At 32.4% G+C, this 60,948-nt stretch overlaps 1 protein-coding gene across 1 annotated transcript; it reads left to right on the top strand.

Annotated features, from left to right (window-relative positions):
• Nucleotides 1-1,423: 1,423 nt before the first annotated feature.
• On the top strand, nt 1,424-56,002 carry LOC134726398 (mucin-2-like). Its single transcript, XM_063590798.1, has 7 exons — nt 1,424-1,919; nt 2,641-2,823; nt 4,457-12,370; nt 44,294-44,407; nt 52,470-52,970; nt 54,184-54,256; nt 55,627-56,002. The coding sequence occupies exons 1-7, from the start codon at nt 1,424-1,426 to the stop codon at nt 56,000-56,002; spliced, it is 9,657 nt and encodes a 3,218-aa protein (XP_063446868.1).
• Nucleotides 56,003-60,948: the final 4,946 nt, after the last annotated feature.

Raw genomic sequence — 60,948 nt, 5'->3', positions numbered from 1 at the left:
TATTCTCACATACTGATCATAATGTTGAACCATTTGACAAACAGTTTTATTTTGTCGTTAATTTGTCTGTGTAATTAATTTAATTCTAATATTTATTGACGTTTCATATGTCTTCTCGATTAAATGTCTTTCACGATCCGTTACCAGAGCTTTCACGATCGTCTGAACGGTCTTTCAATACTTGACCGCCGTTAGATATTCTTTCACGATCGTTTCTCTCGTTAAACCGAATGACACCTTTGATAATGTAGAAATAACAACTTAGATATCTGCTGGATGGAAAAATTACAATAATTATTGTACGATTGCTATTTGGCTAAGGTTATTATAAAATAATAATTCTTTATTTTATTTGTCATATAAGTAACATTATACTTGTGACATAAACAAAAGTAATAATTATAAATGATTGTGTCAATAAATCTGATTAAATGTCACAAATGAGGTAGTTAACAGAAATGTTTTAAACAAAATGACACGGGGAAAATAGATCTTTTAAAATAAAATTATTGTTTTATGTATGGCAGCATATAAATAACTCATCATAGATACCAGGATTAAAGTAATGTACGCCAGATGAGCACTTTTCGCCTACAAACGACCTATCAGTGACGCTCGATAAAAAGGTTCGAAAGACCAAATAAAGTACAAAATTGAAGAGCATTGATGTCCTAAAATTCCGAAATATTTTGCCAAATGCAGCTTTAATGGTCATCTATACAAACTTTAAATGTACAATTTGCAATAGAGATTGTAATTAACTTACTAGGGTTTTTTTGTTTTTTTTTCTATAAATGTTTTTTTTTATACTGCACAATGACTTACGTTTTGATTTGTTTATAGAAATAAAGTGTCGAAAGAAACAATTAACTGTTTGCAAAAGAGACCACTGGATGAAGATGTTAGAAATTATAATTCCTGTTTCATCGTACAATCTGTGACAATCAGCTTTAACTGCTTAATCAAAGATATGCATCGCGTTTTGTAATTTTGAAGGTATACAGCAAACATTGAAATTAACTTGGATTTTATTCCACACTCGTTTAAAAAGGAAAATCGTACTTACATGTGTTTCATTGTTAATAAAGTTGGCCATCAACAATGAGTTGGTCATGTATCTCTGAAGAAATTTTGTTCTCACACAGCGTATATACTATACACATCATAGAATTGACTGAAGATATATTATTAGCTGAACAAAGTTTATAAATATTGAATATCTATTTTTTTTATAGCTTCATCGGGTAAAGTAACGACTGCAGGTACAACGAAACCGACTACTCGATTCCCAACAACAGAGCCAACTTTGTATGTACCTACATCAAAAAGAAATGACACGAAAAGCACACTGTCCTTACATTATCACAGGGGAAATGTATCAACTGTTCAAGCAAACACTTCATCAAAGTCTATCTCAACTAGAATGGGAGACAAAAAAATGTTGATAACTGCCACCGATTCAACTATAAGTTTATCTAGTTCTTATACTAAATCAAATATTGCTATGTCAACTGATAGAACAGATAATACAAGAGCTATAATTTCTACAGTTTTCCAATCAACTGAGTTAAGAAAAAATGAAAACCAGTCAATATCTACGAGTTTCCCTGTGGTAAATCAGCATGTCACTAAGAAAAACGAAGCAGAAACCTTGTCTTCATCCGGCTCTAATGTGTCTGTGTCATCATTAGATATTTCCACTCATCCGACCTCTTTTGTTTCTTCAGATACAAATTCTGCAGTTAAGGCAAATACACATATTAGTATTTCTAATACCACATTATCAACAATGTTCAATTTGTCTAAACTTTCTACAGTTGCTTCTACATTTTCGAAATATGAGATATCAACCAAACCAAACTCTTTTGTTTCCATTCATTCTAGTAATTCAAGCAGTAGTCACTACGAGAACATTCAAGGTAAGATTATTTTTTTTATAGTATGACTTTTTTTTGTTTACATTTAGTATGAATAACATTACGTGTATATACATCATTTTATATAATGTGTCCAATTTAAACTCGCCAGCGTCTTAATTGTTGAGGTCAGACAGAAAGTTATGCTACATATATATCTTGAACTACATATACAATGTAGAAATAACATTATATGGAGTATAGTCGAACAGTAATATCTTCGTGAAAAAAAGAGATTTTCTTATTTTTATGAAAATATTAACCAACCGACACCTACATGTGTTTGTCTGTTTGTCTTTTTCATTTTTATCAATGGCGTTGTCAGTTTATTTTAGATTTATAAGTTTGACTTCCCTTTGGTATCTTTCGTCCCTCTTCTACTTATGGCTTTATAACTTTCAGTGGTCATCAGTACATTTTCAATTGTTTGAACTTGCGTTACATCGTTTCATTTGTAGTTTCTTTCTAATCATGATTTGAAAACACGAACTGGATTTACGAAATCTGAACATACTAGGTAAAAAACTGCTATCCTTTAATTTCAATGTTTGGACCCGAAATGTTTTGGTTAATTACTAATAAAAAAATCCTTAGGGAGATGTCGCAGAAACACTGTATAATAGACTTTCAAGACTCATGATTATTTGGACTTGATATCTGCATATTTATCATAAGTTGAAAATAATTGCAAACGCATAATAAATAACCCATGTTTACACTTTAGGACATCAGTGTGTTGATATTCCAGGAAATACAACAATACAAATAGCATGTGCCTCAAATAGTGAAATAGATATAAAACAGGCATGGTATGGATATAATGACGTTATGTGTGCACAAGGATTTAACACCGACACAATACACTCGCTTCATCTAGTAAATATAACAATGGGAATTCGACCTAGATGTAATAATAAGGTGCAGTGTCAAATACCTAACCAAGCTTTTATACAGCAATACATTACAGTGTTTTACATATGCAAAGGTAATAAATTATCAACTCTCATACTTTGTCTTTTTGAAAGAACGTTTTAGTGGTTTCTGTCCAAAGATATTTATTTTTTTTAGATTGAAAGATGGTCCAGTCTCCATTGTGGAATAACTGTCAGATGCAGAAGAACATTCCGCATTCTGATAAGAAACACGAAAATAAAATATTTTTGCATAATAATTTCAGTATTTTGGTTAATTAGAACTAGTTTTTGGTTGTTTGGTTGTTAAATAATGGCGTTGATATACCGTATAGCGGGTTATTTTCGCAGGGTGCAAATTTTCGCTTATTTTTGCGGACAGAACTAAATCGCCAAGATAAATTCCGCCAAATTAAAGGTGTACATACAAAGGTATTAATAAAAAAAATTAATCCGCCAAAATAATAACCGCCAAAATATTTCGTATACCTTGTTCAATGAAAATCGCGAAATTTTACACCCGCGAAAATAACCCGCAATACGGTATATATCAAAAATGTTGAGAGTGAGAAATTATCACATCTTGATCACTTGATCATAATCATGAACATTTGTTTTCTTATATCCAAGTATAAATTGAGAGCTCATTCCATTGCTTCATAGGGTAACATTTATCAAAATATGATTGGCATTTGCGAATGTTGTTCCCGCCATTTAATTGCATGCAAATCATATAAAGTAGCAAGCTACATTGTGTAATAGAGAGTAATCCGACTAGTCTGCATTGTAAACAGGAATGACTGGCCTAAACACTTCTGAATAAAATAAATAGCGTACTTAGAAAATATATCTGCCGCGGCATTCAGATGTTATGTTTTAATCCAATCAAGACAAAGTTAATTATATCTGAAATAATCAAAAAGGAAATGTAAAAATAAAAAAGTAAAATCACAAAAATACTAAACTCCGAGGAATATTCATAACGGAAATGTTCTAATCCAATGGCAGTAATGCACTGTACGTTAATATGTAAAAATAACAACAAATTTAAACATTACAAAAATACTTCTAGGAAATTCCTAAACGGAGAGTTTCCTCATAATTATCAAATTTAAAAGCTCAAACACACCAAACGAATGGAAAACAACTGAAATATCCCTTACTTGGTACAAGCATTTTTTTATGTGGAAAATTATAATGATGGATTGAACCTAGTTTTATAGCTAGCTAAATCGCTGACTTGTATGACGGTCGTAAAAAATCCGTTATAGTGACACCCGATGTGTAAACAAAACAAACATACATTATAGGTATAAATATAACGAATAGGGGTCTTTCAATTTTTTGTTACATCAAAGAAGCCCGTTGGTGAAAAATAATAGTTTTCCTTTTTTTAATGTTTTAGTATTTTGAATCTCTATATAAAACAAGTGTGCATTTGTCTTGCTTGTTTTTTGTTTTTATTGGGGTTTTATTATTGATTTCCGTACAAAATAAAAGTTTGATTTGCTTTGAAAATTACACTTCTGTTTATAATACTTTTTCTCCATATTTATATTTATAATTTTAAAAATATCTTAACTTGTTTACTTCTGACACATCTATATATTACTTATGTTAACATTCAAGATTTTACAGACGTTCAGATGACAGCACCATCAAGATATTATACAAGACAAACCAATTCAAGGTCAAGCAATACATTTTTAATTTCAACAAGTGTATTGTATAAAAGTGTAAATAGCAGTTCTGTACAGGGATCTTCCATAATGATTGCTAAATTGTTATCAAATGTAACAAGGCCATTTCAGACTACAAATAATGCAACTATGCCATCAACACAGCATATTTTACCAACAACAATTACAATTGTGCCTGCAACAAAACTTAACTTATCGACAACAGAAAACCCTAAGTCAACAATTAACAGATTCACTCTCATATCTGATAGAATTACCTCTTCAGCAAAACCAACTATATTTAATCAATCTACACCGGAAAGAAAAACATCAGCAATAACAAGAAGCATGACTTCAACAAAAGCAAAATTAAATGGTACATCTGCTGCCGACGTTATTACTAAATCGACTACCGGTATATTTGCAACAAACGAAAACAGTAACACATTCAAACAACAAATTTCTTCAACAAACACGAGTATGACTCATGCAGAAACAGCTACACCTAATTTAGAAAAACTCGGCTCGACAACAGGAGAACTCAAAAGCGAAACAAATATGTCTACTAACAATCCAACAAAACCAGCTATGCCATCAACAAAATCGATTATGTTTACAACAAATATAAACATATCTATATCAGTACCTATTAATTATACTCGAACAATTAATGTTTCTTCTACTTACGTAACCGCGTCTGCAAAATATCTACAAACAACCAAGGAAGTAACAGATGTAACACCTACTGTCAAGTCAGAAACTCTAGAAAAACTTACACATAAAACAGTAAGATACACAACACCTAAAATTTTATCAGTGACAAATGAAACACCTACAATCATTTCAGTTTTAAACAAAACACCTATAGTTATGTCAACAACAACTATTGCACCTACAGTTTTGTCAGTAACAGAAAAGTTACCTTCAGTCATGTCAGTTACAGACGACAAATCTACAACCTTTACAATAACAAAAAAAACACCTATTATTATGTCAACAACAACTGTTGCACCTACAGTTTTGTCAGTAAGTAAACAATCACCTACAGTTTTGTCAGTAAAAGAAAAGTCACCTTCAGTCATGTCAGTTACGAACGACAAATCTACAGTCTTTACAGTAACAAACAGAACACCTATAGTTATGTCAACAACAACTGTTGCACCCACAGTTTTTTCAGTAACAGATAAGTTACCTTCAGTCATGTCAGTTACAACCGATAAATCTTCAATCTTTACAGTAACAAACAGAACACCTAAAGTTATGTCAACTTCAACTGTTGCACCTACAGTTTTGTCAGTAACAGAAAAGTTACCTTCAGTCATGTCAGTTACAACCGATAAATCTTCAATCTTTACAGTAACAAACAGAACACCTACAGTTTTGTCAGTAACCGATAAATCACCTTCAGTCATGTCAGTTACAGACGATAAATCTACAGTCTTTACAGTAACAAACAGAACACCTACAGTTATGTCAACAACAACTGTTGCACCTACAGTTTTGTCAGTAACAGATAAATCACCTTCAGTCATGTCAGTTACAGACGATAAATCTACAATCTTTACAGTAACAAACAGAACACCTACAGTTATGTCAACATCTACTGTTGCACCAACAGTTTTGTCAGTAACAGAAAAGTCACCTTCAGTCATGTCAGTTACGAACGATAAATCTACAGTCTTTACAGTAACAAACAGAATACCTACAGTTATGTCAACAACAACTGTTGCACCTACAGTTTTGTCAGTAACAGAAAACTCACCTTCAGTTATGTCAGTTACAAACGACAACTCTACAATCTTTGCAGTTACAAACAAAACACCAACAGTTTTGTCAGTAACAGATAAATGCCCTTCAGTTATGTCAATTACAGACGACAAATCTTCAATCTTTACAGTAACAAACAGAACACCTACAGTTATGTCAACATCAACTGTTGCACCAACAGTTTTGTCAGTAACAGATAAATCACCTTCAGTCATGTCAGTTACAGACGACAAATCTACAATCTTTACAGTAACAAACAGAACACCTACAGTTATGTCAACATCAACTGTTGCACCAACAGTTTTGTCAGTAACAGATAAATCACCTTCAGTCAAATCTGTTACAGACGACAAATCTAAAATCTTTACAGTAACAAACAGAACACTTACAGTTATGTCAACAACAACTGTTGCACCTACAGTTTTGTCAGTAACAGATAAATCACCTTCAGTCATGTCAGTTACAGACGACAAATCTACAATCTTTACAGTAACAAACAAAACACCTATTATTATGTCAACAACAACTGTTGCACCTACAGTAACAGAAAAGTCGTCACCTTCAGTCATGTCAGTTACAGACGACAAATCTAAAATCTTTACAGTAACAAACAGAACACTTACAGTTATGTCAACAACAACTGTTGCACCTACAGTTTTGTCAGTAACAGAAAAGTCATCTTCAAGTATGTCAGTTACAGACTACACATCTACAATCTTTACAGTAACAAACAGAACACCTACAGTTATTCCAACAACAAATGTAAGACCTACAGTGTTGTCAGTAACAGATAAATCACCTTCAGTCATGTCAGTTACGAACGATAAATCTACAGTCTTTACAGTAACAAACAGAACACCTACAGTTATGTCAACTTCAACTGTTGCACCAACAGTTTTGTCAGTAACAGAAAAGTCACCTTCAGTCATGTCAGTTACAGACGATAAATCTAAAATCTTTACAGTAACAAACAGAACACCTACAGTTATGTCAACTTCAACTGTTGCACCAACAGTTTTGTCAGTAACAGAAAAGTCACCTTCAGTCATGTCAGTTACAGACGATAAATCTACAATCTTTACAGTAACAAACAGAACACCTACAGTTATGTCAACATCAACTGTTGCACCAACAGTTTTGTCAGTAACAGATAAATCACCTTCAGTCATGTCAGTTATAGACGACAAATCTAAAATCTTTACAGTAACAAACAGAACACCTACAGTTATGTCAACATCAACTGTTGCACCAACAGTTTTGTCAGTAACAGATAAATCACCTTCAGTCATGTCAGTTACAGACGACAAATCTACAATCTTTACAGTAACAAACAGAACACCTACAGTTATGTCAACATCAACTGTTGCACCAACAGTTTTGTCAGTAACAGATAAATCACCTTCAGTCATGTCAGTTACGAACGACAAATCTACAGTCTTTACAATAACAAACAGAACACCTACAGTTATGTCAACATCTACTGTTGCACCAACAGTTTTGTCAGTAACAGAAAAGTCACCTTCAGTCATGTCAGTTACGAACGATAAATCTACAATCTTTACAGTAACAAACAGAACACCTATAGTTATGTCAACAACAACTGTTGCACCAACAGTTTTGTCAGTAACAGAAAAGTTACCTTCAGTCATGTCAGTTACAACCGATAAATCTTCAATCTTTACAATAACAAACAGAACACCTACAGTTATGTCAACAACAACTGTTGCACCTACAGTTTTGTCAGTAACAGAAAAGTCATCTTCAGTTATGTCAGTTACAAACGACAACTCTACAATCTTTGCAGTTACAAACAAAACACCAACAGTTTTGTCAGTAACAGATAAATCACCTTCAGTTATGTCAGTTACAGACGACAAATCTACAATCTTTACAGTAACAAACAGAACACCTACAGTTATGTCAACAACAACTGTTGCACCAACAGTTTTGTCAGTAGCAGATAAATCACCTTCAGTCAAATCTGTTACAGACGACAAATCTAAAATCTTTACAGTAACAAACAGAACACCAACAGTTATGTCAACAACAACTGTTGCACCTACAGTTTTGTCAGTAACAGAAAAGTCACCTTCAGTCATGTCAGTTACAGACAACAAATCTACAACCTTTACAGTAACAAACAAAACACCTATTATTATGTCAACAACAACTGTTGCACCTACAGTTTTGTCAGTAGCAGATAAATCACCTTCAGTCATATCAGTTACAGACGACAAATCTAAAATCTTTACAGTAACAAACAGAACACTTACAGTTATGTCAACAACAACTGTTGCACCTACAGTTTTGTCAGTAACAGAAAAGTCACCTTCAGTCATGTCAGTTATAGACGACAAATCTACAACCTTTACAGTAACAAACAAAACACCTATTATTATGTCAACAACAACTGTTGCACCTACAGTAACAGAAAAGTCGTCACCTTCAGTCATGTCAGTTACAGACGACAAATCTAAAATCTTTACAATAACAAACAAAACACCTACAGTTATGTCAACAACAACTGTTGCACCTACAGTTTTGTCAGTAACAGAAAAGTCATCTTCAAGTATGTCAGTTAAAGACTACAAATCTACAATCTTTACAGTAACAAACAGAACACCTACAGTTATGTCAACAACAAATGTTGCACCTTCAGTTTTGTCAGTAACAGAAAAGTTACCTTCAGTCATGTCAGTTACAACCGATAAATCTTCAATCTTTACAGTAACAAACAGAACACCTATAGTTATGTCAACATCAACTGTTGCACCAACAGTTTTGTCAGTAACAGATAAGTTACCTTCAGTCATGTCAGTTACAGACGATAAATCTACAGTCTTTACAGTAACAAACAGAACACCTATAGTTATGTCAACATCAACTGTTGCACCAACAGTTTTGTCAGTAACAGATAAGTTACCTTCAGTCATGTCAGTTACAGACGACAAATCTACAATCTTTACAGTAACAAACAGAACACCTACAGTTATGCCAACAACAAATGTAAGACCTACAGTATTGTCAGTAACAGATAAATCACCTTCAGTCATGTCAGTTACAGACGACAAATCTAAAATCTTTACAGTTACAAACAGAACACCTACAGTTATGTCAACAACAACTGTTGCACCAACAGTTTTGTCAGTAACAGAAAAGTTACCTTCAGTCATGTCAGTTACAACCGATAAATCTTCAATCTTTACAATAACAAACGGAACACCTACAGTTATGTCAACATCTACTGTTGCACCAACAGTTTTGTCAGTAACAGAAAAGTCACCTTCAGTCATGTCAGTTACAGACGACAGATCTACAATCTTTACGGTAACAAACAGAACACTTACAGTTATGTCAACAACAACTGTTGCACCTACAGTTTTGTCAGTAACAGAAAACTCACCTTCAGTTATGTCAGTTACAGACGACAAATCTAAAATCTTTACAGTAACAAACAGAACACCTAAAGTTATGTCAACAACAACTGTTGCACCTACAGTTTTGTCAGTAACAGTAAACTCACCTTCAGTTATGTCAGTTACAGACGACAACTCTACAATCTTTGCAGTAACAAACAAAACACCAACAGTTTTGTCAGTAACCGATAAATCACCTTCAGTCATGTCAGTTACAGACGACAAATCTACAATCTTTACAGTAACAAACAGAACACCTACAGTTATGTCAACAACAATTGTTGCACCAACAGTTTTGTCAGTAATAGATAAATCACCTTCAGTCATGTCAGTTACAGACGACAAATCTAAAATCTTTACAGTAACAAACAGAACACCTAAAGTTATGTCAACATCAACTGTTGCACCAACAGTTTTGTCAGTAACAGATAATTCACCTTCGGTCATGTCAGTTACAGACGACAAATCTACAGTCTTTACAGTAACAAACAGAACACCTACAGTTATGTCAACAACAACTGTTGCACCAACAATTTTGTCAGTAGCAGATAAATCACCTTCAGTCAAATCTGTTACAGACGACAAATCTAAAATCTTTACAGTAACAAACAGAACACCAACAGTTATGTCAACAACAACTGTTGCACCTACAGTTTTGTCAGTAACAGAAAAGTCACCTTCAGTCATGTCAGTTACAGACGACAAATCTACAACCTTTACAGTAACAAACAAAACACCTATTATTATGTCAACAACAACTGTTGCACCTACAGTTTTGTCAGTAACAGAAAAGTCATCTTCAAGTATGTCAGTTACAGACTACAAATCTACAACCTTTACAGTAACAAACAAAACACCTATTATTATGTCAACATCAACTGTTGCACCAACAGTTTTGTCAGTAACAGATAAATCACCTTCAGTCATGTCAGTTACAGACGACAAATCTACAATCTTTACAGTAACAAACAGAACACCTACAGTTATGTCAACAACAACTGTTGCACCTACAGTTTTGTCAGTAACAGAAAAGTCATCTTCAATTATGTCAGTTACAGACGACAAATCTACAATCTTTACAGTAACAAACAAAACACCTATTATTATGTCAACATCAACTGTTGCACCTACAGTTTTGTCAGTAACAGAAAAGTCATCTTCAAGTATGTCAGTTACAGACTACAAATCTACAACCTTTACAGTAACAAACAAAACACCTATTATTATGTCAACAACAACTGTTGCACCTACAGTTTTGTCAGTAACAGAAAAGTCATCTTCAAGTATGTCAGTTACAGACTACAAATCTACAACCTTTACAGTAACAAACAAAACACCTATTATTATGTCAACAACAACTGTTGCACCTACAGTTTTGTCAGTAACAGAAAAGTCATCTTCAAGTATGTCAGTTACAGACAACAAATCTACAACCTTTACAGTAACAAACAAAACACCTATTATTATGTCAACATCAACTGTTGCACCAACAGTTTTGTCAGTAACAGATAAATCACCTCCAGTCATGTCAGTTACAGACGACAAATCTAAAATCTTTACAGTAACAAACAAAACAACTACAGTTATGTCAACAACAACTGTTGCACCTACAGTTTTGTCAGTAACAGAAAAGTCATCTTCAATTATGTCAGTTACAGACGACAAATCTTCAATCTTTACAGTAACAAACAGAACACCTACAGTTATGTCAACATCAACTGTTGCACCTACAGTATTGTCAGTAACAGATAAATCACCTTCAGTCATGTCAGTTACAGACGACAAATCTAAAATCTTTACAGTAACAAACAGAACACCTACAGTTATGTCAACATCAACTGTTGCACCTACAGTTTTGTTAGTAACAGAAAAGTCACCTGCAATCATGTCAGTTACTGACGATAAATCTACAATCTTTACAGTAACAAACAGAACACCTACAGTTATTTCAACATCAACTGTTGCACCAACAGTTTTGTCAGTAAAAGAAAAGTCACCTTCAGTCATGTCAGTTACAGACGACAAATCTTCAATCTTTACAGTAACAAACAAAACACCTACACTTATGTCAACATCAACTGTTGCACCAACAGTTTTGTCAGTAACAGATAAATCACCTTCAGTCATGTCAGTTACAGACGACAAATCTACAATCTTTACTGTAACAAACAGAACACCTACAGTTATGTCAACAACAACTGTTGCACCAACAGTTTTGTCAGTAAATAAACAATCACCTTCATTCATGTCAGTTACAGACGACAAGTCTACAACCCTTACAGTAACAAACAAAACACCTACAATTTTGTCAGTAACCGAAAACTCACCAGAAACACCTAAAATATTAAAAACAACAAAATCGTCGAATACTTCAATATCAAGCATACTAATAGTTAAACAACACGTGTCAGACAAACAAAAACCTTTGACAGATATGGATTTTACAACAGGAACACTCAAATCTTATACAAAGGCAATTGCTAGTCTTCACACCATGCCACTTGACACATCATTTTACTCTAAAGAAATAATAACTACAGTAAATACTTTAGTTAACAAATCTATCTCGGAAGTATCTATTCAAGCATCAAAATATGAGGAAAACACGAGTTTAAGACCTTCTCCAGGCACAGATCCTTACTATGAGTTGAGATTAACTACTAAAGGCAGGGTTAAAGAAGGTAATTGTTTTAATTTCACTGTAGAAATTTCACTTAAAGATATTTGCATAGACCAATCTGACATAAAAATTTTATTTATACATAAATTTTTGGCGAAGTTAGATACGAGCCATGTTCTTACCAAAAAAAGATGAGTTATCATACCGGCGAAACATTATTGTATAAAACTATTAATAGATAAATATGCTTTTGGGTATGGCTATCGATTCTATTTAAATGTAACTTACAAGATCTCATAATGAGACTACTAAATTTGGCTCTTTTTTTCTATTGAGGTTAATTGAATGAAGTTTGAAAAATCCCTTTAGTGAATGTGTATTCATATTGATATTGTTATATATGATTGGTTTTATTTCTCCAAAGAGTCAAATAGAATGACCGTATCACAACTCCTTCTTGTTGCATCAGGTGTTTACATTTGTCTTAACTTTTGAAATCTACAGAAGAACCTGTGACCATTGAGTCTGAAACAACCTTCATTACCCCACTTAATTCAACTCCAGCTGGGATCGGAAGGATGTCATTTTCAATACGTACGTAAAACGCTTGTGATAAACACTAGTTTTGCAATTGGTGTCATCTTTTATTATATTATTCATTTATTTATAGCATATGATATGCTGTTAACAAAACAATAATTGATACATTTGAGCAGCGAATTAAATTGAAGAATAAACACTAATTCTAAACATCAGAGTATTACATAACTAGGGACTTTCTGTTTTGATTTTTCTTCGGAGTTAAGTTTTTTTTATTTTACCTTTTCTATTCATAATTCTAGAATTCCTTTAGATTTGTGAAATGTGCATGTCAATGTTCAAGTTAGAATTCGATAGAATTATTTAATGAACACAAAGCTTTGTAATATTGTATTCATGTTAATGTGTAAAGCAAATGTTTTTGTTTTATATGCTAATGGTTTTGGAATATCTCTATAATACATGTATTTATAAGATTATGTCCAAGCCTTTTGAGTGATGCAATATGTTTATATCTATATGGTATATTTTATAACATCTTTTGCAATTAATGGATAGTATAAGAAATGAAACAGATCATCTTACTCTTTCAGAGGTGGCTACAGTTGTATATTCAGTATCGGCGTTGGTGTTTTTCGTCATCTTAATAATTTACTTCATAAAAAGGTAAATATTAGCAAACATTCCTACTTTTATTATGATAAAGCAAAATAAAATACAATAATTCAAGGAAAAACATTATTTCGTATATTGATACAAATCTACCCCTATACACGAGACCAAGATAACAACACATTCATTTTCCATACAGTACTACAATTTGACAACATGTCAGATCGAAAGTACCTTAATTTTGTCAAATTGTAGTACTGTATAGAAAACGTGTTTGGAAAACTGGTCGTTTGTGGCAGTGAGATTTACAAATGCAAATCTACACACTTCTATTCAAAATATTATCATGTGGTAACATTAAAATACCATTGTATATGAAACATTCAATATGCATTAATGGGTTTATATCCCATGACAGTTTGATGCAAGAATTGTAATTACTTTAAAATTATAATCTTTGCAGACTTCAATACAGTCGAGCGCATAGGAAGCGAAACCAAACTGATACAATAAATGGAACCAGTTTGCTTTATGGAATGACAGAAAGAATTACTGACTGCAGAATTATGAACGTTAATGAAACACAATTCAACACACGGAAAGAAAATATTCAAAATATACATTTCGAAAGATCATATACATATATGAAGACAAAAAATATGGCAAGCATCATATCACAAAATCTAAAATTCCCAAACGACAGTTGTGAGAACTCGACAAATTCACATGGAATTGAAGTGCATGTGATCTTTAAGATTCCAAGAGTAAATTTGATAAATCGTTAATCACTTACAATTTGATATATTTTTATAGAAATTAGGAGATGTGGTTTGATCTACTATGAATCAACTGTCTTCTATAGACCAGTATGCGAGTGTGTGCGCAGTTGAAATGTCCTGTTCGACTTCGACTTTCAGCAATGAGAAAAATGCATACTGATTCGTAGGCTATAGAACATCACTGCAAAATTTTAAACATTTAAAAACAAATAAAACCAACGGCCTGGTAAATGCTTAGTATAAATAAATGCAGGCGGCTGTAGTTAACCGATGTTTATAAATTGCGTAAATCGATTAAGAAGAGACAAATCATAGTACATTTAACAAACAAAAACTGAGAGAACTAACATAAACTAAAAAAAACAGGAATATTTGCGCCGACAGAGTAAGCGTCCCTTGTTATAAAAGAAAACATACAACTACAACAGTCCTCACTTTGGACAGGAACCACGGGGTATTTTTTATTGCTCAACACTTTAGCTCTGTATTTTTTATCTCTCAACACTTTAGCTATTCTTGAACAGCTCATATTCTAATTGATCTTCTGTATCGAATTATATATGTATCATAAATAAACAGCATTGTACTTAATATCATAAAACAGTAAACAAACAACACAAACAAACAAAACGCATCCACATTCGATGTTCAGTAGTGAATACGTATTAATACTGTTAAACAGTATGCCTCTGTTTAATTTTTATTAGCTTATACTTACAAAATCGTTCTGCAAATATACCAGAAACTACTAAAAAGGTACATTTGTAGTGAGCAAAATCTTTTTTTATATAATCATCAGAGGCGGTAGATTTTTACACTTTCATTTTTTATGTATTATTACTGTAAAACTTTAAAAAGCCTTGAATATCAATGAACAACGCCCTAATACACTGTGCAAAAAATATGTTTCAAAGATTGTTTTATATTTTAACTGTAAAGGGTACGTGAAAAAAATAATAGCCACTCGATCAATAGGCAACTATGACGTAGGGAATCAAACTTATACAATAACATATTTTATTTTATTGAAATGAATAAGCATCATTAGGTTTGCTTATTGGATATTTTAGTGTAAAAGATTATAAATTTCTTTGGAGAAAATCCAGGAAATGGGTTAAGAAAAATTTGAGAGTTTAGCTAGTGGTATACCCTTTTTTACAATTTCAGGTATGAACGTGGCTTTTCACGATTTAAATGTTTAACATACATTCCTGGCACTTATTGTCGTTGTTCTGATTATAAAACAATTCACATGGTTTTTTGTTTGTTTGGTTTTTGTAATATATAGTGCTGTTAATCTTGTTGCTTAATGTTTGTTTTTTTTTAAATTATAGATATGCTTAGATATTTTTAAGCTGTGCTTGAATTTCAGATGCTTAACATGTTAGTATTGTTTGGGTATTTTGTTTTTATTATTTTCTATTTTATTATTCAATTTGACTGTGTTGATTTATTAATTTTAATATATATGCATGTGTATAATCTTTTATCTGTTTTTTGTTAATGTTAAGTATAGGTTATCTTTATCAGATGTTTGTATGACATATATGCAACCGATCCAAAAATCAAATTAAAACTTTTATACTCTCAATCCTTTCATTTCTTATCTTATACGTGTACCGTTCATTTTATGCTTACAAGCCAAGAGAATTATACTATGTGGAGCCGCGAAACTCTAAATTATTTGTTTTTTTTAAATGTTATTTATCATAATAATATATTATTACCCAGGTATCAGGGATATAAATAAAACTTATGTCAGTCAAATCTGCATTTATACTTAATGGGAACAACTAATCTAATAGTATTTTGATAACTACGGTAGCTGGGATAGGATGTATTTTGGATTATTACTCTATTACCTTGTATTACTGAGTCCGATATCTGGTGTCTTATTCGGTTCGTATCTCGTTCTTTATATCATCATATTTGAATAACAAATTGTTTACAGTATTTATGTATCCATTAACTGAAATGGTATATTTTGAATTAATATTGATTCACTCATAGGCTTTTTGGATTGGAAATAAACACATTTATTTTAAAACCAGTTGTTGGCATGATGCAAGTTATATTCTTTTCATATATTTTATGATACTAGTAGTAGTAGTATACTAAACCCCTAACACAAAGGTTTGTACTTTATTTTTATATGATAAAGACATAATCTTTCCATTAGTTAATTTAAAGTTGGAACTGGCATGTTGCAGCCTCGGACTTTTGTTTTAATTCAAGTTCTGTATAGACGGTGTGAACAAAGTGGACGGCAACTGTTAAATGCGCTATTAAAAGTAGCTTTATACAACCGTGGTAAACATCTATACTATTAAACGAGAAGACCTCATTTTTGGTGTCGCTTCTCTTCCTTCCACAATAAATCAATCATCATGCCTCTGTGTCCTATAGGTAACATGCATAGTCGCATTTGTCATCCATTCTTATGATTATTTAGACTGAGTTATTTTGGGAGAAAAACGACAAAAAAGGAGTCCGGAAATGATTCCGTCATCAGACTGACTTTTAGTCATAGATTAGACTTCCTGTTTGAAACATGCACAAATACAACCAATTGTATGATAGATAACAAAAAAGAAAAATAGATAAGCCAATCAGAGCGTTCTCCCATTCATGGTGTTTACATTGCAAGAACCACAACTATTATACCTCCTTAGAGAGGACAATTATTGTTCGCGTTTATCTACATGTAAATTACGATTATACTTCTGTAATATATAGAGAATCTCTGTATTCTGTCTACTGTTTTTTTAAATGTTTACTATTCAGGTGGTCATACCAGTTGCACTTATATTAAAATAAGTAAAACATGTGACACAAGTACAACCAATCGTAGAGCGTTCTCCATATCACGGATTTTAGATCGCAAAAATCACAACAATTATATCCTTTAGAGAGGACAAATATTTTTCGCGTTTACGATTATACTACTTTAATATATAGAGACTCTCTGTATTCTGTCAGTGAATTTCTATATATAATTTATTATTAAAAGAGAAATAGTGATTTGGCAAAAATGAAAGTAAGGTAGAGATTAGAGGGAGGCGGGACCTTTTTCGAGGCGTCAGGATCGGGTGTTTTTAAGCTCGGGATTTGAGGATTGATCCTTACGTGATCCGGGAATATATTTTTCGATTTCGGGATATGAATTTCAGTCTTTAAATTCTGCATCTCGGGATTTCATGGTTTTAAGCCCGGGATTTCGGAATCAGGACCCCTCCGATCGACATCCCTCAAATTAGCATTAGTCGGTATCAGTCATTTATACATGATTCAAATCTTACCATTGGCATTTTAATAAGGCTCTAAAAAAAAGCACTGATGGATTGTCATAGAAGCATATTTTTAGACTAATAATGGTCTATATATAAGCAGTTACATTTATTTCATGTTTGAAACGGTGCAAATTTTAAATTTGATTTGACTTTTACCAAAAAAAGCATTGTAGCAAAGGAGAAGAATAATTGTGGTCGTTACCAGAAACACGAGTATAATTGAATTTAACAGAAAGGAAACAAATATCGGACTTTGGAAAAAGGGAGATACATTTTATGTAATTCTCAATATATAATATCTTTTATAAAAAATCATCCTACAACAGTTCACAAGCTGTATATGCCCGCGTTTTCGCGGGTGTTTTCTAGTATATTTTAAATGGGAAGTTTTTTTATGATAAAATGATTAAAGCTAGCCATTAAAATCCACATAATTAAAATGGTTATCAAATTAAACCTATAAAGTATAAAACGAACATGGAGAAAACAGCAAAAATGTATGAAACGTGAAACAGGCTGAACACCTGATTTTTTTTTAATGTCCAGCTCTTATGTTACAGTTTAAAGAAATGACGTTTTAACGCTATTTATTTCCATTACAATGCTCTTAGCATATAATTTTTTAGATTTCCAGAATGTGCATTTGCTGTGCTTTCTTGTACGAAAAAAAGGAATATGCTTAACGTTTATGTTAAAAAATTATGTTATAATCTAAGTGTCCAGTGTTTTTGATACGCTTTCGTTTTCTGGGGGGAAATGTCGACGTCGTAAATGATTTAAGTAATTCGAAGACGTTACGTTTGTGGACTCAGCTTTATGCACGCCGTCATATGTTTCGGGGTTTAGTGTGACATCAGTTTTCACTGAATTAATACACATTTTTGAAAACAACTCTTGACAAAAGAAAAAAATAAATGTATCTCTAAGAAATTGATTATCCGATTATATTTACTTTTAATTGTGGTCGGCCTGTTTTCTGCTCTTTCGTCAGGTTGTTGTCTCTTTAATACATTCTATATTTCCATTCACAATTATGTTTTTGTTAACCACAACTAACGACAACAAACAACTCTCCACAAAAGCAAAAAATGATGTGAATCTCTAAGAAATCAATTATCCGATTATATGTACTTTTATTTTCATTTTACAGAGCAAAATACCTAAAAAGTTTCATATCTCGCATTTATAATTTATCTTTTAAACTTAGTACATACATACATACTAAATTGATGCTTTTTAAAAATAATCTGTTCAAACAACGTGTTATTAGATAAAATTAAGCCGTATCAATAAAATGTAGTTTTCCCTGGGATCGTTTATAGCCTACTATATGGTATTTGTTCTTTGGTGGATAGTTGTCTTATTTGCAATGTCCGTATTTTTATGTTTACCTCGCAAAAAGGCTGTTTAAGGGGCATTACATTAGGAGATATATAAACAAAATTATTGAAAAGTAAAAACACAAAAATACTGAACTCCGAGAAAAATTCAAAAAGGAAAATCAAAAATCAAAAGGCAAAATCAAAAGTCCAAACACATCAAACGAATGGAAATCAACTGTCATAATCCTGACTTGGTACAGGCATTTTCTAATGTAGAAACGATTTTGTTTTTGTTCAATCATTAATGAAAATAAAATTGTAAAATAATAACTCGTTTTTAGCATCCAGTCAACATAAGTTTTAATAAATCGCTCATACATTTTTACTTGCAGGTTAATAAATTGACCTCTTTCAATCTTTATTTACGTGACCTTCAATATAATCTATAGGTGTTTTTCATAGTGATGTCTCTCTCTCTCTCTCTCTCTCTCTTTATGTATTGCAGTAATTCAAACCATGATACGTCCAGGATATTAACACATAATTTTGAAACATAGTCCGAGTGTTCAGAAAGTGTTAAAAGGCTTGTTTGGCTTTATAAATATTTTGATATGAGCGTCACTGATGAGTCTTATGTAGACGAAACGCGCGTATGGCGTGCCAAATTATAATCCTGGTACCTTTGATAACTATTTACACCACTGGGTCGATGCCACTGCTAATGGACGTTTCGTTCACGATGGGACTTAAAGAGAATATCAGCCCAGTAGTCAGCATTTTGGTGTTGACATGATTATCAATTGTGTGGTCATTTTTATAAATTTCATGTTTACAAAACTTTCAATTTTTCAAAAAACTAAGGATTTTCTTATCCCAGGAATGAATTACCTAAGCCGTATTTGACACAACTTTTTGGAATTTTTGATCCTCAATTCTCTTCAACTTCGTTCTTGTTTGGCTTTATAAATATTTTGATATGAACGTCACTAATGAGTCTTAAGTAGACGAAACGCGCGTCTGGCGTGCTTAATTATAATCCTTGTACCTTTGATAACTTTTGGAAACCATAAACACGTACAATGTTGCTCACAATGACATGTTCCTAAATCAAACACAAGTCGTTTAGGAGTAAACACTATATATTCAAGAAGTACATACATTTTTGTTTTCATAGTGTTCGAAAGATGCACACATGATTTTGAAATTGGAATACCAATGCTAATATTAATACACTACAAGTCGTTACAGAAGTGTAAAACAAATGCACCAGTAGTAGACTGCTGTTCAAAACTTATAAATCGATTGAGAGAAAACAAATCTAAGTTACAAACTAAAATCGAGGAAACACATCAACTATTAAAATATAATGATGTTTAAGAAGTGTTTATCAGAATTGTCACCTATTCAAATTAATAAAACACCATATTGATGTGATTGAATGATTTTGATAATGATGGGCGTGAGTTTATATAACTCATAAAAGGAACAAAAGAATCCCCACAAATATTCACCAGTACAAAAGGCCACTCAGAACAACCAACAACATCGGATACTGTGGATTTATTAGCATTCGTCGGATGACAATTTTCGTTGATTTTATGGGTACAGGCGAACCCGGAAATTAAATGTTTTTCTTATATATTCACGAAAATTGGTTCCCAAAAAAAGGAATCTACAGTATCGCAGTTCAAGACAATATGTCCAACCATATCGGACTTTTCTGATGAGTATAAGATATTTTGCTTATTAATAATTGTTTTATTGTGATTGCCCTTTATTGTGGGAATCTTTTAGCTATTATGACCATACTGTAAGATATTTTAGGTGTACTATTTCGATATTTTATGGCGCGATTTTCAAATCAAAGGAATAACTGCTTTAAACATTTAGTTTTTAGTCCCGGAAACTCTGAGCATGATTTATTCATTCGTATTCGGTACAATAGTATCAATGTTTGTGTTTTGTTGTATAATCTATATTATATAAAACCTATATATTTTACACAAGTACAAAGTCTGATTTCAGTTTTATCATGTTGAATTTAAGTATGTGTCATTATTAACCAGTCCACGAAAAGGGAAACACCAAGTTCTCTATAAAGCTACACTACTTTTATTAAAGTGTTCAAAATCCCAGCAGTTGTAATATATAGTTCATTTTTACTGTCTTTTTAGAAGTTGGTGTTTCTGTAATATTAATCGCCTATATCCTGTTCCGTCCGATTTAGAGATGGTCATACAGGATAAACATTAATGCATTCAATGACATTACGACGATCTCAATTTATTTTACTAGTTTGTAGTGTTGGGTTGCTGCCTCGTTGATGTTTTTGTATTCGTGTCCTTTTAATTCGTTCACATATAAATATACATTCTATTCAAAGCACAAGAACAGATAATATTAAATCATAGCAGTCTTGTCTAGTATTCATTTATCTGATATGATATTGACATGTCATACAAAACATTGAGTGAGCAGCTACGATAGGAACAAAGTTTTAAAAGCCTCTTATGCTCAATCATGTGTTAGATTTTTTGGTATTTAGTGTGGCGGTATCTTTTATAGTTGTTTGTTTTAACATAATTGTGTCTACATAGTAGTCGATTTCTTCCTACATTTATTGATTATCTCATCAGTTTGCTATTATTTTGTTTCTCTTATCTTTACAGGGAGAGGGTGTAAATCTTGCTACATGTTAGCATTTTCTGTGTGATGCTGTTGGTTTTTTTCATGAAGGTTATTTGTGTTTATTATGAGGTTTTTGTTAAAGTCTACATATATGATTTATGTACATGTATATATGAAAAATATATCATGATTTTTTCAATCATATGCTGTTATTTTTCTTTTGTTTGTGTTTCTTTGTAGGGAGGGATTGTAAAACTTGCTACATGTACAAATTCGGATTTCGCGATCCAACGTGCATACCAAAAGAATTTATGTGCGATGGACACAAGGATTGCTTTCTTGGCATAGAAGAAAAAGGGTGTGGTAAGTGGGTGCCATTCTACTTTTTATTAACATTCCATTATTTTCTTATTATAAAAGACTGGATACTCAGGCACGGATTCAGCTTTTTTCAAAGAGGGTTCCCATCCCATGATAAAGGGGTGTTCCAACAAATTCTAATGAATTTATTGTCAAAAAAGTGAGGTCAACCTCCACCACTCCTCCTTTTCAATCAAACTTCAATAGTTTAGGGATTTAAGTATCACATGGTTAACTAAAGATATTAACCTTACAACTAATTTTGATAATCTTTATGATTCTAAATTAACATCGTTTGAGTTGAAGGACAGCTGTAGAACTAACGAATACGATCTATGTTATATTACGCATATTACAAGGAAAACGAAGATGACATATCCAATGTGGTTCGGTTTGGTTTGCATGTTTTCATGTAAGATAAGGGCTATACATAAAAGCCATGATACAAGACACACTATTATGTTTTTAGTTAACCGACTCAGAATCCGAGATTTTTTAACACTAAAACAAGAAGACATTTCGTTTGATTTGGATAGTTGTGGTAATTTCATTTCAGTCTCCATTTCACAATATTCAATTTCAAACGTTTTTAGATTTAAAATAACGCCTAAGTATGCCCAATGGTGCTAGAATGTAATATATTATGATATCTCAAAAATGGAACAAGGCTTATGAATCATGTACACCACGAATATACTTATTCAAAACTTTTGCGTTTAAAGAAAGTTAAAATTTCATTCATCTTGATCCTGTAATTGTCTTTTGGTTTTATCAGAGATTACTGTGGTTTCACTGCAAAAAATTGTCAAGTAGGTAGGCACGAAAAGACTGGGCACCATTCGTTGTTCTCTTTTCCTCGGGGTCAGGAGGTGATGCCAAAATTGTTGGTGGCAATCTCGAATTGCCATCTATATATAATTCCAATATATAATCGGCAGACTTCATGCATTTATCGTAAGATAGAGTATCGGTTGTTATTTCAACAAAGCATTCTTCTATCATGTCAGTTGACAAGTAAGCCAAACCAAAGATTTCTCAATGAAGTTTAACTAATCCTAAAGGCTTATCCGAGTCAACTAGTTCTATCTGGTAAATTGTAGATATAAGATCGGAACATTTTCTTTATTAAAAGATAAAACAAATAATTTATCTAATATATATTCAAATATTTATAATTTACTAGGTAAATTTCCGGAAAAGTAATAAAAACAAATTGCGGAAACGTAGTATTGGGATTTTGAAAAATAAGCTGAAATGCCATACACCAGTTACTCTCACAAATTTTCTTTGGTAAAGTGACCTCAACAAGTTAGATAATATAAGAGTCAATTATGAATTGTTTCATCGTTGATGTAAAATATATTTATAATAAATATCATTTCCTTCTTTTCAGAATCTAAAGAATCGTCAACAAAGCAAAAGTCAATAATCGCCAAAAGGACAGAAAAGGCATTGACCTTTCCTTTGAAAAGCTCCACGAACTCACATGTTTTCAATACTTTAACTTTCATTACCAAACTTTCCAATGATCCTTCTGTTACAACATATAAATACCAATCTAAAACTGCCATCATTAATTCGTCCGTTCATGTTTCAAACAATTCTTTAGCACAGCAACACGACATTACTGGTTCAACAACTAAAAGTCATTTAACGTCGATAATAGGTATGTATACAATAATTGGTTCTTAATAAATGGTATTTTAAATTGGAAAGAAAATTTCAAGCGCGTAGTTAATTGTTAATTTTTCGGAAATCGTTGGAAAATTGAAATATAAAATCCGAAACATACTAGACAAATACCTTTAAAAAGCCACAATTATTTACAAAACTTGATTAGTCAGGAATATGACAGTTTTTATTAATTCGTTTGATATGTTTGAGCTTTTGAATTTACCTTTTGATTAGGAACTTTCCGTTTAGATTTTTTTTCGGATTTAAGTATTTTTATAATTTTACTTTTTAGAGCTGAATATATTTTTAAAAGGATACAAGTTCCGAAACTTAGAATAATATAATTTCTTATATATTAAATAGACATTTATGCATTAATGATTGTAACGCAGTGCACATTAATATGTGAATAGTAATAGACAAAGTAACAAAACTACTCAGAGGAAGGATTCTTTTTGTCAAAATTCGACTTCCGCAATACGCCATCTAGTTTTTCTATCGGGAAATGGATGGCATTGTAGTGTTTCGTCGCTGTCAATTTAGCTCTTGAGAATAAAAATAAAATAATTTCAAAGACAAATGTGTTTTCTTGCCATAAAATATCATGGAATGTTCTTTCAATCAACTGTAAACTATTGTCTGATTTGATGAGAGTGTGGTAAAATTAAAATCCCTTCTTAAATATTAGATGTTGATCTTGTGGAATGTATGCTTATATAGACAATTGCTCCAAATTAGTGGCAAATGTCATAATCTTCTGTTTTACAAACAAGAAAATGGCTTTGATTTAAATGTTACAAATATTACGAAGCTCTTTTCCATAATTTGAGTATAAACGCATATATTAGATGCGAACACACTTAAAAGAGGGACGAAAGATACCAAAGGGACAGTCCAACTCATAAATCTAAAACAAACGGACAACGCCATGGCTAAAAATGAAAAAGACAAACAGAAAAACAATAGTACACATGACACAACATAGAAAACTAAAGAATGAACAACACGAACGCCACCAAAATCTAGGGGTGATCTCAGGTGCTCCGGAAGGGTAAGCAGATCCTGCTCCACATCCGGCACCCGTCGTGTTGCTTATGTGATTACAAATCCGGTAAATAGTCTAATTCGGAAGGTTAAATTCATGAAAGGGAAGGGGATTGTAGTTACGACGTAAGAAACATATCCGATATCATTTGTGAAACGGTTATTCCATAACGGTCAACCAACTCGTGATGGCGTCCGTAAAATTTACGAAGAGATGATTTCAACTGCACCATTTGGAACTCTTGGTTAAATAGCTTCCTTGTGAGCAGTAACCCTCTATCAAGAAAATCATGATAGGAAATGCAAGCACGGGAATATCGTATCAATTGGGAGATATATACCCCGTATACAGGTGCTGCTGGAATGTTGCTACTTAGAAATGGAAAGTTCACAATTGGAAAGCTGAAATCATCTCTTTTGTCGTAAAGTTTTGTCTTCAATCGACCCTCATTGTCAATTTCTAGATTTAAGTCAAGATATGAAGCCGACTTAACTGTATCTGTAATATCCTTTATATCCATTTCGATGGGATAGATGCGTTCCACATAGTCACCAAATTTTGAATTGTTTAGTGAAAGAACGTCATCTATATAGCGGAAAGTAGAGTTAAAGGATATTGCTAACTTCTTATCTTTCTTCCTAAGAAGTTCCTGCATAAAGTCAGCCTCATAATAATAAAGAAACAAGTCAGTAAGTAGAGGGGCACAGTTTATTATGACTGATGTGTGAACAAAACAATCAGTCATAATAGGTAAAACTAGAGGCTCTCAAGAGCCTGTATCGCTCACCTGATTCTACTTGGGTTTTTGAAATCATATAAAAAAATATAAAATTTGGCTAAAAGTAGTTAACAACACAACCTCATAAAGAAAGGAACATTTAGGCTATGTTTGATTTCATTCAAAAGTCCCCCACTGGCGGCCATCTTGGATGATGGATCGGCTACAAAGTAACAACACTTGGTCAGCACCTTTTAAGGAACATTCTTGCTATGTTTTGTTTTATTTCATTCAATGGTTCTCTAAAAGAAGTCATTTGAATGCATTTCCAATAGGGTCCTATGTTAAACTAAGTCCCCCTGCTGGTAGCTATCTTGGATGTTGGATGGGCTACAAAGTAACAACACTTGGTCAGCACCTCATAAGGAACATTCATGCCATGTTTGGTTTCATTACATTCAGTGGTTCTCTAACAGAAGTCATTTGTATGCATTTCCCATAGGGTCCTATGTTAAACTAAGTCCCCCGCTGGCGGCCATCTTGGATGATGGATCAGCTACAAAGTAACAACACTTGGTCAGCACCTCATAAGGAACATTCATGCCATGTTTGGTGTCATTCCATTCAGTGGTTCTCTAAAAGAAGTCATTTGTATGCATTTCCAATAGGGTTCTATGTTAAACTAAGTCCCCCCGCTGGCGGCCATCTTGGATGATGGATCTGCTACAAAGTAACAACACTTGGTCAGCATCTCATAAGGAACGTTCATGCAATGTTTGATTTCATTCTATTCAGTGGTTCTCTAAAAGAAGTCATTTGTACTCATTTCCCATAGGGTCCTATGTTAAAATAAGTCCATCGCTGGCGGCCATCTTGGATGATGAATCGGCTACAAAGTAACAACACTTGGTCAGCACCTCATAAGGAACATTCAGCCCATGTTTGGTTTCATTCCATTCAGTGGTTCTCTAAAAGAAGTCATTTGTATGCATTTCCCTTAGGGTCCTATGTTAAAACTAAGTCCCCCGCTGGCGGCCATCTTGGATGATGGATCTGCTACAAAGTAACAACACTTGGTCAGCACCTCATAAGAAACATTCATGCCATGTTTGGTTTCATTCCATTCAGTGGTTCTCTAAAAGAAGTCATTTGTATGCATTTCCAATAGGGTCCTATGCTAAACTAAGTGCCCCGCTGGCGGCCATCTTGGATGATGGATCGGCTACAAAGTAACAACACTTGGTCAGCACCTCATAAGAAACATTCATGCCATGTTTGGTTTTATTCCATTCAGTGGTTCTCTAAAAGAAGTCATTTGTATGCATTTCCCATAGGGCCAGGTGAGCTAAAAAATGTCAATCAATTCAATTAAACATTTCCAAGATAGAGACGTTTCTAAAGGTATACGGTCATAGATATATTTAAAATCATGGACAGTTTATACTATGCAGTGTGATATACTTGATTAGTAGTCGGCACCCTTCACAACATACAAATTTCCAAAAATTATTTTCAGTTAGTTTATGGAACGTATACAAAATTATCGTAGATAACAGGTTGAAAATTTTGTAAGCAAAGACGCGAGTATTGCCTTTAAAAGAGATCTCAGTAAACAATATACATGTAAAACACAAATAATATTCATTATTTTCATTTGTAGCAGTCGTAGTGAGTATAATCGTCATCCTTTGTATTGGTGGTTCAGTTTTTTTATACAAATGGTATGTACATTTAACATCTATAAGATTATATATGAAATGCTGTTAAGTATATATAAAGGGCTTAACCAAATATTTAAAAAAGGGCAATTGAGTAAAGCTCATTTTCATCAAAAGGTTGATGAATACTGACTTAAATCTTTGAGAAATGGGATTATTTCAACTTTCCAATTATGAATTTTCCCTTTCACAGCAATAAGATTACTTCCGCTCCGTGGAATGGGGTTTATATATCTCAATTGGTACGTTAGGTATTAAATTATACGGACTTACTATACAGATGTGTGTTCCTTACACATATACTGCTCCAACAGAGGTATGAGGAGGACAGATTAAAGATGGCATTCCGTAACTTTGATTGACACCATCACGAATTAGTAGATCTAGACAATGTGTCTGTGTCTAAACTAATTAACAAAATTGTTACCACGTCTTCAATTGGGGTTTACTATGTTCATCGTCTGCTTAGTAACGAACGTAACCTATTCCAGAATGTGATTGTATTGCCGGGTGTGATTGATCATTGCTATACAATTTGTATCGGTATTTATATATATATCCAACATTCACGTCCGGGTCATTTTGTGCTTAGTTGTTGTCTGTTAATTTCGTTTATGGTTTGCATTATATACTTTCAGTACATTTTACATATGACTTATTTGTCATTATTGTCGAGCTACTCGTGGACGTCTACAGGGGTTTTGTTATGGTGTTGTTTCTGTTGATGTGTGTTTACTGTTTGGTTTAACATGTACATGATCTTGCCTTATATATATACGTTATTTTACATTTATTTCTATGTGCATTTAAAAATAAAGATTAAATATCAGCTATTTCATCTATATAAATTTAAATTCAAGGCAACTTTATTCACTGGATAATTTTGTTAATACACAATTTAGATTTAGAAGTAAAACCCATATGATGGTTAATGAATACAAATTAAAACCTTATTACAAAGTAAACTCTGTCTTTGTAAAATTGTCATTGTAAGAAAATACATGAAATAACACCATGACGAACTCAGTCCCAGTTTAATATTCTTGTACGTGTCTATAAATAAAAAATAATAATTTTATTTTAAAAAATATCCTTTGATTATTTAAACGCAACAAAAATAAAATAAAGTCTAATTGAAATTGATGTAAACAATTATCAGCAAACGTTCGGCCTTCAAAAATGATAACTCATAACAAAACAAACAACGAGAAAACAAAAAAAATGAAATGAACTAACGACAATAACTGAACCACATGCTTCCAACATAGGACATGCACATTAAGCGGCTTAAACATTCTTGTTCGTGCTCAACCTTTCTCCAATCTGGAACAGTGGTGAAACAGTACAACATACGAAAACACTAGTTAATGAGCTCTCAACCATTTTCTAACCTAGGATAGTGGAATACCAGTACATCACAAGAACAATTAAGATCAGTTGAACAAAGTTTAACTCATGAGGTGGATACAAACATAAATACATACAACAAAAACATACAAATAGAAATACATGCAACAAAAACAAACAGTGCACGTGGAAAGGTACTTATATATCCTGACAACACAAATGATTCTAAGTTCAGATCTGAGAGAATTCAGTTAATGGCAGCTAGTGCAATGCCAACTACAATTGATAAAAAAAACCGTGTATAGATTTTAGATTTTATTTTATTTAAAGTGCAACCTGATACAATATACACAAAATTACAATTACATTTCAATACATTAGCAATAGTATACCATATCGGCCAGCCTTTAGAGGCTTATGAAGCACTAACAATATTCATACAAGATTATAAACATACAAAGAATATATATTAACTCGATTATTCATTCTGAGATCTGAGGTTGTTTTAAGTTTTTATAAAAATATTTCTCTCTTTTTTTAGTGTTTGTTCTTTTACATCATTGCATAAGTGGTGGTTTTAATATGTTAATTGTGAAATTCTCATTTAAAATAGATCTGTAATATAAATATGTATAATTTGAAAACATTTTAAGCTGGAATTGCTTCCCTTAAAATCAAGAGCAAAAATAATTTAGATGATGAATTCAATTAAAGTATGCATACGAATTTTCGGTATGTGTTCAGTACTAGCTGCTGTTTGCACAAATTGTTTCGAATATCAATATCAAATCAATTTCAGAATATATCATAAATGAAAGGATAAAAAGTGGATGTTTTTCATATGAAAGTGTATGTAACATATCAATATGAGTTGCTTCCCTTAGCCACAGAGAAATGTTATTTTGATACATGTGTATTGTCTTTTTTTTTTTTTTTTATTGTTATGTTGCATTTTTCTATCATCATCTGTGTATAATGTTTAAAATCAAATTAGTGATATAGAAAAAAGCCCAGGAAATATCAAAATACAAAAGGTATAGATATCATATGCCAATCAACTTATATTATATATAATACAAACTTATATTATATAAATACAGTAATACTTTTCTTATAAATGCTGTTTACAATATTTCCAAGTAATATGATACTTAAATAGAAAAGATATAAATATAGCATGGCATTTCTACTAAGCTCGCATATTATAAATTAATAGATGTCATCATTATGGCTATTTCACTACCTTTAATGTTTGCACAACAAACACATTGTATATTGTAAAAATAAATATTATTTGCTATGTTTTTCAAAATTTCGTTTGGTTCTATACACTGTGCACCACACTATTAATATACTCGAGTCCTTATATGCTTCTCTTTTAGGTGCATGAGCAAGTTATTATTCTTCAAGATTAACCTTTCATGTTCTACATATAATAATGAAATTTACTTAAGTGAGTTTGTGTCCATGTGTAAGGGAAATAATCAACACTAATTATCTCCCCTGTCCCAAGTACTATTGTTTAGACAAAAAGCAAAATAGTACATTCTAATAATATTAAAAAAAAATCATGATACAAGTGATAAAATAATGAATTATTTTACGGATAGTAATATTACATTCTATCTGAGCACACACATACATATGTTTCTGAAGCTATCCTTCTAACTATGCTAATTGAGTTTTCTATTAAGTTACAAGCTCAAAACATGTATATTTAAAAAAAAAAAAAAAAAAAAAAAAAAGCAATATGATGGTTTTCAAGTATTATCTCATCTAGTAAACATTTCAACTTGGAAAAGAATTTTTATCTTATTAATGTAATATGAATTTATGTCTGTTAAAAATTATTGTTTCTTTTCGAATAAATATATATCATCATGAGCATGTAAAATGTATATAAGACTAAAGTAGCTATCAGTTCACATACAACATCCAATTGATTTAGTGTAAGTTTGTTATACGATTTTGTTTTTTGCTTAATCGACTTTTGAACAGGGTTAAACTATTGTTGCCGGTTTTTTAAGGGACCATAAGGATCCGTTATTAGAAGGGCTTTCGAAGCGTGAACATCTTGATTAACTTCTAAGTGATTTGGTAGCAGTTAATGAATAAATGCAGTATATTGCTGTTTGAATCTCTAATTATTAAAACATTAGCTGCTATATTGTATGATTCAAATCTGGTTAAACGCTGAAGTAGTTTGTAATTATACTGTTCTAATTTCAGGAAATATAAAACGACATTGAATTCAAAATTTAATAGAAATTTAGCGCCAATGTCTATACAAGAGAGTCCTGAACAGGAAGACGGAATTTATGAATCAGTGCATGAGATACTTGTCACACATCATGAAACTCCGACGTTTATCAGTACTGAAATCAATACAAATAAGGACAATAAAAAATCAAGACCTGACCGCAATTGTAGTGGTCCTAATACCATGCAAAAAAGTTCATCACTTAAACACAAAAATTCCGGTAGGGAACAGAAAATTAATGCAAATTTGGCCACCCAGTTACAGGAAAGTTCAAAGTATGAAAATTCAGAAATGGATCCGATGATAGACTTAAAATTGAGGAGAAATTCTGGTGACAGTCTTGCATCAAAGTTGTACGAGTCCATCGATGATTGCAATATTAATTCCTCATCTCAGACAGAGTCTACGACTTATGTAGAAATCGAATGAATGGTCGTTCGTGTTATATCTGAAAGTTTGGGGTTTCATCTTTCGCAAAACTTCTCAAATTAGAAAAAAAATCATCAATCTGAAAAAAATAGACTTTTAAGTGTAATATCCGTCTGTGTTTTATTGATTACATGTGTGCACTTTAACTATATATGCGATTACAGGTGTATTCCCTGCACTGTATTTGTTTGAAACAGATAATGACGTTAAATTTACTTAATGACTATACTACTCGAAATAAAACGTTTACTATAACTAGTTAAAAGTTGTTCATATTTGTAATGTTTAACGTCTGGCGTACAAAATTATAACCTTGGTACTTTTGATAACTATTTGTATGATATGACCGTAATATGATAACTATGTATTTGAAAATTTACTTTTCTGCAACAATTTAGATAAATACTTATCATATCCATGTCAAATTGGCTATGCAAACTCATAACTAAGGTGGATTGGGAATTTAACGCCATCTTAAACTGTAAAATAGCAGAACTCAATAGGTATAAAAGAGAAACGAAAGACACCAGAGGGACAGTCAAACTCATAAATCGAAAATAAACTGACAAGGCCATGACTAAAAATGAAGAAGACAAACAGACAAACAATAGTACACATGACACAGCATAGAAAACTAAAGAATAATCAACACGAACCCCACCATAAACTAGGGGTGATCTCAGGTGCTTCGGAAGGGTATCTGACTTAAGTGATCAAACTTTTGATGCAAAAACGTAACTGGGTTGTGTGAACTTTCATCTCAAAGAGTGTGATATATCTTCACGAATGCTGATAGAATAGTCCTTGTTTTCAATCTGTGGGTTTAGGTGTCCCCCTGGTTTCTTTCGCCTTTCCCTGTTTTTTGTCGCATTTTCTTTTGAATTCAGTTTTTACTACTTTCTACCTTATAAATGATTCAAAATCATGAACTTGAAAAAGTTAAGAAATCGAAATTTGAAGGCATATATAACAAAACTAGTTTACGCACAATAAAGAAATTTTTTTTACGCTTTTGCGCGCGAGAGTTTTCAATATAAAGATATAGAAAGATGTGATATGAGTGTCAATGAGACCACTCGACATCTAAGTAACATTTTATAAAAGTAAACCATTTTAGTTCAAGGTGCGGCACGTTTCCGTGTAACATGAATCGCAGGTTATATACATCGATAGTTGATAAGCAATTTTCATTTTTCTAACATATTAGGTCACTCACTGAAAAGTTCAAACATAATCATTTCAAAACCAGGAATGTGTTAATACATAGAAACGTTTGGGTAAATAAATATTCCCCCAAAAAAAACAAAAAAAAAACAAACAGAAATTCATCTAGCTCATATGTCAAATTTGCTTGAAGGAATTATAACCTTAGTTGTCCCTTAGTTTCTTCATACATAATTTAATTACCTATCCAAAGTTGTCAATAGTTATCATAGGTACCAGGCTTATAATTTTATACCCTAGACGGTCGTTTTCTCTACATAATACTCATCAGTTACGCTCAGATCAACAAAGTAAGAAAGCCAAACTAGTATAAAATTGAAGAGCATTGAGGACCCAATTGCAAAATTCCAAAAAGATGTGTCAAATACGGCTAAGGTAATCAATGCATGAGATAAGAAAAGGAGTAGTGTTAATTTTGCTTAGACAATTATGCAAAAACTTATCTTTAAGTTTAAACTCAATACTTTTAATTACCAATTTATCTAACAATTGGTTCAACCAGATATTTGACACTCCACAGGTATCAAAAACATTGTTTACAAATGATATCCGGATATGATATACAATAGGTTATATCAAAGACATGAAATTTATTCACCACATAGTAATATACATAAGAAACTAACCATACGAGCTTTGACAATAACAATTACAGGGTATCTACCCAATTATGCATAAACAGTACAGCTAGGTGTACTCTGTCAAAAAGACAACAACCAGACCATAGAGCCAAAAAAAGCATTAAACCACCAAAGAGTCTTCAATACAGCGAGAAAATCCCGAACATCAGAGGCAGGCTTCATCTGTCCCATAACAAACAAACGTTAAGTTTTTTTATCATACCATTATAGGGGCAGGACCTTGTCGGGACGTCGGGATCGGGTGATTTAACATGGTTGTATGCTAGGGATTTATGCATTGATCCTTACGGGATCCGGGAATTCTTTTTTCGAACTTCGGGATGTCGTCAATTAAATTTCTTTAAATTTGGGTTCTTAGGATTTCATCTCTTAAAGCCCTGGATTTCGTGAGAAAGATCCCTCCAACCCCCTCATCATAAAATATATGAGAAGAACATAACTTGTATCACGCCAACTACTGGTTTTAGAATAAATGTTACTGTTTTCTATGCAAAGACCATATCAGTGAATCAATATGTACCAAAATATGCCATCTTTGATTACCTGACATAAGTATCGTAACTATATCACTTTTGTATATGTCTGTTTAAATGTGCGGTCAGCTTTTGAGTTGAATGCCGACATTTTTGTGCTCTGTAGAGAATATAACTTTTCAAGGTTGGATGTAAAATACCTAAACATATAAGCTGTCTGCATGTTCATTTATATTTACGTATGGTGTCCTTGTACTGATGTTAATATTGAGAAAATATTTTGACTACTTTGTTTAATTGACAACCTTATTGTAATAGTTTTTCAGTAATACAGATTTTTTGTTTGTTTAAATCAAATACGTTGACTTAAACATGAGCGATTTAAACAAGTTGAGATGCATAAACACCATAGAATGTTAACCAGGGAATTTCATCATCTGAAAATGAATAGTTAACAATAGTAAATCATCTCTTTTATCATAAATGCTGGTTTTAAGCTTTTCGTTAAAGATATAGATATCAAAATTCGGAAATGGGCAGTAGTCAGTGTAAGTATTAGTCTTTTTTAAAGTCAGTTCAGACGAATGAATTTCTTTAGTGTAAATACTGATTTTTTTCTTCTGTTTTGGGTAATTTTGCTATGACTTTGTGGGTTTCGCTTGCGCCTTTGGTATATAGTAGTTTGGGAAGTATGTGTTTAATGTAAGATCATTGTGACATAACAGGATACTTTTTTTTGATTGAAGTTAGCTTTTGCGGAAAAATAACTATTGACAGCAGTATACACCTAAGTGCGACCAAGCTTGGCGAAAGGTCGTGCGACATAATCAGTCAAATAAACCTTTTTATATTAACTCCTTAAGGAACGATCGTTTTCATTGGTCAATTCAAACCTGCGAAAATAGAACTCACCTACTATAACATTGAATGAACTGATCAATATTCACGTAGCTGGTCAAGGTCGTTAAAAGCTTCCATCGCCGTATTCGCGTACATGATTGTGTTCCTGATTATCTTATTTCATTTCTAGATTTTGTACATGTATACGTGTAAAATTCATTGATTTTATAATTTTGAGCAATAATAGTAGACGTTACGCGCGATGTTCGTACCTCATTGGAAAATCGGTGTAGTTGACAAGATGCAAGTCCAAATATTTTATTTTGTGATATCATATTCATTGCTCTTGTACGCATTTTGAAAAAAAAGTGTTTTTTTTTCAATAAAACAGAAAAATATTTGTTGAAACTATGTTTTATGCTGCATGCGACAAGCTTCAGTTTTGAAAAACGGCTATTTTTAGGCTGTCCCGCGTAACATATTTCATTTATTGTAACCACTAAACTGTGATTTTCGTCTAAATTATTTAATATTTTGAAAAACGGTTTTTCCATTATTTAACAAAAAGGTTCCTTCATGTTTTATGCAATTTTTTTTTGACGTTTCGATGACGTCATAGAAAAAATAAAGTGTTCCATACTACAAGGGCAAATCTGTCCCACGGGAGAAAAATAATTGGTATTCCAGATTTGAGAATTAAAAACATTTATCTAAAATGGAAAAGATTAATATTTACTACATCAATGTTATTTTGCTTAAATTTAAGAATTTGAAGACAAATATCCTGAAAAAATGATATATGGTTATTTATGAGCGATTTTTCAAAGGCTTACAAGGTTGTTTTATATCATGAAATAAAGAAAGAGGAATGTGCGACCCATCATAAACTATTGTAAAGGATCAGTATTGTGAGATACTTATTACAAGTAACTACGAAATTGTCAGAATAATAACCTAGAGTAAGTATGGAAGAAATTATAAGTAGTTTATATATTCATCAGTATAAAAGCGACACATAAATTTTATTTCATCCTTGTATTTTTCATAATGCGGTACAAGATAATTTGTTGCTGCATGCATAAAGAATCCAGTATATCATTTCGACCCTACTATTCAAAATTCATAAAACATTTGTTTGATTCTTTTTACCAAAGATTTGTTAACTATTTACGTTCGTAGTAACATAGTACATTCCATTGTCGGTCATCTGTGTCAATTCAGATGTAAACTACGATCATTGTTGTTTTTTTTGTTTAATCTTTTGGCCAATGAAATGTGAAGTTACAAGTTGTTCGTTTGTGATACGCCAGAATGTTATCAATGAACTATCAAACGCTAATCTTGACTGCATTTCAGTGCAAGTTCATATCTTCCCTCGTATTTTCCCAGAATATTCCGTGTTTTAAAAAAAATGCTTTACGAATTTAAGACCTTTTATTTCACCAAATTTGATTTCTGTGAAACAACTTTTCAATCAGTCATATGTGGACACCTTTCTAATAAAATCTACAAACAAAAAAAATATGAAGCTCCGAAATGGAAAAATATTAAATACCAAACTCGTTCAATAATATATCTACACGTATCAATCCTTAAAATGGATTATCTAAATATATAATATGATGTTATAATATTAAACTCCTAACGGGAGGGTTTATGCCTGGTGTTCATATGATGAAGACATAATCTTTTTAATCAGTTTAATTGTGGTCTGAAGCTGGTAGTCTTAAACTTATTCTTCAAGGTTATCTATTCAACACTGTGATAAGATCATTGAATAGTGATTTTATTGGTATAAATATTGATTTTGTTATAAGTAGATTAAAAGCTAACTAAATATTACTAGTATGTTATATACATATACATTTTCACGGATCTACAATCTGTCAATACCTGTAACTTGACATTGCACAAGGTCATGTTTTTCTCTGGCTGTTTAAGACGTCTTTACACTAATTCCATTGTATGTTGGATGTGTACGGATTGATTGCTTAGCCTTAGAGACATGATTTTTTTTAGTTGTTAATGGCTTTGAACTAGCTGTCAGATAACTGCGAGTACTCTCAGATTTGTTCATTGTGTCTATTTGTGTCGGGATGTATAAGTACCCGGCCACGTGCACTTTTATTTTTTGTCTATCTGATGAGTAAACCTTTTTCAACTGGTTTTTATAGTTCGTTCTTATGTTGTTTTGTTATACCACTGTCCCAGGTTAGGGGAGGGTTGGGATCCCGCTAACATGTTTAACCCCGCCACATTATTTATGTATGTGCCTGTCCCAAGTAAGGAGCCTGTAATTCAGTGGTTGTCGTTTGTTAATGTGTTACATATTTGTTTTTCGTTCATTTTTTTTACATAAATAAGGTTTTCTCGCTTGAATTGTTTTACATTGTCTTATTGGGGCTTTTTATAGCTGACTATATGCGGTATGGGCTTTGCTCATTGTTGAAAGCCGTACGGTGACCTACAATTGTTAATGTTTGTGTCATTGTGGTCTTTCGTGGATTGTTGTCTCATTTGCAATATCCTTCATCATAAATTAGTTCAATCGAAAATACCTCCTTATTTCAAAGACCAGTCTGTACCAATAATTTCCTATACCTATACCAAACCTATTGCAACTAAAATTTTCAATTACAAACGCGTTTTGCAGGATCTCGATATTGACGACTTTAAGTCTAAACCTCCTGATTGCACTTGTGCTAGTTCCCAATTCACATATAATCCTGCTGGCCACGTTATTACCGGTGACCTTAACATTGTTAATAACACTTCTCTACGAAACGTGTTATCGAAAGGTCCGAAATATCGTGAGCCTAAATCCATCAATTGGAAACACAACTTTAAAATTTTGATGGATTCAGTCGAGGATTATGCCAGGCAATGGGCTAAGCGCGAGAAGGAAGACGTAGACACTCTATCCGAATGGATTAAGGCAGTGAGGTCGTTAATACAAATCAGAATTAAGAAACTGATTGGGTCCATCAATGCCCATGCTACGTCAATCTTCAAAGATCCAAATGTTGCTAAACACCTATCTGACCTCCATGATGAATATGTTGTTGTCCCCGCAGACAAAGCCACAAATAACATCGTTTTTATCTGTAAAAGTCATTACATTAATTGCTTGATAAACGAATTAGGTATAGACAATTCACTTGGAAACCCAACATATACCCTCACGACACTTACCAAAGAGGAAATCCTGGATAATCATAGGTCTGTTCTTTGTTCCTTTGGTATTTCAACCAAAGATGAAGAACTGGATCTTCCATCACTGTATTGGATACCTAAACTACATAAGTGTCCTTACAAACAACGGTATATTGCTGGGTCTTCCAAGTGCTCCACGAAACCCCTTTCTAAATTATTAACATCCATTTTATCAGCAATCAAAGACGGGCTTCAAAGTTATTGTGAAACTGCCTATTCTAGAGGTGGCGTGAATCAGATGTGGATACTTAAAAATTCCAAAGATCTTTTAGAGTACATACAATCTAACTCTCTTTCATCTTGTAACAGTATTAAAACATTTGACTTTTCTACTCCTTACACAAGTATTCCACATTCCAAACTAAAAGACAAATTAAAAGAGTTGGTATTACTTTGCTTCATAAAAAAGAATGGCCAACGTAGATACAAGTATCTTGTCTTAGGGAGGGATAAATCATACTTTGTAAAGAACCATTCTGATTCAAACAAAAAATTCTCTGAAACCGATATTATCAAGATGCTTGATGTCTTGATTGACAACATATTTGTTACGTTCGGAGGACGTGTTTTTCAACAGACTGTCGGCATCCCAATGGGAACAAACTGTGCCCCTCTACTTGCTGACTTGTTTCTTTATTATTATGAGGCTGACTTCATGCAGGAACTTCTTAGGAAGAAAGATAAGAAGTTAGCAATATCCTTTAACTCTACTTTCCGCTATATAGATGACGTTCTTTCACTAAACAATTCAAAATTTGGTGACTATGTGGATCGCATCTATCCCATCGAATTGGAGATAAAGGATACTACAGATACAGTTAAGTCGGCTTCATATCTTGACTTACATCTAGAAATTGACAATGAGGGTCGGTTGAAGACAAAACTTTACGACAAAAGAGATGATTTCAGCTTTCCAATTGTGAACTTTCCATTTCTAAGTAGCAACATTCCAGCAGCACCTGCATACGGGGTATATATCTCCCAATTGATACGATATTCCCGTGCTTGCATTTCCTATCATGATTTTCTTGATAGAGGGTTACTGCTCACAAGGAAGCTATTAAACCAAGAGTTCCAAATGGTGAAGTTGAAATCATCCCTTCGTAAATTTTACGGACGCCATCACGAGTTGGTTGACCGTTATGGAATAACCGTTTCACAAATGATATCGGATATGTTCCTTACGTCGTAACTACAATCCCCTTCCCTTTTATGAATTTGACCTACCGAATTAGACTATTTACCGGATTTGTAATCACATAAGCAACACGACGGGTGCCGCATGTGGAGCAGGATCTGCTTACCCTTCCGGAGCACCTGAGATCACCCCTAGTTTTTGGTGGGGTTCGTGTTGTTTATTCTTTAGTTTTCTATGGTGTGTCATGTTTACTATTGTTTTTCTGTTTGTCTTTTTCATTTTTAGCCATGGCGTTGTCAGTTTGTTTTAGACTTACGAGTTTGACTGTCCCTTTTGTGTCTTTCGTCCCTCTTTTGCAATCATACTACATCTTTTTTTTTATATTTTGTTTTTAATGTATTATTGTCATTTTGTATATTTTCTTTTGTTACCTCTTCCGACATTGGACTCGGACTTCTCTTGAACTGAATTTTACTGTGCCTATTGTTATGCGTTTACTTTTCTTTTCTACATTGGCTAGAGGTATAGAGGGAGGGTTGAGATCTCCAAAAACATGTTAAACCCCGCTGCATTTTTGCGCCTTTCCCAATTCAAGAACCTCTGGCCTTAAGTCTTTTATGATTTTTAATTTTAGTTTCTTGTGTATAATTTGGAGTGTAGCATAACGTCAATTTCACTGAAGTAGTATATATATTTGTTTACGGGCAAATCTGCTACATTGAAGACCTATTGGTTCCTTTCTGCTGTTGTCTATTCTATGGTCGGATTGTTATCTCTGACACATTCCCTGTTTCCATTCTCAATTTTATTTTATATTTATATTTCATAAAATCTGATGATAGATTGAGGAGAACTGGATACTCTATTTGTGTTCAATAATCAATCAAACAATAAACCGATGATTTCCATCTTTATCCCGAACTCAATTATTTCGAGTTCATTTCTACATTACAAGCCAAGCGTCTGGACAGCTCAATTTCTTTAATTTTCATTTTTTTTAACCCACAAAGAGTTATGTATATATTTTTCTAAAAGGTTTTAAAAGGGTAAATGCTGTTTTCAAAATGTACAAGAACGAATAAATTCCCTTTGCATGCACAATGAAATTTCAGCCTTGTCTAGATTGTATATTTATCCAAAACTTTCCCTATTATACACCCCTAAGAATCCAATGACACTATGACGTTTCTTTTGAAAGGAATGTAAAGCAGTTAGCCTTGTTTTTCGAAACATGCATATACATGTATTTTAAGATACTAAACGTATACTAGAATCCTTTAAAAAAAATTCTCGATCTTACTGTCCATTTTCATATATTTATCCTTACTTTTAAGAGTGTTACGGTTAATGAACAATGAATTAACTAAAAGTGTGGATGAACTCTAGGTTCCAAACGTAACATAAGAATAGAAGTAACGCTCAAAATTTCTAAAGGTTCACATCATAGTTAAACTAGAGTTTATAACGAAATGCACTCTTAGTATACAAATAGTTGGGCATAGTGTTGTATTGTCAATTCTGCGCGAATGAGTAAATTTAATTCGCCGTGAAATTGTTTTTAACTCCGTGCATTTGTTTTTATTCTTACTTTTGAAACTTGGTTTAATATTGAACATATTTAACGAAAACAGCTTGCCATAGATTCATGATTGTTACCCTAGAATCCTCATCTTCATTTGTTTTTATATAAATCAATCATGTGGCCCCGAAAATTTTATCCTTTTTTAAGACAACAGTTTTCTTTTATTATGTGAACGCGGAAAATATATTGACCGAAAATATTGTTTGATAAGGGATATAAATAACTGTATTATCGGACGGATTTAGTATAATCATTTGAAAAAAATTATCGACTATAGATAAGGGTATCTATCATTTTGCCTAATTAAAATAGCTTGGTAAGGATGAATTTTGGATTATATCTCCATTATTTTGGATTGCTAAATATTTTAATTCCGGTTGGTGGAATATCCTCTGGTTTGTATCTTATACTGTACAATAGTTTGTAAATTGATATATTTAAACTACTGTGTATCATCATTTCAATTAGAAAGATTCGAAATTGACGTCAAAACAAATCACAATGATTTTGTAATTGTAACAAACAGTATCAATTGTAATATTTTAGAATTCGAATAATATCTTCATCATACACTTTTTTCAACTCAATACGATACCACAATTGGTAATTGTTTTCATCAATAACTTGCTTTTTAGCTCACCTTTCCTAAAAGGAAATGTGAGCTTTTGCCATCACTTGGCGTCCGTCGTCATCGTCCGTCCGTCGTCGTCGTCGTCGTAAACTATTTCAAAGATCTTCTCCTCTGAAACAACTGAACCAATTACAACCAAACTTTAGCTGAATGATCCTTAGGGTATCAAGAATAAAGATTGTCTTTACTTTCCATTTTGTGAAAAAAAACAGGGCCGCCATGGCTAAAAATAGAAAATGCAGTTTTTGGCTTATATCTCAAAAACGAAAGCATTTAGAGCAAATCTGACATGAAGTAAAAATGTCCATTAGGTCAAGATCTATCAGCCCTAAAATTTTCAGATGAATCAAACAACCCATTGTTGGGTTGCTGCCACTTAATTGGTAATTTTAGGGAAATTTTGCAGTTTTTGGTCATTATCTTGAATATTATTATAGATAAAGATAAACTGTAAACAGCATAAATGATCAGCAAAGTAAGATCTACAAATAAGTTAATATGACCAAAATTTTCAATTGACCCCTTAAGGGGTTATTGTCCTTTAGTGACAATTTTTCACAATTTGTACATCTTATTTGCTAACTTTAAAAAACGGTCTCCTCTAAAACTACTCAACAAAAATTCAACCAAACTTCAACTGAATGATCAGTGGGTGTATAAAATAAAGTTTGTGTTTTATTTTCTTTTTCGTCAAAAAACATGGCCGTCATGGCTAAAAATAGAACACAGGGTAAAATGCAGTTTTTGGCTTATATCTCAAAAACTACAGCATTTAGAGCAAATATGACAAGAAGTTAAAGCATTAATTAGGTCAAGGTCTACCTGTCTGAAATTTTCAGCCGAATTGGGTAACTGGTTTTTCAGGTATAATACACCTGAATTTATGATTTTAAAGAAATTTTGCAGTTTTTGGTTATTATCTTGAATATTATTATAGATACAAATAAACTGTTAACAGCAAAAATGTTAAGCAAAGTAAGATCTAAAAATAAGTCAATTTGACCAAAATTGTCAATTGACCCTTTTATTGCCCTTTGAAGACTTTTTTCACAATTTGTTCATTATGTTGACTTACTTTTAAAAATCTTCTCTTTTGAAACTGCTGTATCAAATTCGGCCAAACTTAGGCTAAATGAGTTTCAGAGTATCTAGTATAAATTTTATATTTTATTTCCTTGTATGTCAAGAAACATAGCTCCTATGGCTAAAATAGAACATAGGAGAAAAGGATTTTTTTTTTTGCTTTTGAAGAAAATAGGACGATTCAAAGAACATTGAAATAAATTGAAAAGATAAAATAATCATTGATAAGAGATTTAACCAACAAAATTAAGGTGAGCGATTCAGGCTCTTGAGAGCGTCTTGTTTTATTATTTGATCGTATTTTTTACAAAATCCTCTTCAAATGAAAAAGAAGATGTGGTATGATTGCCAATGGGACAACTGTCCACAAGATATCAAAATGACAAAGACATTAACAACTATAGGTCTCTGTGTTTCCGCTAGTCTTTATTGATCCAGATAGCATAATTTCCTATATAGAAATCTGTTGGTCAAACAGAAATGTCTTTTTTATTCTATCCCCAAGTTTCTTACTTTTTATTGTTTTATTAACCAATGGATCATGGTGACTGACATCTATCAAAAGAGCTGATCTGCAAGTCTAGTACAGGAGATATAAAAAGTTAAATAACAAAAATACCAAAGTCCTACGAAAAGAGCAAAACCAAAAGGCCAAACAAATCAAACATATGTAAATGTTAGTACTGTTTGTAGTTGTATGTAGGTATAATACTGAATATCTCAGGTCTAGAACTAGATTTATAACGTGCCTCTAAAGCGTGTGACTTTATTTCTCCAGCGCTTTACAGTAAATATTCAGCGCTCGGTTTCATATTTATGCTGCGCTTGTCTTTATATACCTCTATATATCTACAACGCTCGTCTCACTGTTTAACAGTGAATATATCTATATAGAGAATAATACATGGCAAAATCCGTATCATATGTCGTATCATCCCGAGACATCAATATCAGCCCGATGGCCTTTAGGCCCGAGGGATGATATTGGTCGGGGGTGATACGGCATGTGATACGGAATTTGCCATGTATTATACGCTTTATCATATATTTCAACAGAAGAGTATTATAGTATATGAACTGTTTTCTGATCCATAGCACTGGGTTACCTTCAGTTCTGCTTTTGTCTTGTTTCAAAGCTTTAAAATAACTGCTCAATTATTTATACGAAGCACCTAGGTTACCTTACAATCTGTTGTTTTGAAAAAATTTTGTTTATTATTGTATATATTTAAATGTTTTGTATTTTTTATAGTTGCATTGAGTGTGCCAAAAAATATGTTGTAAAAACATGATGTTCGTGACGTCACATACAATATGAAAACTTGATGTACGTGACGTTACATACCAAACAATGACGTCATTCCAAAAAAATACCTATTTTTAGAAAAAAAATTCTTAATACGGGTTTTACCATGCGATACGGGGTATGCGATACAGGGTAGGTGATACAGACTGGAAAAAAGAACCTTTATTAGACATAAAAAATAGCTGTATTTTGTACTAAATATAAGATAAATATAGATATCTTATTGTTAGACTTTATATTTGAAGTGCTTGAATTTACATCTTCAGAGAAGGAAAAGGGGAAAGGGGAATTATCAAGTTCTAACAACATCTCCACCACGCATTTAAATAGAAAATGATATGAGGTATCGATCCATACCACAAAATGAGTGCATTCCCAGCAAAAAGCGTTTCAACACGAAGCAAACGAAACCATTTTTCTGCAATTTTCAGACGGCCTTAAGTACCGATTTATGTGAAATTCTTTGTTAACGGGCTTCCACAATCAAATGAAAATTAAAGGCAAAGCCAAAAGGAAAAAAATCTTTTGAATAAATCTGACATAGAAATCAAACCTTTACTGCCATGATTTAGCTCGTTCGTCAAACTGGAGCAAGTATAATACAATACAAACAAGTAGACAATCACCGTTAGTGTTTTCTTTTCAAAATCTCGTGATGTTTTGTTTCTGTCACTTTATCATCCTTTTTCTTTGTTCTCATACGATTTGAAGCGGGACATAAACGATGGATGTGTCCACTGTCAATGACTTAAAAGGGAGCGTTTATTTCGTTGTTTGCATTGTTGGAATGCAGTATCGTTTATGTGTATAAATTTATGTATTCTTAATATGTTGAATCTATACATGTTTGTACTTACCTATTATGTGGAACAATTACAGACGTGATAATTAAATTATATCAATCTTGCTTGGTGATATATGCATGTCATGATCAATTGTGTGAACAACTTACACATAATGCGTTATCAAATGTTAGATATGTTTTTCTATCTCTGAATTACTGTGTGATGATTTTGGGGTATTTGGCGTTTATTTCCGTAACAGATTACTTATTCGATTTATTTATTTAATTTAAATATTCATTCTCCTAGTTAGATCTCATTTTTCTTCTTATGTGTCCCATTTTTGCAGGGAATGGTTGTAAAACTTGCCACAAGTGGGGCTATTTTGGTACTTGTCTACCGCAAAATCTAGAGTGTGATGGATACAATGATTGTTATGATGGTTCAGACGAAATATCATGTGGTAAGTTGATATCATTCAACTTTTAATACCAATATTTCAGACATTGTTTTGTAAATAAAAAAAGCTAGATACTATATTGGCTTCCAGAATTACGAAATTGCCTACTGACAGATATTTTTCTAATACCTTTTGTTGATAACCTGAACGTGTCCGTTTTGTTTATTCGTACCTTTGTTGTAACTTTCTGAGCTTATCGACGAATACGCTAGATGTTTGTATATCCTTACTAAAGTGAAAACTAAAATCAGTCTACATGGTCAGGTTTATAAGATGTAATCATGTCATAAAGCATGATCCAATAATTTCATCATAGAGTCAGGATTAGAATCTTGTTCGCCAGTCGCGCGTGTCGTCTGTACGACTAGGTAAACTGTCTCGTATATGAGTATGAATATGTGGTTTCATTGCCAATGAGACAACTCTCCACAAGAGACGAAATGACACTGTACGGACTTCAACAATGTACTAAACAACATACCGCAGAATCAGCTATAGAAGGCCCCGAAGTGACGTAAATAATTCAAACGAGAAAAATAACGGCCTAATTTATGTACAAAAAATAAACAAACAAACAAATATGTAACACATCAACAATCGACAACCACTGAATTATAGGTTCCTGACATAGGACAGACACAAACATACAGAATGTGGCGGTGTTAAAAATGTTGGCGGGATCCCAACCCTCCCATAACCTGGGACAGTGGTGTAACAGTACAACATAAGAACGAACTATTAACTATTAATCAGTATAAAAAGGCTTAACTCCTCAGATGGATACAAATTGAAATACATCCAACAGAAACACAAGTTAGGCTAGATAATAAAGATTCGAGTTTCTTAGATATTTCTCTTTTTCGTTATTTGCAATGACATTGTCAGTTTATCTTTTACTCCTTTCACATTATCCAAATTAAAATGTTTAGAAACAAAATTAATACCTCAATATTCTACTATGCCTGCAAAATGCTGTCTTGTATTTGTAATTTGCTTTTGAAATTTTGTGTAATTTGGCAGATCTTCATTTCATGTTAAAAATGAGAACGAATTCGAATATGTTTATTAAGGAAAGATGAAAAATAGAAAATACATTAAACTTTGTTATTCATCAAAACAAGTAAGACGGTTGAGTTTTGATGCTGTAACACTCGCTTCAATATTCATTTCTTTAATTTTCAAAGTGAATCTACAAATTAGGATTATACAACAGTCTATCATTAAACGTTTCAAAGTTGAATGTCACATCAGTATATATGGAGCTTTGATTTTTTATACAATTTTCAGTTAAATACATTTGTTATTTATATTCGTGTTAGCCAACACTGAAATAACGCCTTCATAAAAACTTGATCTTATATCATCATATTACTAAGTCTGATAGCCTTTGGGCATAATTAATCAATAAGTATACTATTCAACAATGGTTAACAAAGAGAACACTGATATTTGTAAGTGTTTTTTTCTGATTAAATATGATATAATAAATAAAACTCAATGGTAGCTATAGTATTTAATGATATTTAATCGACAACCGTAATACAAATAACTTTTGTTTATGTTTTAGGGCCTAATAGTAGATTTTGTAAAGTGATACCTCCACATGTTTCGTTCCAGCTAACATGTCCATACCTGCGAATTATTCAAATCGACGATGTCTGGTTTGATTATCATAGCCATTGTTTAAGAAATAGTCAAAGACAATCTACACATTCGGATTCATTTCGCTATTGTAACAACAAACATCGGTGTACACCAAACGTTACAGGATGGATGAGTGCAAAAATAATTTATCATTGCAAGGGTAAGCAACATCTTGTGTTCACAATTTGTTAAGTTTTAAATTCATTCTTTTTCAATTTTGAGTTAAAAGATATGTGGGATTTACGTCCAGGATACAGCGACCTAAACATATAAATAATTAAATAACCTTAGTGAGCGCGCTCACATACCCCACGTCCCCACATTGTTACTGGAGAAATAAAATAACTGTAAGAAAAAAATGAACAATAATTTCCTGTTAATATGTACATCTAAAAGATAAGAAGTTAGTAATATCCTTTAACTCTACTTTCCGTTATACAGATGATATTTCTTTCAATAAATAATTCAAAATTTGGTGACTGTGTGGAACGCATCTATACCATTGAACTAGAGATAAAGGATATAATAGATACAGTTAAGTCGGTCTCCTATCTTGACGTGCATCTTAAAATTGACAAAGAGGGTCGATTGAAAACATATAACTTTACGACAAAAGAGATAATTTCAGCTTTCCAATTGTGAACTTTCCATTTCTAAGTAGCAACATTCCAGCTGAACCTGCATACGAGGTATATATCTCCCAATTGATACAATATTCCCGTGCTTGCATTTCCTATCATAATTTTTTTTGATAGAGGGCTGTTGCTCACAGGAAGCTATTAAATCAAGAGTTTCAAATGGTGAAGTTGAAATCATCACTGCGTAAATTTTACAGACGCCAAAACGAGTTGGTTGACCGTTATGGAATAACCGTTTCCCAAAAAATATCGGATATGTTCCTTACGTCGTAACTACAATCCCCCTTCCCTTTCATGAATGGTACCTACCGAATAAGACTATTTACCGGATTTGTTATCTTATAAGCAACATGACGGGTGCAACATGTGGAGCAGGATCTGCTCACCCTTCCGGAGCACCTGAGATCACCACTATTAATTGATGGGGTTCGTGTTTTTTTTATTCTTTAGTTTTCTATGTCGTGTCATGTGTACTATGTTCTGTCTTTTTGTCCTTTTCATTTAGCTATGGCCTTGTCATATAAAAAAGGAGATCAGTTTATTTTCGATTTATGAGTTTGACTGTCCCTCTTGTATCTTTCGTCCCTCTTTATGGCCTTATTATCAACAAAGTTTCGTGAAGTTCTGTTTAGGGGTTTCAGAGAAGTTGTGATGACAAACTGTTGCAGAGTTATATTAAAGCAAATATTATTCAAAGAGGAGTCACTCCCAGAAAAAAACAAACGGAATCATAATTTCCTGTCCATATGCACATCTACATTGTATGTCCTCATTATCAAAAATGGTTTCATGAACTTCTGTTGTGTGGTTTCAGGGGAGTTGCGATATCAAACTGTTGCAGTAGTATATTGAAACAAAAAAGTTCAAAGGGGCGTAACTCCTAGAAAAAATGGAATCGTAATTTCCTGTCGAAATGCACATCTGCATAGTATGTCCTTATTACCAAAAAAGGTTTCATGAAATACTGTTGTGTAGTTTGAGAGGAGTTGCGGTGATAGGAAACAGGACTTACGGACTGACGGATCAAAAATATTATACGCTCCGCAACGTATAATAAAACGAAATTGAGAGTCCAACTTACTATCTGTAACAATAGTCACGTGCGTATCCCGTACAGTTGAAAATATCATAATCAGACTAGTCACAACACCATGCAAGTTAAGAAATGAAGCAAAAAGCTAAGAAAGATCTGTGATTGGCTATTTTTATAACATCTTAGTGGAATAGGATAACTCTCAACAAGAGTTGCATTCAATTATGTTGGCGTTAGGTTTGCATCTTCATTCTTCAGGAATATCGCTCTAAGATATATATATATGTTACAGTAAATAGGTGAAATTAGGAATTACATGTAATTACTAAAATTTAGGAATTACAGGTAATTCCCGATGCACTTAGTTAATACAAGTAATTCCTTAAACAGCCCAGTTAATACCAGTAATTACTAATTTTAAAATGAATTTTTACTATTTACTGACTGCTAAAACAATGTTGTATTATGGTCATATGATCAAAAGTTATGGTAATACTAACTAGAAGATCAGTTAGTACTCCTAAAATATTGAATGGTTGATTTGTATTAAAAATATCTTGAATAAATATGGACTTTCAAATATTTGGTTAAAACAGAGTAACTTTAGTTTTAATCCAAAATGGTTAAAAGTTGAGCATTATACAGATAAATTTTGACCAATTTCAGCAGACATGGAAATCAGAAATGGAAAATTCTCCCAAAGCGTTATGTTTTAACTTTTAAAAAAGAAGAATATTAAGACTTATTACCTTATAAAGATAAGATAACGTTATGCAGGTTAAGAACTGGAATGAGCTGTTATGTGCATTAGCTTCGAGATATAAAAAAACTATATATTTTGTTTGTTGTTTAATCATTAATAAAAATGATATAGTGAAATTATAATTCACTGTTAGCAGCCAATCTGGTTCTATTTTGTTAAATTAGCTGAGAAACAAGGTTGATGAGTTGTGCACTTGCGAGTAAATATTTGGACCTCATTGAATACATATTCATGTGACCTTCAATTCAACCCCTAGCTGGAGATGTGTTATCGATGTAGTTAGCTATTGAAATTGTAAGGGTTTTGCAGAACAAATAGTCTCGCCTACTTTTGCTGTTAATCGCAGGCTCAACAAAAATGAGGAAAAAATATTAAAATGTTTCTCTAGACACTATCTTTTGACTAGTACTATAAGAAGCTTCTGTCAAAATTGGGTAAAAATCCATGATGGTTTATAAAATCTAATGCTTTAAAAACTTTAACTGCAGAGTGGATGTAATGTTAACTGGGAAAAAACTAGTCCATTTATCATGTTTATAAGCAATACATGTATAGGAAAAAAATGATTTTTTTTTTACAAAATTTACTTTCGGATATTAAACATTTAGCTTCTGTCCAAGTTTGGTAGAAATCCAGTACAATCGGAGAAAGTTATTTTAAAGTTTTAAACTAAAGTGCATGATTAGGATTTTAGTTTAACAAAATTATGAAAATGAATTTTGGGTTGGTATCATTGTCTTGCATGCATATATTTTGGAGTTGCAAGACCTATAAAACAACAATTTTTCAGTTTCAATTCACAAACACTAAAGAGTATGCACTTTTGATGTGCATAAACTACTTAAAACTTTTACTAAATTCTTTCATAGATACAAAGATTTGATTAGTAAATTTGGCTATACCTGTAGAAAGCTTATTAAAAATGGTATTTCACATCCTAAATTTTATGGTAATATTGTACTTAAAGCGAGGAAATCACTATGTGATCCGTGTAAACTCATCGAACCTTTAAACAAACTTATAAGTAAGGGTTATCGTACCAATATTGTAATTAGATCTCTGAATATAGTTCACATTGGCACTAATATTGATTTTGTCATTAGCAAATTAAGACAACTAAATTTCATTATCTTTTGAGGCGAGATGTATAGAGACACAGACACGTTAATTTTTTTTCTATAAAAGTCGCTCTTCACTATCCTACTACCTGTCGATACATTTATTTTTGGCATTGCACAAGTAATGTCTTCTTTGACTATTAATGACGTTAAAATACTAAATCCCTGGGATGTGTTTTATTTGATTTTAGTCTCTGATGCATGATTTTTTATTATTAATTGGTTTTGGCTTTCAACTAGCTGTCAGTAACTGCTAGTACTCTCAAATCGTATTTTCTTGTTAATTCGACCTGTTGATACTTTTTATAATGCTTTTTTGTTATTTTTTATTTATATGGATCTTGTCTGTACACTAGCATGACTAGCTTTGATTATTTGTAATATCTTCAATTTTTCACTTATTCTTACTACATTTGTATGAACTTCAAGATTATAATTATTTTTTTAAAACCGGTTTTTTTCTAAAGTGAATATTGATTGGTTAAATATTTCACAGTCATGTCCTGCCATGGCTTTGTTTGAATTTGTTTGTTAGCTTTTTGGTCATGAATATTTGTCTTTAATATTTAATTAACTGTGCATTTGTATTCAGATATCGCAGATCAAATTTATTTCTTCATTGTGTAATCATACGTTTTTTGATTGAGTTAAGTCTGCCAATTGATACATTATCGTGTGTTTTTCTATGTTATGATGTTATGCTATTGTTTCAGAAAAAGGGAGAAGGTTTGGATCCATTAAAATATTTAATCCCGCTGCGAATGTTTGTACCTGTCCTAAGTCAGGAATCTGATGTACAGTAGTTGTCGTTTGTTTATGTAATATATACGTGTTTCTCGTTTCTCGTTTTGTTTATATAGATTAGACCGTTGGTTTTCCCGTTTGAATGGTTTTACACTAGAAATTTTGGGTCCTTTATAGCTTGTACCTGTTGTTCGGTGTGAGCAAAGGCTCCGTGTTGAAGGCCGTACTTTAACCTATAATGGTTTACTTTTTAAATTGATATTTGGATGGAGAGTTGTCTCATTGGCACTCACACCACATCTTCCTATATCTATAATATTCCGACATCCTTAAGTAAGCTCCATTAAAATCCCTATCCCTTTACTTTCTTATTTGGTAATATGTGTTTAATTTTAAAACAAAAACATCAAGTTAGTAAATAGCTGTAAAAATGACAAAAAAATCAGTAATTACCAGTAATCACTGAAACAACTAGTAAATACATGTAATTACTAAATTGGCTAGTAATTACAGGTATTTACTGAAATGTTTAGTAATTACGTGTAGTTCCTAATTTCACCTATTTACTGTAACATATACATACCAGACCTTGAATGCCGTGTTACCATATATCATATATGTTTTGTATAGTCATTTTATAAAATTTACTGTTTGCAAAAGTATAAAATATTCTCAATTATAGGGATGTTCTGGTACCTAACAGAAAACCCTGACCGCTTTTGGCACAATTTTTTTGAACTTTTGGTCCTTTATGCAGTTCAACTTTGTACTTGTTTCGGCTTTCAAACTTTTGTATCTGGACGTCATTAGAAAGTCTTGTGTGGACAAAATGCACTTGTTGCCTTTTGTTAGCTATTATTCGTGTGTTTCTTTGTTAATTGTGTTCTCCTATGTATTCATATTGTTGACCTGTAATATTGTGTTGTCATTTTAATGTTATATTTCACATGGCCATAAAAGAGGGAGGTTTGGCATGCCTTAAAACCAGGTTAAAAATATCCTGTACCAAGTCAGGAATATGGCCATTGTTATATTAAAGTTCGTTTCTGTGTGTGCTACATTTTAACGTTGTGTCGTTTGTTTTCTCTTATTTTTGAGTGTGAATTCATATTACTATAAGACGTGTCCCTGTACTAATCTACCCCAAATTCATGTATTTGGTATTGATGTTATATTTGTTATTCTCATAGGATTTTGTCTAATGCTTAGTCCGTTTCTGTGTGTGTTACATTTTAATAATTTGTCGTTGCTCTCTCATATCTAATGCGTTTCCCTCAGTTTTAGTTTGTTACCCCAATTTTGTTTTTTGTCCATGGATTTATGAGTTTTGAACAGCGGTATACAACTGTTGCCTTTATTTACAACATCCATGTTGCAAATTCCTGGTGCCTCGTGTAGATCACACTCTGCTTAAGATCACTAGTGATTAGTTTGATATAATATTTTGTGTACTCTTTCTTCTGATCATGGTGTTGTCAGTTTATTTCGACTGGAGAGTTTGAAATCGCTGTTTTATATCAATTTGTAGATTAATTCAAGACTGTAATTTGTTGCTTATTGTTGACAGTCATACGGTAGTCCCTTAGTGTTAAAAGTGTTTTACTGTGTATGGATAGTTATCTCATTCATTGGCAAATAAACCTCTTATAAAAAAAAAAGAAGATGTGGTTTGATTGCCAATGAGACAACAAGAGACCAAAATGACACAGAAATTAACAACAGTTACTATTAGTCACCGTATGGCATTCAACAATGACCAAAGTCCATACCTCATTGTAAGATATAAAAGGCCCCGAAATTACAATGTAAAACGATTCCAACTAGAAAACTAACGGCCTTATTTATATAAAACATGAACGAAAATCAATTATGTAGCACATAAGCAAACGACAACCACTGATTATAGGCTCCTGAAATCGGCTACCTCATTTGTTTTTATTGAATTTTAATTTTATTATCTAAGAAGTAACCAATGTTAAAATTTACATATCAAATGATGCATAAACTGTAATATTTCCCTAACTGGTTTTACGTCTACTCAAAGTTTCAAGGAAGTGTAAAAACTAGCATTGCCTTGGCATCTGTATTTTTCAAAACTTTATTTATGTAATAATCAATCTTATAGATGAAGATGTCAAGAGAACTAGACAAACGACAGTCTTACATAAGACTACTAGGTCCAGGACAGAGGTTCCGAAAGCAAAGTCAACGAAAACAAATAATAATCGATCACCAAAAGTGACGACAACAGTTTCGACGTTATCACCTACTCATGAGAAAGTAGCCAATGAAAATGTATCAAAACTTCCAGCAACATCAAGTTATCCAATGGAATATGCAGCCTCAATAAAGAGACAAGTAAACACAACACCAAAATTTAATGTCAAGATAAACTATACCAAAGTTTTGAAGCACACTTTTAGAACCACACACAATCAAATACATGAGACAAAAGACAAATGTAATTGTAGTGTTTTTTATAATCCTTTTGGAGTTTCAAAAACTTTTACTGAGGATACGATTCCTACTGTTAACACCAATCACATAACAACGCATGCGACGCATATCGACAAGACATTCATGAAAAATGATTTGCAAACTGATAAGCGAAAACAGAAATCTCAAGGTTAGTTAAATTAACTTCGAATTATTGAAACTAGTATCGTGTTTAGTTCGAGTTCATTTAATTTGCAACTGTGACTTAACTATCTATTGCTATTGATTTGAAATTATGAAAATGTTATTATATTTGCAATGATACAAATATTTATCATTTTCATAAGACAAAAACAACAAGATGTGAAAATTTACTGGTCACCCTAGCTTCCCCATAAAGAGGAAAATCCATACCAAACAGCAGATAATAAAAAGACATTAAATCGATACAATGAGAATCATTTTCAAAAGAGAAAACCAACCCCCATATTTATATAAAAACAACAGACGAAAAGAAATTAATGTCAACAGCCGCTAATGACGACAACTAGATTACAGAAATTATGATTTCTTTGCGTTTGTGTTGCCTAATCCTTTAGCCTAAAACAGCTATATTTATACTCTGTCTCGTTTAATGATTGTTACCTTATAAAATAATCACAAAAAAATACAAAACTTCCAGGAAAATTTGTAACGAAAAGTCTCTATTCAAATTTGCAAAATACAAAGCTCAAACACATCAAACTAATTGATAACAACTGTCATATTCTTGACTTGGTACAGACATTTTCTTATGTAGTAAATGGTCGATTTAACCTGGTTTGTGAGCTAGCTTACTCTGTCACTTGTATAACAGTCTCATTAATATATATATAATATATTTACAGTGATGTGTGAACAAAACAAACAGACATAACAGACACAAATGTCACGAATAGGGGTACAGCAGTCAACATTTTGTTATAAATTTAATCAATACAACAAAATACATGTAACAAAGAAACACAAAAATGCATAAAGACAAAGCACACAAATATAAATGAAAAAAAAAGAATACAAGAGATTGCCATGTCACAATAACACAATATATACATATATGCTTTGAAAATGTCATATTTTGAGTGGTTTTTTTTTTATTATTATTTTTAAATTGTAGATCTGAAATGTCTGAGTCGGTACTTCGATACTAAATTTGTTTTGAACATGACAAAATTATAATGAGTATTTATTTTGATTGTGTTTGGTATTTGCATCTTTTCTAGTAGTGGTTAATACAAACAAATATTGGAAGTGAAAACAAAATCATTTAAAAACAAGCTAGATAGAACATATCAATGCGACAAATCAATACGACAAATTCAATCCATAAAATGATTTTCATGCAGAATATATTTTCATTTCAGTGGTACATATTGCAGGAAGTGTAACTGGAGTGATGTTTGTTATTTGTCTTGTGTTTTTATTTGTTGCTGTTAGGTATGAACTTTATGAATATCAATTGTTTGTTTTATATATATATATATATATATGTATATCAAATAAAACTATAGAAAATTACAAACTGGGATGAGACAGTATGGAACAGATGTTTTTTCGGTCACCATATGTTTTGTGTTACTCTAGTAAAACATTACCGAGTACTATGTGTCAAAGGAGAATTGACCAGAAGTGTCCAAAGGAGTAGGTTCAGTAAAACCCCTTTTTTGGCCCCAAAATAAAGCAGTTTTACAAAATTGTTAAAATGTATACTTTAAGGAAAGTAAAATACTTCTGCTACATAAACATGTTAGTTTACCAATACAGTGCACATATATCCGGTACAAGCATCCTTAATTCATGCTAAATTACAGAAATCTTCATAATTTTAGCATTTGAGTGAACTTTTTACGGTTTCCGTCTTAAATGGAATTGGCCACATTTGTGTTCATTCTTAATATTTAAATGTAAGTTGTATTTCATGATAATACATCAAATATAAAGGTTGAGAGTGAACACAGATGCGACAACTTTCATTTTTGACAAAAACCATATGAAAAGTGACAAACTGTGGCATATTTGATAGATTTTTCATATTTCAACTTGCATTTGAACGTCTTAGGTGACTAGATCAGATCAAATCTTTTACGTAAATTAATTATATCGGCAGAAGTAGACACTCCGGTGTTTAAAAAAAGTGTCAAAATCCTTCATTGGATGAACCTGAAATTGAGACCAAAATCGGTCCTTACCGGACCTTCTTTTTACGAAATTTTGTATTCATTCAAAAGGAAAACTAAACAGTGTAAAATGATTGAAACATTTGACATTTTGTTTGCCATTTCAAAGGTCGAATGCTGGATTTTTGTAAACTTTCTTGTCTCATCTGCACTGCAATCGAGATTGTAACAAATTATAAAACGACCTCGTCCGAATGCTGTATTCCTAACGTTAATTATAGACGCAGCCACTCCTGAGAACAAATGCATATCTTAAATAAAGTATAATTATAGCAGAATATTACGCCTTTTGTTAATTAAAATCACGTCTCTTGTTTATATTTTTCTCATATGCACCGATTTCATATCTCCTTTGTGTTAATATAGATCCATCATGCATTGGAATATGGTTACATATTAACCATGTTAACGACTTAATATAATCACTCGATTTTGAAATTGAGATTTTTTTTTATTCAAAAACAATTTATAAAGAGAAATGTCTTCCTCAATATTCTTTCTTTAGCTCCTAATGTTTCTACTTATTTATACATTCCTGGAATTCAAAAGATTGGGTGTGAGAGTTCCTGATTATTTACAGTGTTTTGGCCGCAAAAAAAACCTGATAAAATGTCTTGTTTTCCCTTACAGACGGTACATACTAAAACGGGGCAAAAGTAAAGACACAGAAAGAACAGCAACGTCAACTTCAAACACCAAATCCCGAAATTCACTTGAAGGCCAGGATAATATTCCATTGTACAGCTGTGTTGACAAACCACAACGGAGTGAACTTGGTACAACAATGCCTCAGTCTAAATCAATTGCAAACATTGGATATGATGATGCCTTTGAGATCAGTGTTCAGAATGAAGATTACGACCACATCGAAAGGGTTGAACGTAGAGGGGACGTGGATATGGTATATTCTATAACAACGTATCAGCAAACAGAAGATGATTATGATATTTCTGGTAACTTCAATGAAACTCTCCGTAGTTACCAAGAAAACTCCATTTATAATTGATCCCATATATCTATAAACAATATAAAAAAAGAAGATCTATATTGATATTTTTTGTGCATTGTGTAATCTTTATTCATTCTAAAAAAAACTTTTTAAAATCTAAACTCTTAGATATAAAACTGTAAACATGGAATTTATCAAAGAAAATACAACCAACGAGCAGAATCAACTACATTGGCAAGCGCAACAAAAAACTACTCAAAAAAAGAATTGCTGTTCTAAATAATCTGTCTGTATCTAACACATCTGCATGTAATTATTATGATCTTATTACGTCAATTTTTCTATAGCGGATTTTTATAACAGTAGGGTGGAAAACTCCACTAAATGAACTTGAAACTTGGAATTCCTTGTCTGTTCATCTTTTAAATTTTTATATTTGTTTTCCTGTCAGGCAAACAAAACCGAAATGAATAAAAGTTTACGATCAACGTCATTTTAATATCATTATGCAATGATCTGTTGTTTACAACTTGTTTTTTGTTGTTATTATTATTATGTTCAATAGAAGCATTCCCTTCTAAATCGATTTTCACCTAATGCTGATCTAAATTGAAGTATAAAACATCGCCAAGGTAAATTCAAAAGGGGGAAATCCATAAAGCTAGAAAACACCAAACCAAGGACTATATCAATCAATGTAACGAATGGAAAAATCTATCCTATTTCTGCCATTTAACTTTGAAAATTGATAGCTAGCTTAACCTCTCATTTGTATGACAGAAATCTATAGTTCTGTTATATAAACAAAATCATAAAAGAAAGCATACATGCAATGTAACTGGTTTACGTGACAATAGTTGGTACTCAACATCCAAAACTGTGTATACATTACGTTTATATCTACTAGATGGTACGAATTTCCATAATTTGCATTTCCTTAATAATAATTTAATTGATAGAGGACTGCTGATTACAAGGAATCTATTGCAACAAGAAATTCAAGTTGAAATCATTCGCTCACAGATTGTATTGACACCGTCACGAGGTTGTTGATCGATATAGAATATCTGTTTCATAAATGGCGGCGAATATGTTTCAATTGTTTTTACCACAATCCCTTCCTCGAATTTGACTTACCGAATAAGACTTATCGAGAGTTTTGTATTTTCATGACCAACACAAAGGGTGTCACATGTGGAGCAGGACTGATTAACCTTCCATGGCATTGTTCGACTTTGTTTGAGTTGAATATTCCTTTGAAAGCAATCGCCTCTTTTTCACAGAAATACAGCATAACTGAGTTAAAATTTCACACAAACATACAAAGAAATCAGACAAACGGAATGGCTATTTGTTGTTTTATTTTATCCATTAAATTCATGGTAAATGACTGTTCAACAGAGGGGAGAATGATACCAGAGGGACAGTCAAAATCATTAATCTAAAAAAAAACTTACAAATTCATGGCTTAAAAAAAGATAAACAGACAAATTATACAAAAAAAATAAAGACGGAGCAACACGAACCCTACCAAAAACTGAGCGTGATCTCAGGTGCTCCGAAAGGGTAAGCAGATCCTGTAAGATATCTAGATAAAGTGGATGAAAAATTACCTACAACCATGATATTTCTACGAAAATATATTTGTAGAACAAGCAATTTCTGTATTCGTTTGTCACTTTTTTAGGGCAATTAGTTTATGGTTATCATTGAAGAAACTGGCTTTTGACGATACAACACTGATTGATACAAACTTTAACAAATAAATTAAGTGTGTGTCTATCTATTTGAATTATTTAAATTTCAAATTTCAGGGGGTAAAACTAATATTTTTAACATTAAAACTATGGAGAAGGTGGTTTTTCGAACAAAACATGTTAGATTTAGAACGATAGATATTACTTCCAATAAATGAGGTCTAAAAGGATGGGATTCGAAGACTTTTTTATCACTATAACTATCATATTTGGTAGTCTAAAAATACGGTAATAAATACCCTTAAATTTTTAGAAGATTTTTCATAAATGTATAACTCTCGGTTTAAAAACGCTTCCTGGCTGTTGTTATTGATTTCAGTGTAACAATTGTTCTTCTAGAAACCAATCTGATACGTGAGAACTATATTATTGTTTTTGCTTTGTTTATGTATTGCAACACTTTTGGTTCTCCCGTTTCAGAAACACTTAGTTCCGTTTATGTATGTGTTTATTCATTTGTTAAAATAATGCTATGAGTAGTCTTTTTTGAATTTCTTGTATTGCGGCTACCTTTTGGTAGTCTAAGAAATCGTGGTCTTTATAACAAATACCCTTAATTGTTAAACATTTTTCGTAACATATAGAACTCTCGGTTTAACACCGTTTCCTAACCGTTGGAATAAGCTTTTGATTTCAGTATTGTTCTTAGTAGGACCACTCTGGTACATGAATCATATTTCATTTGCTTTTACTTTATTAAGTTTTTGCAAAATTATTTGGGTTGTCCTGGGTCATAGACATGAAATCAAGTGGGTGTCTCCTTGTTCTGTTTGTGTATGTGTTCATTCATTTGTCAAAATATTGCTGTGAGTAATCTCTTTGGAATCTCTTGTATTATGGCTATCTTTTGGCATTAAATTATATATAAGGTATGTGTTCTGTGTATTGTATTTCTCTGTGGTGAATGGTGTCATATTCCTGCTGGTCACAAGGTAATCGATTTGAACTGAAATTCAATAGACCTAGTTTGTTTTTACATTTTATCCACCACTTATCAATCATACATTTTATCTAAAAGGAAGAATAAATTATTATGATTAGATAACTACAATTGTTAATATCATTATTATTAACATATGAAACTACAACCGGCTACATTCCACATAAATAACATTACTACCATGGATACAAGGACGTATTTAAGATTCGCTGCCTTGTTTATTTTGATTAGCATTAATTTTGCTTCTATATACGGTATGTTCATGTCACTTACTTTAATTGTCCTTGGATTAAGGAAGATCTCCCAGTACGTCTTGTAATAATTTTGATAAATATCCGACACATTTGAAATCTCTTGGATAAAAAAACATTATATCAAAATTATCTTCGGTTTCCATAATTGAACAAACATACACAATTGGGATTCAATCCTGACATACCGAAATATCTTTTCTTATGAAATTTTTTCCCCAAAAACAGAAACAATTTTATGATCATGAGTTAATTTTAACACCAAAAAAACACAAATATGACGTACGGCAAACAACATCAATCACTGAATTACATGCTACGAATTTTTGGGAAATGTTCATTAGTATGCTAGTCGTAAGCAGTTATCAAAGGTAACATGATTATAATTTAATTTGCCAGACGCGCGGTTCGTCTTCACAAGATTCATCAAGGACCCTCAGATCTAAATAGTTGTTAAGCCAAACAAGTACAAAGTAAAAGAGCATTGAAGACTCAACATTCAAAAAAGTGAAACAAAGCAACATAATTAAAGCTAACTATAATGGGACGTCCATTTGATATTCTGGCGGGGGGGGGGGGGGGTTAGAGGATGTTGAAAATAAATAACTCAGCCTTGATAATCACAAAACAAAATGGTTTGTTCTATGGTAGTTTGAAAAAAAATCCTGTCTTGCAATGTATCGAGAATGAATATCTCAGCTGGTCTTATCGGAAGAATGATGTGGCACCAGATTCTTCATAAATTCATCTTTTTTCCTATAAATAAAATCGGGAAACACTTCCTAATTTTTTTAATAATCAAAGTATAAATATTATGAAAACTTGAGGTTAACTGTATCAGGAAACCTATTACGCACTTTTATTTTAACAGGGAGGCAAATGTCTCATACAGGAAATTTCAAAACCTTACGCTTGTCTCCATATCAAATTGTGTTCACGGCGAGTGCCTTGCTAGAACCAATGTTCTGTTTTACCTCAGACGTAGCCCTGATTTTTCGGGATCAATGTTTCTTATTTATTTGTCTTCTGCTCATTGATTGCCCTCCTGTTTTCTGTTAGTGTTGTAATTTTTTTGTAATCTAGTTATTTTGTAATGCCCGCGTCACACTGTCCCGATTTTAATATACGATGGACACCCGAATGCGAAAATTGTAAGTTCGTACGAAGTTGGTCCCGATCTCGTTAAAATACCAAAAAGTGACCGAAGCAAGTACGATGAATAACGAAGTTTATACGATGGTGCTGAAATTATATACGATAGCAAAAGATTGACATACGAAGGTTAACCGAAGACGGGTACTGTAAATTCAGAAATTATTGCGTGCATTTATTATTGCGATTTTGTCATTTTACACTTGAATGCGATTTTAATTTTTATGATTTTGAGAAAAAGTCATGCTTAATTCAGTTAAAATATTACAAAATGCGAGTTTTAATTATTGCGTTTACAACTCAGTCGCATTATTCGCAATAATAAAAACCTCGCAATAATTTCTGAATTTACAGTATTTAAGCTTCATATATCAGCCGAAGCCTACACGATGGATCACGAAGGCTACACGATGGATCACGGTGATGGTGTGATGGCCATACGATGTCTAAATGACGTCGTGTAAGCTTACAATGCATTTAAATTATATGTCGAAGGCATCACGCGTTTTAAAGACAATATTAAAGGTATTTCCAGTTACTGAATGTTTTGGTTGATTTCTAAAAAAACAGTTTATGTATCAAATATGCATATTCAATTTACCATTTTCTGCATGTGCCATATACAAATATAGTGTCCATATTTGTCCCCAATATGTTACATACGAGGGAATGCCACGCTCGGCATTGCTTTCTTTGAACTGTAAAACGTGTGCACTAGTCTGAATAATCACCCATAAGTATGCCCATGTTTACTGATCTATCTTAAAGGTAAGGTAATGGGTTCGTTGATCCCTTTTATTCAAAAAGAGCTCTTTCCAGGAGACTGTCATAATAATGTCGATAAAAGGGAGGATGTGGGAAAAGCAATAAATGCGGCAAAATATGACACAAAGAAAACAAAAT

This window comes from Mytilus trossulus, chromosome 7, assembly GCF_036588685.1.
Source record: "Mytilus trossulus isolate FHL-02 chromosome 7, PNRI_Mtr1.1.1.hap1, whole genome shotgun sequence".
Classification (NCBI taxonomy): domain Eukaryota; kingdom Metazoa; phylum Mollusca; class Bivalvia; order Mytilida; family Mytilidae; genus Mytilus; species Mytilus trossulus.
Note: the sequence above shows the minus strand (reverse complement) of the source record. Positions and strands in the feature narration are given on the sequence as shown.

Bases quoted from the DNA above. Each gene is read 5' to 3' on its own strand.
- LOC134726398 (XM_063590798.1), top strand. From the start codon at position 1,424: ATGGGAGACAAAAAAATGTTGATAACTGCCACCGATTCAACTATAAGT. The intron at 1,920-2,640 runs GTAAGATTATTT...TTTACACTTTAG, and splicing joins TCACTACGAGAACATTCAAG to GACATCAGTGTGTTGATATT. The intron at 54,257-55,626 runs GTATGAACTTTA...TTTCCCTTACAG, and splicing joins TTTTTATTTGTTGCTGTTAG to ACGGTACATACTAAAACGGG.